Below are 58,941 nucleotides of genomic sequence, written 5' to 3'. Positions count from 1 at the left end.
AAAGAATTGATGCTTTTGAAGTGTGGTGTTGGAGAAGACTCTTGAGAGTCCCTTGGACTGCAAGGAGATCCAACCAGTCCATTCTGAAGGAGATCAACCCTGGGATTTCTTTGGAAGGAATGATGCTAAAGCTGAAACTCCAGTACTTTGGCCACCTGATGTGAAGAGTTGACTCATTGGAAAAGACTCTGATGCTGGGAGGGATTGGGGACAGGAGGAGAAAGGAACGACCGAGGATGAGATGGCTGGATGGCATCACGGACTCGATGGACGTGAGTCTGAGTGAACTCCAGGAGATGGTGATGAACAGGGAGGCCTGGCGTGCTGCGATTCATGGGGTCGCAAAGAGTCAGACACGACTGAGCGACTGAACTGAACTGAACTGGTGTTGCACCCTTTTTTTCCCATAGAGTCCGGTTGTTTTTAAACATGGCTGTTCATTAGAAATACATCTGGAGCTTTGGAGAAAAAAAGCTATACCTGGACATTTGTATTTTTCAAAAAATTCCAAGATAATTCTGGTATGCATCTGGATTTTAAAAAGTGATTACAGGTTTTTCCATTAAATCGCAATTTTGGTGATATAGAATTCTATTATTTTCTGTTGACCAATCATGATAGAATGGTATTAAGTGAATAACAGTTACATAATCACAATAGTAAAAGATGTTTATCAGTTTTCACAATCAATAGCCATCCAAGATTCATAGATAATTATAACCGCAAGCCATAAAAGGAACATGATTAACCTAACAATATAAAATAATTACCTACAATTTGGGGGATTAAGGAGAGTGATGTGGTAAGCCAAAGTGCATACATGCACGTCTTTATTGCTCCAGCCAGTCTGTCTTTTGGTTGGTACATTTAATCCATTTACATTTAAGGTAATTATTGATATGTATTACCATTTTCTTAATTGTTTGGGGTTTATTTTGTGTAGGTCTTTTCTTTCTCCTGTGTTTCCTTCCTAGAGAAGTTCCTTTAACATCTGTTGTAAAAGTGGTCTGGTGATGCTGAATTCTCTTAACCTTTGCTTGCCTGGAAAGTTTTTGCTTTCTCCATCATATCTCATTGAGTCTTGCTGGTTAGAGTATTCTTGGTTTGTAGGTTCTTCCTTTCCATCACTTTAAATATATAGTGCCATTCCCTTCTGGCTTGTATAGTTTCTGTTGAGAAATCAAGTTTTTAACCTTATGGGAGTTCCCATTTATGTTGCCATTTTTCCCTTGTTGCTTTTCATATTTTATCTTTGTTTTAATTTTTGTCAGTTTGATTACTGTGTGTCTCAGTGTGTTCCTCCTTAGATTTATCTTGCCTGGGACTCTGCACTTCCTGGACTTAGTTGACTATATCCTTTCCCATGTTAGGGAAGTTTTCAGCTATTATCTCTTCAAATATTTTCTCTGGTCCTTTCTCTATCTCTCTTCTTCTGGGAACCCATATCATGCAAATGTTAATGCATTTAGTGTTGTCCCAGAGGTCTCTTAGGCTTTTTTTTTTTTTTTTTCATTCCTTTCCCCCCTATATTCTGTTCTGCAGAAATGATTTCCACCATTCTGTCTTCCAGGTCATTTATCCGTTCTTCTGCCTCAGTTACTCTGCTATTGATTCTTTCTACTGTATTGTTCATCTCTGTTGGTTTATTCTTTAGTTCTTCTAGGTCTTTGGCAAACATTTTTTTTGCATCTTCTCCATTCTATTCTGAGATTCTGGATCATCTTCATGATTTTGAATCATGAATAATCTGGAAGGTTGCCTATCTCCACTTCATTTAGTTGTTTTTTGGGGTTTTATCTTGTCCCTTCATCTGTGATATAACTCTTCTTTTTCATCCTAATTAACTTAGAGTAATGTGGCTTTTGTTCTAGCTGCTGTGGAATTGTGGTTCTTCTTATTTCTTCTATATGCCCTCTGGTAGATGAGGCTAAAAGGCTTATGTAAGATTCTTGATGGGAGAGACTGGGTGGGAAAAACTGGGTCCTACTCTGGTGGGCAGGGGATCACCAAGTAAAACTTAAATCCAACTATCTGCTGATGGGTGGGTGGGGCTGTGCTCCCTCCCTGTTGGTTGTTTGGCCTGAGGTGACCCAGCTCTGGGGTTTATGGTCAGGTTAATGGCGACCTCCAAGAGGACTAACACCAAGGAGGACCTTCCCAGGCTGCTGCTATCAGTGCCCCTGCCCCCATGGAGAGCCATTTCTGACCCATGCCTCCAGAGAAGACCCTCCAACACCAGCAGGTAGGTCTGGTTCAGTCTCCTGTGGGGTCACTGCTCCTTTCCCTTGGGTCTTGGTGCATGCCAAGATTTTATTTGTGCCCTACAAGAGTGGAATCTGTTTTGAACTGTGGAAGTTCTATAATCAAATCCCGCTGGCCTTCAAAGTCAGATTCCCTGGGTATTCCCAGTTCCTTTGTTAGATCCCCAGGCTGTGAAGCCTGAGGTGGGGCTCAGAACTTTCCCTACAGTGGGAGAACTTCTTTGGCATTATTGTTCTCCAGTTTGTATGTTGCCCACCCAGCCAGTATGGGATTTGATTTTATAGTGTTTGCACCCCTCCTACCATCTTGTGGCTTCTTGGTCTTTGGACCAATGTCCTCTTGTTGATGATTGTTCAACAGCTAGTTGTGATTTTGGTGCTCTTGCATAAGATGAACACTTGTCTTTCTACCCCATCATCTTGAACCATAACTAGCATGCACATTATTTTTTTGTGGCTTCTCTCAAGGATGTATCGTGTAAAGTTTAGTGATTTCTCTCCAATATACTCTGTTGTTGCACAATATTTGAATTCAAGGGAAAGTCTTTACCATGTTTATCGTATTTTGAAGGTGTCAACTCTATATCTTCCCCCAATGTTTGCTATATGGGTAAAATCCTTACCACACACTACACTTGTGTGCTTTAACTCCAGAATACAGATCCCTTTATTTAGTGAAAAGTGAGCAATAATTTGAAACGTTGCCACATTCATTACATTTGTTTTGTATGGACTACTCGGTGAACCCAGAGTTTAAGGCAATAGCTAAAAGCCTTGCAAAACGCAGTACATCTGCAAGCCTGTACGGATTATGGATTATCTGATGATTAGGGAGGTGTAAACCCTGAACAAAAGTTTTCCCACACTCGTGGAACTGGTAAGGTTTCTCTCCGGAATGAATTCTTTGGTGAATCCTGAGGTAGGACTATTGTCTAAAGGCTGTACCATACTCAGTACATTGGTATGGTTTCTCTACAGTATGAATCCTCTCATGAAGCCGAAGGTGTGAACACCTGCTAAAAGCCTTGCCACATTCATTGTTTGTAAAGTTTCTTTCCAGTATGGGTCACCTGGTGTTTACTGAGGCTTCAAAGGCTAAAGGATTTGCCACACTACACTTACGTTTCTAAGATCTATCTCCAGCATGAATTCTTTGGTGAATAGTGATGTCAGACCATTGCTGAAAGGCCTTGTCACATTCAGTACACTTGTATGGTTTCTTTACAGTATGAATCCTCTCATGATACCTAAGATGCGAAAGCTTGATATAAGCCTTGCTACATTCATTACACTTGTATGGCCTCTCTCCAGTATGAATCCTCTCATGATGCCTAAGATATGAAGGCTTAATAAAAGCTTTGCCACATTCATTACATTTGTAAGACTTCTCTCCAGTATGAATTACCTGATGGTAAGTTAGGCTTGAACGATCACTAAAGGCTTTGCCACACTCATTACATTTGTAAGGTTTTTCCCCTGTATGAGTTCTCCAATGACCTGCAAGATGTGAATTCCGACTGAAGACCTTGTCACAGACCTCACATTTATATGGTTTCTCTCCAGTATGGATGATTTGATGTCTAGTGAGGTGTGAACTCCGAGTAAAGGATTTGCCGCACTCGCTACATTTGAAAGGTTTCTCTCCAGCATGGATTCTTTGGTGAATTTTGATATCAGACCATTGCCTGAAGCCCTTGCCACATTCAGTACACTTGTATGGCTTCTCTCCAGTATGAATTCTCTCATGAAGCCTAAGGTGTGAACTTTTGATGAACGTCTTGCCACATTCATTACATGGGTAAGACTTCCCTCTAGTATGGACTACCTGATGGTTGATTAGGCTTGAACGCAAAATAAAGGCTTTGTCGCATGCATCACATTTGTAGGGCTGCCCTCGAGTATGAATTCTTTGATGTTTTAGAAGCTTGGAATTACGGGAAAAAGCCTTGTTACATTTACTACAATGGTAACGCTTCTCTCCAGTATGGATTACTTGATGGCTCCTGAGGCTTGAACACACCCTAAAGGCTTTGCCACACACATTACATTTGTATGGTTTCTCTCCAGTATGAATTCTTTGATGAGTTTCAAGGTTTGATTTTCTATTAAAAACCTTGCCACACTCATTACATTTGTAAGGTTTCTCTCCAGTATGAATTCTCCGATGAGTTGCAAGGTTCGAACTCTGACTGAAGTCCTTGCCACATGTATCACATTTGTATGGCCTGTCTCTTGTATGGACTACCCGATGTTTAGTGAGATGTGAGACATGAGTAAAGGTTTTGTCACAGTCATTACACCTGTAAGGTTTTTCCCTATGTGCTTTACGGTCTTTTGTCAGTATTGAAGAATGGATAAAATCATTCCCATACATGTTAGAAATGTTGGTTTGAACACTCAGAGGAATTCTTTGGAGAGCTGAAATTGAGGAACTATTGTTGATAACCTTCTCAACTTGATTACATTCAAAAATTTTCCTTTCCATTTGAAATATCTGCAATTCATCCTGAAAGCTTAATGCAAGTTTATTTTCAATTGCATTGTTTCCTGCATTGCTTCTACCACATTGATTTTTTCTATCGGTGAGCTTTTCATTATGGGTTACAAGCACTCCTTTGTAATTTCTTTCATCATCTCTCCACTGACACTCAAACTCAAGCATATTGCCTCGGATTTCCCTTAAGTAGAAATCTTTGACTCCAGGGCTTTCATGTCTTCCTGAAATCACTGTTTGGAATGTATCTGTTGAGTTAGTGTTCTCCTTTGGTTGTAAGTTCTTGATAATATGTATGGGAGAGATATCTACAAAATACAAAAAATCATAGGTATGTTATTAATTATAACTCATAAGTAAATATTTTATGTTGAAAACATATTATACCAAAAATAACATTTACACTGAATGTAGTTATGAAACTTCCCAACCATGATCTTCAAATTTTGAGAAACATTAAAGAAATAGGATTCTTTAATAAAGACAGTATGTTCACATAAAATTCAAACTGATTTTAGGGTAGCCTCATTTCAAACAGTGTATGACAAAACCACTCAGTTTGTGTAAACTTAAGTTAGCTCTTAAAAAATGGCTAATCTCATGACCATGAACCCAAAGCATATAAATACTGACTGTAACTGAAGAGAAACATATCAGACATATTTTCCACATACTTATTATACATAATCTACATACAGTATCTACATCATTACTGTATATAAATTAATACTTAAAATAAGTAATATAATGGTAAATAATCCAAAACAAGCTTATCTAACAAATAACCTAAATAAACGGCAGTTTAGAATTGCAAAACAAATACAGCACTGAGAAAATAAAGAATTTACTAAGGATATTTAAAAAATGAAATATTTTCCTGAATTATATGTTATAAAAGCATCAATATCCATGAAAAACAGGCATTTTATAACATTAACAAGTAAATGTCAATTATATTGCATAATATGTTCTGAAAGACCATCAACTGTAAATCACAATAAAAATTAATAAACACACTATTCTAGTAACCCTTTCTATTCTAGTAAAGTAACCCTTTACTATTGCAGTAAAATAACCAGTAATAAGTAACCATGTTGTACATTATATTCTATGGAATTCTAAACACTCTTCCTTAAGAATAAAGAAGAGAATTTTACCCTGGAAAGGGCACACAATATGAAAACTGTAAAAGGTATTGACATAACTGACTTCTAAAATATTAGGTGGGGAAAATATATAACATTATGGGAAAGACTGGAAAAGGAAAAGGCAACCCACTCCAGTATTCTTGCCTGGAGAATCCCATGGATGGAGGAGCCAGGTAGGCTGCAGTCCATGGGGTCGCAAAGAGTCGGACACGACTGAGCAACTTCACATTCACATGGGAAAAATGGAAGGCAAAAGGAGAAGGGGGTGGCAGAAGATGAGATGGTTAGATATCATCACTGACTCAGTGGACATGAATTTGAGCAAACTCCGGAAGATATGAAAGACAGAGGAAGCTGGCATGGGGTCGCAAAGAGTTGGACATGACTTTGTGAATGAACAACAAAGGAACAGAAACTGAAGAAAGAAGTCGAAAGTCACATGATTTCATGATTGCCATTATATAATAACCAAGCAGAGCAATTTCTTGTCTATGCAGTGCCCTTTAATTCTCCAGCTTATTGTCCCCAGATACGTAGTATGAAGTGTGTGCTTAAAATATATATTAACTAAGGTCACAGACTGCATTGTTGAGGACAAACTGCAAAATAAAAGCATATAAAATATAATGCACACAAAGGGATATGGCATAACAAAACATGACAAAGTAGATATATATCATTAAACAACAGTAACAGAGTTTTTCTATAAAATGTGCAATATTATTATATCTAAGCTATCTATCAGTACTTATTTGTTTTAAAAGTCTGAGGTAAACTACCATTATTTTTCAAATGAGGGCACAAGACTTAGAAGGCTATGTACACAACCCCAAATTACAAAGAAAGTGAAAGAAGCAGGAGCTTGATGCTTGGAGTCCCTGGTGGTCTAGTGTTTAGGATTTGGCACTGTCACTGCTATGGCCTGGGTTTGATCCCTGGTCAGGGGACTGAGTTCCCACAAGTTCTGAGGTGTGGCAAAAATAAAAAAATTTTTAAATGAAAAATAAGTAAAAAAGACTCTTTTCAATATGCATGTACCCCTATGTTCACAGCAGCGCTATTTATAATAGCCAAACATGCAAACAATCTAAATGACCATCAACAGATGAATGGATAAAGATGTTGTGTGTCTACACATAAATACACACACACACTGGAATATTACTCATCCATAAAAAAAGAATGAAATAGTACCATTTGCAGCACCATGGATGGACCTAGAGATTATCATACTAAGCAAAATAAGTCAGAAGGAGAAAGACAAACATCATATGATACCACTTGTATGTCCAATCTGAAATGCAGCACAAATGAACTTATCTATGAACAGAAACAGACTCACAGACATATAGAAGAGACTTCTGGTGGCCAAGTGTGCATGCACAGGGACAGGTTGGGAGTTTGCAAATAGCAGATGCAAGCTATTATACATAGGACAGATAAACAACAAGGTCCTACTGTACAGCACAGGGAATTATATTCAATAACCTGTGATAAAAACAATAAAAAAAAGAATGTATACGTATGTATTACTGAGTTACCTTGCTTTACATCAGAAGACAATACAACATTGTATATCAATTATACTTCAATTAAAAAAAAAATCTCGGGGTGGGGGGGTAATTTTCTGTCACCAAATAACCCTACTCCATAGGGAGAGTCCCTAGAAGTTGTCTATCCTTTAAAAGTGTTATTATCACAGCAAAAAATATATAGGATAAAATCTCAGATCCTAGGAATGTGTATTTCAAAGGCAATCATCAGAGGCAACTTAAGACAATAGGCAACTAGGAAAAGTCTACATTCCCAGACCAGGTAGAGCAGTGGAAGAGTGATGAAAATACAAGACAGGAGGGGGGATTCTGCAGGATCTTGAGATGTGTGCTCTCCTCACAGACATTGAGTTAAGAATCTCAAAGGCTGACATATGCTCCCCATGTAGGATCTAGGATCAAAGAGAAGATCTGTCTACTGTCTTTACAGTTCTCCTAAGTAACAATCCCAGAAGGAAGGGCTGAAGGATCTGAACAGGCAGATGGGGCTTGAGACAGCTCCATGCAGGTTCTGGGGTAAGAGATGGAATCAGAGAGCACCAGTGGTTTCCTACCTCCTTGACTACATCTTCCTAGAACAACGAGTAGGGATGGAACTAGGACAGCGTGGTGCTAAAGAGCAGTTCAGCTCTTACTTGCAGGGACCAAGAACTGAGCAGCCAATGAAAGCACACACAGAAGTGGAGACGCAGGGGCAAGAGACCCTTCTGAAAGGGCCCATCCCACGTTCTTCAAAGTCAAGTGACAAAGCTGAAAGGAGTCAAATGACAGGCTGTTGTAGATCATACAAAGACCTTGCCTTTGTCTCTGTAGGAGCTGTGGCACCACTGGAGGACAAGATACATTTTACATACTAAAGAACAGAGTGAAACAATGGGGAGAACAACAATTTCCTCTGAGAGTTTACCAAAAAATAAGTTCTTTTCCCACAGAACTCTACCACTCGGGGAAAGATTCCCTGAAACTATTAATGGTGCAGTTTCTTCTCTGTTCATCTGAGATCTGACCTGTGTCTACACCTGGTACTTTCCACCCCTCTAGTGGTTTTTTTCCTTTCTTTCTTTTTTAATTTTTATTTTTTGCTATTTTCACTTCCCTCTCCAGGGTCCAGTGCTCTCTTTTCTTTACTCCAAAATGGACATAAGAATATTCAGGTCAGAAATAGAAATTATTGCTAATTGCAAGAAAGAAACATCACATGCTATGTGTTTCCAGAACCCCAGCTCTTTGTTCAGCTGAAGAGTGAGGACAATATGAAGTGGTTGTGGAAAACACTTCAATGCACAGCTTGCCTCCTTCTGAATGCACAGGGGAATCACTTCTTAGCCTTTTGGCTAAGATCAAGTGAATGCACAGGGAAGAGTGTAATATGCAGACATCTTGCTTGTAGTAAAAAGGTAAGTGGGACTTCCCTGGCGGCTCAGTGGTTAAGAATCTGCCTGCCAGTGCAGGGGTCACAGGTTCAATTCTTCATTCGGGAAGATCCCACATGCCGCAGAACAACCAAGCCCGTGCACCACAACTGTGGGGCCCCTGCACCCTAGAGCCCGCCTACCACAGCAAGAGAAGTCACCACAATGAGAAGCCCGAGCACCGCAACTGGTGAGTAGCCCCTGATCACAGCAACTAAGAAAGACCCAGCACAGCCAAAAAATAATAAATAAAATTTTCAAAACAGGGAAGTGTAGGTTTTAAGTTTGCTACAGGCTTTATGCACTTTTAAGCTCTGGACCCACCCTCGAGGTATCATAACATGGGCAGATCAAATGAGGAAAGGGCAATTTCAAAGTCCTCATGCCACATTATGAGGCTTTGGCCTCTGATTCAATAGGGCTTCGAGCTCAGCCAAGCAAGGTAGGGGCTCCCAAAAGGCAAGCGAAGGAAAATGTAAAGATACCCAAGGACAGATCCCAACTTGAGAGGGAAGTGATCCTTACCCACAGAGAGCAGGTTCCTGTAGGTCTCCAGCATCACGTCCCAGTACAAAGTCCTCTGTGCAGGGGCCAGGCATTCCCACTCCTCAGGAGTGAATTCGATGGCCACATCCTCAATGGTCAGCTGCTGCTGAAATGAAAACACATATCATTAATGGGGTCATAAGGAGAGTTCTTATCTTCATACAAAATGAGAAGAAGATTGATTCAGTTGAACTGTATATTCTGACAGATTCATGTAAAGGTATTTAGAGCAAATTATGCATCTCTAATTGCTTTCCCATAGGAGATTACAACGGCCTCCAAATCAATGTGGATTTCTCATTTTTCTGTATGACACGTGAAATACACAAACAGAAATTCAACACTGGGTCATCTATACAAAGGTGTTAAAGAAAGCTCAGAATCTAAAAACTGTGATGATGATTAACAGCAATGACTAAAAGTATTTGAACACTTCCTGTATGTTATGAATTACTCTAGTAGTAGTAGTGGGAGTAGTAGCAGTCGTTTCTGACTCTTTTGTGATCCCATGGACTGTAGCCCGCCAGGCTCCTCTGTCCATGGGATTCTCCAGATAAGAATACTGGAGTGGGTTGCCATTTCCTTCTCCAGAGGATCTTCCCAACCCAAGGATCAAACACGGGTCTGCAGTATTGCAGGCAGATTCTTTACCATCTGAGCTACCATGGAAGCATTACTTTAGATGCTTTTCATGAATTAACTTGTTGTCAGTGTAGTAACTCATCAGAGAAAGATCCGTTTCCATTTTACAGAGTAGAAAACTGAGTCACAGATGGAATCTAAGGGTACGTATCAGTGACTGAGAGAAGGTCCTGGGTGAGTGTGAATGAACAGGAATCAAGCAGGCTACTTCTTGAGTCAGAGATTAGCAACTGCAAAGAAGGAAGGAGAATAGCAGAGACTAACACAACATTGCAAAGTAGCTCTATGCCAAAAAAAAAAAAAAAAAAATTAATTAAAAAAGAAAAGAAAGGAGAAACAGAATAATCAACCAAGAATATAAGTTCACCTGAGAAAGAGCCATTCCAGACTCTTCCTTCTTTCACCTTCCTCCTCTTCTGGGCTTCCTCAGGCAACATGAGTCTTCAGAGGTCTATCCTTAAAATTGAAAACATGCTGTTTAATGTTTAGAGTCAACACACCCCCTTCCTGAGCCCCAACCACACACACAGGGAAGCCCTCACCATGAGGAACAGACAGTCCCCTGTGGCCACTGTCTCAGGAGGGACGCAGGACAGTCAACTCCCGCACAGAGTCCAACACAGGACTTTCCCACACTTTCCCTCGGATCACACTCCCCTCCTGGTGAGGCCTCATGCACACAGCAGCAGGGGGCACCTCCGCTCACACCATGATCCCCTTCAGGTCACACAGCAGGCCCTGGTCCAGCCCCACTCAGGGCAAAGCAGCCTTACCCTCAGCCCAGATCTCATCCCTCAGGATGGAAGGACTTAAGAGTCCTGATGCTCAATGCCAGATGCACCAGTTCAGTTCAGTTCAGTTCGGTCGCTCAGTCGTGTCCGACTCTTTGCGACTCCATGAATCGCAGCACGCCAGGCCTCCCTGTTCATCACCAACTCCCAGAGTTCACTCAGACTCACGTCCATCGAGTCAGTGATGCCATCCAGCCATCTCATCCTCTGACGCCCCCTTCTCCTCCTGCCCCCAATCCCTCCCAGCATCAGAGTCTTTTCCAATGAGTCAACTCTTCGCATCAGGTGGCCAAAGTACTGGAGTTTCAGCTTTAGCATCATTCCTTCCAAAGAAATCCCAGGGTTGATCTCCTTCAGAATGGACTGGTTGGATCTTGCAGTCCAAGGGCCTCTCAAGAGTATTCTCCAACACCACAGTTCAAAAGCATCAATTCTTCGGTGCTCAGCCTTCTTCATAGTCCAACTCTCACATCCATACATGACTACTGGAAAAACCATAGCCTTAACTAGACGGACCTTAGTTGGCAAAGTAATGTCTCTGCTTTTGAATATGCTATCTAGGTTGGTCATAACTTTTCTTCCAAGGAGTAAGCGTCTTTTAATTTCATGGCCGCAATCACCATCTGCAGTGATTCTGGAGCCCCCCAAAATAAAGTCTGACACTGTTTCCACTGTTTTCCCATCTATTTCCCGTGAAGTGATGGGACCGGATGCCATGATCTTCATTTTCTGAATGTTGAGCTTTAAGCCAACTTTTTCACTCTCCCCTTTCACTTACATCAAGGGGCTTTTTAGTTCCTCTTCACTTTCTGCCAGAAGGATGGTGTCATCTGCATATCTGAGCTTATTGATATTTCTCCCGACAATCTTGATTCCAGCTTGTTTCTTCTAGTCCAGCATTTCTCATGATGTACTCTGCATATAAGTTAAATAAGCAGGATGACAATATACAGCCGTGACGTACCAAGGCCCCTTAAATACCATTGAGGCTGAGCCCCACTAGGACTTTTCGAAGGGGAATCTCTGGTCAGGGCACAAATGTATTTGTAAAATGCCTCATGGATGTAATGTGTAGCCTGGATGTGCACCACTCAGTGGAGGCAAGCACAGCATACTTTGTACCTTTTTCTTTTAAAGTTTTACTGAGGTATAATTGACAAATAAATATCTTGCATATTTAAGACATACAATGTGACATTCGAAATATGTATATACACATATATTGTGAAATAACTACCAAAATCAACTTCTGCATTTTCCTCCAAATAGCTGGAAAAATCCTCCTACACGTTAATGCATGAATTACTCAGCTCACAAAAACTAAGTATGCCCACAGCCCAGGGTCATTCTCCCCTTCAGAGACAACCATATTCTGCCTATGGAATGTGTATTTCTCTCAATAAACCTGCTTTATCATTCTTGGGGTTCTCGAGGCGAAAATACTGGAGTCTGCCATTCCCTTCTGTAGTGGACCACGTTTCATGAGCACTCTTCACCAAGACCCGGGCATCTTAGGCAGCCCGGCACAGCATGGCTCACTCTACTATGTCTCCCTCTTAAATTCTTTCCTGCAGGAAGCCAGGAACCCTTACTTGGAGACCTATCACAAGATTTCCCCTGGGACATGATCATTCTCTCGTACCCCCATTCTTCTGCAACAGTATATCGTGGCATTTAATAGTAGAGGAAAATGTAGCTAATTGAGAACACTGTATTTTAAAGAGGAAAGAACTGAGTGTATAAAAAGGTGTGGGGTGTATGTGAGTGCCCATCTTTGTGTTTCAGAGAGACAATGCCACCATGTTGATCAAAGTAACTTTCGAGAAGTAAAAATACATGATGCCACACAGCCCTGACCCAGACAGTGGAGCTGGCAACCGGGGCACAATTTTAGGGCCAGCAACAGCCAGAGGCAAGTTTCAGACTATTCGCAGTCAATTATTAAGGACAGAGCACAGGCCCTGAGGTCGACAGTTGAGGCAGTTAGAGGAGATCTCTTCCCTTTGCTCCAGGAGCTCAATGGAGAAGAAACAGGGTCTTTGAGAAAAAAAGATGGGAGAGGCGGAGGTAGACTTTTGAGGAGCTCCATAGGAAAGGTATGGAGCAAACACACAGGGAATGTGAGGGAACAGAGGAATCTGAAGCAAGACCAGTCAGTTCAGGGGCGTGTTTTTCTCCAGCTGTGATGAATCACACAGGGACAAGGTAGAGCTGGTATGATGGGGGTGTCGGGAGAGCAGTGGGTGTTGGGGAGAATCCACGTCCACACACCAGGGCTTCGCTTTGGGGCATTTGACTTGCATGACTGTAAGTGATAAGGTGGGTTTGTCTCCATTTTGGGGGAGTGGGGGTGAGGCGCTGCACCAGGCAGCATGCAAGATGTTAGTTTCCTGATGAGGGATCAAACCTGTGCCCCTGAAGTGGAAGCACTGAGTCCTAACCACAGGGAAGTCCCAGGAAGTACAAAGTCTTATAGACTCTTAAACACTAAAACACTCTGCAGAGCCAGGGAAGTCCCTGTTTCCATCACTTATGGAATATTACTCAGTCATTTAAAAAAAATGCTATTTGCAGCAACATAGATGGACCTAGAGATTCTCACACTGAGTGAAGTAAGTCAGACAGAGAAAGACAAATATTGTATGATATCAATCATATACGGAATCTAAAAAAAAAAAAGGCTACAAATTAACTTATCTACACAACTGAAATAGTTACAGATGTAAAAAATAAGCTTATAATTATCAAAGGGTAAGAGGGGGAGGGATAAACCAGGAGATTGGGACTGACACATACAGACTACTATATATAAAATAGATAACTAATTAAGCCTTAACTGTGTAGCACAGGGAATTAAACTCAGTCCTCTGCTATGACCTACATGGGAAAAGAATCTAAAAGAGTGGATGTATGTGTTTGACAATTTACTTTGCTAAACACCTGAAACTAATGCAACAATGAAAATCAACCATACCCCAATAAATATTAAAAAACCAGCCTCCGTTGTGGCTCAGGTGATAAAGAATCCATGTGCAATGCAGGAGACCAGGGTTTGATCCCTCAGTTGGGAAGATCCCCTGGAGGAGAGCATGGCACCCCACTCCAGTATTCTTGCCTGAAGAATTCCACAGACAGAGGAGCCTGGAGGGCTACCGTCCACATGGTTGCAAAGAGTTGGACATGACTAAGCAACTAAGCACACACACACAGAAATTAAAAATATGGTACTCTTTATGTAGTGAATAAGTGAATGAGATGGACACAAAGTTACACTAGTTTCCACTCTGCCATCGTCTTCACATTGGGGGACTGACGTGGGCAGGGGACCTTTGCCCTGGAGGAGTGAAGACAGGCCAAACAGGAACAGCTGAGGACGGTGGAGCCAAGGGTCCTCCATTTAGAGGTGCAAAGGTCATGTGCAAGTCCAACTAGGATGGCAGTGAGCTCATCCCAGCAGTAGCTGCTTGAGGCTGAGCAGACCCAGTCTGGCAATAGAGAGTCGAAAACTGGGACTTCCCTGGCAGTCCAGTGGTTAGGACTCATCAGCTTTCACTGCTGTGGGACCGGGTTCAGTCCCTGGTAGGGGAACTAAGGAGCCCACAAGCTGTGCAGTCAAACATAATATAAAACAATCCACAGAAAAAGGAGGAGGCTCTTGGCTGCCTTGACACTTAATCGGGAAAAAGGTTCCTGGAATCTAAGGTTTCTCACTCTGCATTGATATTGTCTGTGTGCTTAGTCGTGTCTGACTCTTACGACCCCATAGACTGTAGCCTACCAGGCTCCTCTGTCCATGGGATTCTCCAGGTCAGAATATCGGAGTGGGTTGCCATTTCCTTCTCCAGGAGATCTTCCTGACCCAGGAATTGAAACCAGGTCTCCAGTATTGCAGGCAGACTCTTTTACCGACTGAGCTACATTGATGTTAGCTGAAGAAAAATCACAGCCTGAAATGCTGACTTGACTGGCTTCATTGGGATTGTGCAAACCAACAGTGAGAAGAATGAGAGGGTAACAGGCAGGAAGGCCAGGAGTCTCCAAGTGGAGGAAATAGCCTGCAAATGTCAGACATTTTTATCTCCCTTAAGTGGCAGGAAGAAACAATTTAGCGATATATTTTTTTCCTTCTCTATACAAATTTAAAAGGAGGTTTCTCTTAAAATTCTGTGTTGCCATAATGACACCTGGTTTCACTTGAAGTTAACCATTGCCTTTTTCTTATGGAAATGTTTATCTTAAGCTATGCTAATGTACTATGCATTTACCCCAAACTCTTTTAAGTCGGTTCCGCCTTTTGGGCTCAGAACCCACCTGATAAACCAGTATGTAATACTCTGATATCTTTCCTCTAATCTACGTAAACGACACTATTTGTATGGTGCTCTGCCCTTCTTCAAGATTCAAGTTAATCCTTTTATGGCCCAAGATGAACCATTTGGAGCCAAGATTATGCCAAAATACATGTTATGGGTGAGGGGCCTGGTGCCATTCCAAGTTTTGAGACATTCCTTTCTTTCATTAACAGACTGCTGGTGACTATATAACATCCAGCTAAAGACTAACAGGGGGGTACTCTTTCTGCCCCCTTCTGATGCCTATGTCAGAAGCTTTCTCTATCTTAAAACTTTGTTATACAAAAGCTCTGAGCGATCAAGCCTCGTCTCTGGCCCCGGATTGAATTCTTCTCCTCCGGGGGCCAAGAATCCCGGCGTCATAATTCAACAACCTTTCAAGAACAGCAGGGAAGTGGGTGTCTGATAGAACAGTGGAGGAGAAGCTGAGGCCGCCAGGGCACAAAGAGAGAAAACACTTTACTTTCTCAGGTCATCTACTGGGGACATCACCATGAGTGCCATTCTAGAGAAGACAATGAAGACATGTGCACAGAGGGTGAGTGGGTGTTGAGTAGAAAGACAAGATCCTTTCTCTAAATGGGGCCCTGATACCTCACCCCCTTCTATTGGGCTAGCTGCCGAGCACTGGTGAGTAGGAACAGAGCTTTTCCTTCACCTCTTTCCTGAGCTTTCCTGCTATCGCCAGGGCTCTAAGTTCCCAAACACTGTCCACCTTCCTGTTTCCTCCCCAGAACACAGCAGCCCTCCTTCTCAAAGAAATACGCTTGTCCCACATTTAGTTTAAAACACCTTGCCCCTCCGCACCACAGCTTCCTTATGACTGTACTGTGTGTGTGTGAGTTCCGGGACGGGCAGGCGGAGGCAGCAGAGTGACCACCACTGGTCTGGCAGTAAGACAAAAGCAGCCGGGTCTTCCCAAGGCTGACGTCTCTCCGCTGTGACTGCCCCTGATCAGCTGAACAATCTTTCCCCGAGTCATGAGTTCTCACAGCCCTTCTCCCGTTGGTCCTATCCCCAGCAGGCCCTCGATGATAACTCTCTGCCATGTGAGTCTTAACACCTATCATTTCCCTTCTGGACTCAAACAAACCTATAGTCTTCCCTGGGGTCTGACACACTCCCCAGAAACAGCAGAGCCATCCCCTTACCTGCTACACAACCCCATCAAACACTCCAAGGCCCCATGACTCATGCATTCACGATGGAATGATTACTCATGAAGACCACTAGACGTGACACCACGTTTTCATTCACAGTGACCCCAGTCTGAGCACTGTCACCTCCAAAATCTACTAACAAAACAGAGCTTTGGCCCGTGATGCCAATGAGACCTCAGCGTCTTCCCAGGAAACATTCCAAATTCTCCTTTGTGTCTTTCAAAATGCACCTGAAACTTTGCTGCAACTTTGCCCAAATATCCCAAAATACCAAAGATAACCCACAAAATGGCCTCGGAGATGTTCTCTGTAACTACACAATGGGTTGCACAATGATTTCTGCCCCCCACAAAGACCCCACACTTCGCTGGTGGCTCAGTGGTAAAGAAGTCACCTGCCAATGCAAGGGACGTAGGTTCGATCCCTGGGTCGGGAAGATCCCCTGACGAAGGATATAGCAACCCACACCAGTATTTTTGTCTGGGAAATCCCATGGACAGAGGAGCCTGGTGGGCTACAGTCTATGGGGTCACAAGAGTCAGATATGAGTTAGGGACTAAACCAGCACCAAAAGACCCCACAAAATCCACAGTGTGGAGTGAGTGCTGTGGGGCACCTCTTGAATCCACCCCCTGTCCCAAGGCAGCCATCCTCCTGCTCCAAGAGCTTCCTGTGGGCTCCTCTCAGGCTTTGGTTAACAATACAGGATAACATTCCTTTTCCTAATTCTACTTCCTCATTCCTTTTCAGGTGTGATCATGGCTTTTATGAAACCCATGCCTGAAAATCTCAACCTCAAAAAACAAAACCAACAACTCAGTCTCAGCTTCTGCGTCCCAGGGAACCTGAGAAAAGACACTATGGCACCAAGCCCGATCCATACAGCCCCATAGCTCCCTGTGAATCCATGTCTAGATGCTCCAGCCAGAACTAAGATGCCCCTTTCCAAAAGTTCCACACAACCCTTGAACCCCAAGCCATGCATGGGACAGGCGCTCATACAGCTCACTGGGCTCCTCTAGAGGCCCACACTTGCTGCCATATCCCTCCTGCAAACCCCTAAAGTCTTTCCTCCACTTTTGTGCAGGTCTTGACATTTCCTCCAGGCTTCCCAGGTGGCACTAGTGGTAACAAATCTGCCTGCCAATGCCAGAGATGCAAGAGATGTGGGTTCGATCCCTGGGTGGGGAAGATCCCTTGGAGAACAAAAAGGCAACCCACTCCAGTATTCTTGCCTGGAAAATTCCATGGACAGAGGAGCCTGGTGGGCTACAGCCCGTGGGGCTGCAAAAGAATCGGACATGACTGAATGACTGAGTACACACACATACCTCAGGTGCGTACGAACAAATCAGGCTAAAACAAACCCATATGCAGAGGCATTGCAATAGGAGTGGACAGTGCTGCAAACAGTGGGACACTGGGCATTCAGTATGGAGATCAAGAAGCGGGCCCTCCCTGGAAAAGGAGGCCCTCACCAGCAATTGGGGACATGATGGATTCTAGTTTTAAAGGTGTTTGAGGATTGGCTGGATTGTGTTTGGTGAGGCTGTCACTGAGAGAGAGAGAGAAAGACAGCCCCGCTCTCACTGTCTCCTGTCCTCCCCACTCAGAGAAAACTGCAAGGTACCCCAGCTCCAAGGCAGGGCCCTCCTTCATGCCCATCCCCATACTCCTAAGCTTCTCTGCATCCTTAGCAAAGTATAGTCAGTATCCCTGACTCTGAGCAAATGAACTGCTGTAAGGCAAGGCTCCTGTTTAAGATGGCAGCTCACCCCAGAAGCACACAATTTGGAAGACCTGGGCGCTATAGTGGTGCAGAGACACAGTGGAATGAACACGGGACACCTTAGCACACTGCATGGGGGACACTGGTTCTGTAGGGCTAAGCCTCAGAGCATATAATTTTGCTCTTATTTTGAGTAAATAAGTAGTCATAGCAGGTTTAGTTCAAGTTGAAATTTCCAGAAAAAATATGGGAACTAACCTCATCACCTGCCCAAGCTCCTCGTTCTTCCCTGAGGAGTATTCCATCCAATTACAGTCCTCAGCATCTAAATCTTCCCAAAGGAAAGTGTCACAGGTGTCCTGGAAAGAAGACAGAGACCAGGCACCCTCCAATGGAGGGGAAACAGGAAAGACCCAAAATAATCGATGAAAAACATTTCTGATAGAGGAGACCAATGTGGGAGCAATAAAACCTGGGTCATGGGACAGAGAATGGCAGGTGAAGGGAACTTCAGAAGATGAGCAGGAGAAGGTGGGGAGACAACTCTGGCCAAGACCTGAGGAGGAGAAAGGGCCAGAGCAGCGATGCTTTAGAGACAAAGGGTTAAGCAGGAGGTGAGATCTGAGACAGAAAAGGTGTTGATGTTTGGGAGCAGAGAAAAGGCGAATGTGACCAGGTCAGAGGGAACTGTGAGAAAAGGGTCAGCTCCCAGGATGCGACTGGAGACATCTGCTCAGGAGCTCATGGCTCATGTTGTAGTAGATTATGTGAAACCAAAGAAAACGGAGTATCAGACTAACTAGGTAAAATCAGCTTCCAACACTTAAAATAAAAGACCATGGACATCTTTACCCAGTATCCATTGGGAGACAGTCTAAAATTCTTTACTAGTTACCGAAGAATATTTCCAATATATAAAAGAAGAAAGTCACAGGCTTTCTCTAAACCAGAAACAAATTTAAAAGGAAAACAATTTGTAATTAAAAAAAAACCCAAAACCCTACAAAGGGACATCCATGGTGGTCCAGTGGCTAAGACTTGGAGTTCCCAATTCAGGGAGCCTGGATTCAAACCCTGGTGGGGGAATTAGATCTCATGTGCTGCAACTAAGAGTTTACATACCGCAACGAAGACCAGGCACAACCAAATACACACACACACACACACACACACATCCTACACACATGTATATATCCTACACAAATTTGTATATATATATATACACATATATATACAGGACCTTATATATAAGACCTTATATATATGTGTGTGTGTGTGTGTGTGTGTGTGTGTGTATATACGTATATATACAGGTGTGTATATATATGTATACACTACACTCTGTGGGGTCGCTGGGTCCTGGTGTGCACAAGGTTTGGTTTGAGCTCTCCAAGCGTCTCTGGCAGGTATGGTGTTTGATTTTAAATGTGATTTCGCCCCTCCTACTGTCTTGCTGGGGCTTCTCCTTTGCCCTTGGATGTGCAGTATTTCTTTTTGGTGGGATCTAACATTCTCCTGTCGATGGCTGTTCAGCAGTGAGCTGTAATTTTGGAGTTCTCAAAAGAGAAGATGAGTACACGTCCTTTTACTCTGCCATCTTTAAGCAGTTTTGCATAGGAACCTTGAATGTTAGGTCCATGAATCAAGGTAAATTGGAAGTGGTCAAACAGGATACGGCAAGACATTTTAGGAATCAGTGAACTCAAATGGACTGGAACAGGCAAATTTAATTCAGATGACCATTATATCTACTACTGTGGGCAAGATTCCCTTAGAAGAAATGAAGTAGCCCTCATGGTCAACAAAAGAATCCAAAATGCAGTACTTGGGTACAGTATAAAAAAATGACAGAATGACCTTGGTTCGTTTGCAAGGCAAACCATTCAATATCACAGTAACTTAAGTCTATGCCCCAATCAGTAATGCTGAAGAAACTAAAGTTGAACGGTTCTATGAAGATCTACAAGACCTTTTAGAACTAACACCCAAAAACTATATTCTTTTCATCATAGGGGACTGAAATGCAAAAGTAGGAAGTCAAGAGATACCTGGAGTAACAGGCAAATTTGGCCTTGGAGTACAGAAGGATGCAGAGCAAAGGCTAACAGAGTTTTGCCAAGACAACACACGGGTCATGGCAAACACTCTCTTCCAGCAACACAAGAGAAGACTCTACATATGGACATCACCAGATGGTCAACACCGAAATCAGATTGATTATATTCTCTGCAGCCAAAGATGGAGAAGCTCTACACAGTCAGCAAAAACAAGACCAGGAGCTGACTGTGGCTCAGATCATGAACTCCTTATTGCCAAATTCAGACTCAAATTGAAGAAAGTGGGGAAAACCACTAGACCATTCAGGTATGATCTAAATTAAATCCCTTATGATTATACAGTGGAAGTGACAAATAGATTCAAGGGACTGATAGAGTGCCTGAAGAACTATGGATGGAGGTTCCTGACATTGTACAGGAGGCAGTGTTCAAGACCACTCCCAAGAAAAAGAAATGCACAAAGGCAAAATGGTTGTCTGAGGAGGCCTTACAAATAGCTGTGAAAAGAAGAGAAGCTAAATGAAAAGGAGAAAAAGAAAGATATACTCATCTGAATGCAGAGTTCCAAAGAATAGCAAGGATACATAGAAAGCTTTCCTCAGTGATCAATGCAAAGAAACAGAGGAAACAATAGAATGGGAAAGACTAGAGATCTCTTCAAGAAAATTAGAGATATCAAGGGAACATTTCATGCAAAGATGGGCACAATAAAGGACAGAAATGGTATGAACCTAACAGAAGCAGAAGATATTAAGAAGAGGTGGCAAGAATACAGAAAAACTATACAAAAAGATCTTCATGACCCAGATAATCATGATGGTGTGATCACCACCTAGAGCCAGACATCCTAGAATATGAAGTCAAGTGGACTTCAAAAGCATCACTATGAACAAAGCTAGTGGAGGTGATGGAATTCCAGTTGAACTATTTCAAATCCTAAAAGATGATGTTGTGAAAGTGCTGCACTCAATATGCCAGCAAATTTGGGAAACTCAGCAGTGGCCACAGGACTGGAAAAGGTCAGTTTTCATTCCAATCCCAAAGAAAGGCAATGCCAAAGAAAGTTCAAAACCATACAATTGCACTCATCTCACATGCTGGCAAAGTAATGCTCAAAATTCTCCAAGCCAGGCTTCAACAGTATGTGAACTGTGAACTTTCAGATTTTCAAGCTGGTTTTAGAAAAGGCAGAGGAACCAGAGGTCAAACTACCAACATCCTTTGGGTCATTGACAAAGCAAGAGAATACCAGAAAAATATCTACTTCTGCTTTATTGATTATGCCAAAGCCTCTGACAGTGTAGATAACAACAAACTGTGGAAAATTCTTAAAGAGATGGGAACACCAGATCACCTCACCTGCCTCCTGAGAAACCTGTATGCAGGTCAAGAAACAAGTTAGAACTGGACATGGAACAACAGACTGGTTCCAAATTGCAAAAGGAGTACGTCAAGGCTGTATATTGTCACCCTACTTATTTAACTTATATGCAGAGTACAGCATGAGAAATGCTAGCCTATATGAAGCACAAACCGGAATCAAGATTGCCAGGAGAAATATCAATAACCTCAGATACACAGATGACACCACCCTTATGGCAGAAAGCGAAGAAGAACTCAAGAGCCTCTTGATGAAAGTGAAAGAGGAGAGTGAAAAAGTTGGCTTAAAGTTCAACATTAAAAAACGAACATCATGGCATCCAGTCCCATCACTTCATGGCAAATAGATGGGGAAACAATGGAAACAGTAACAGACTTTTTATTTTGGGGGGGCTCCAAAATCACTGTAGATGGTGACTGCAACCATGAAATTAAAAGATGCTTGCTCCCTGGAAGAAAAGCTATGACCAACCTAGACAGCATATTAAAATGCAGAGATATTACTTTGCCAACAAAGGTCCATCTAGTCAAAGCTATGGTTTTTCCAGTAGTCATGTATGGATGTGACAGTTGGATTATAAAGAAAGCTGAGCACAGAAGAATTAATGCTTTTGAACTGTGATGTTGGAGAAAACTCTTTAGAGTGTCTTGGACTGCAAGGAAATCCAACCAGTCAATTTTAAAGGAAATCAGTCCTGAATATTCACTGGAAGGACTGATGCTGAAGCTGAAACTCCAATACTTTGGCCACCTGATGCGAAGAACTGACTCATTAAAAAGATTCTGATGCTGGGAAAGATTGAAGGCAGGAGGAGAAGGGGACAACAGAGGATGAGATGGTTGGATGGAATCACCGATTTGATGGACATTAGTCTGAGCAAGCTCCAGGAGCTGGTGACAGACAGGGAAGCCTGGCGTGCTGCAGTCCATGGAGTCGCAAAGAGTCGGATTGACTGAGTGACTGAACTGAACTGATAGCCTATGTATATAGCCTACACCATTATATACACACATACATATATAGCCTACACAATTATATATATTACATATATATATATCCTACACAATTCTGGTGTCAAAGTCAGAAAATATTATGAATATAAATTTAGAAAATCACATGAGTTGATTACAGGATGCCCAGCAATTTCAGCAAAGCAATTCAGAAATTATTTATAGGAAAGTAGAAATTGAATGATAAGATTTAGTTCAAGCTACAAAAAGAACAATGAAAAAAATTACCAGAAAAAGGAGTTGTAATTTTCCTTTAAATAGGCACCATGAAGTGACAATTTTCTCTTGCTCCAAACACACACACACACCCTATTCCATGTCTCTGGTTGAACGATTGCAAATGAAAGTTATCTTCTGATAAAAATAAATATAAAACAACACAAGCATTAGAGAGTAGAATTTTGCAATTCTCATCATCTATTCCAACTTTTAAATTTATTAGACTACAAAGTCATGATACCACAACAATAGTTTATACCCATTTATATCCAAATTCATATCCAACTGACTCACATGGGTCCAGGTCACTCCTCTTTCTTCACTAATACGCGTTCCCCTCTGTCATTCTGTTTATCTCCTTATTTCTTTTTTTCCTCTCTCTCTCTCTGTCTTTTTGTTCCCCCTCTGCTCTGGGCTGTTACTGCCCTTCTATTTCTCCTCTCACACCAGCCCTGCCCACTCTGCCACTCAGTACTTCTCTGTTGCTTTTTTTCTCCAACCTGACTGTCCTAAATCTCCAAGTATTAATATTTCTGCCTCTTTCTTCTCCCATCTGAGCTTCCTCTCCTCTCCCTCCCTCTTATCCCTGTGACATTCCCCTCGACCCCCTCCACAACCACCCCCCCCACCCCGCCCCGCCTCGCATCCTTGGGGGTAGATTTTCGTTCAGGTCTCCTTCTGTTCCAGCACCACCAAGGCTCCAAGTCTCACCCTCTCGCCTGCCCCATCAGAATGATGCGCTTCACCACTCTTTCCCCGCTGCTACCGCTGAGCAAGGGCCCCTCTCCTATTCTGCTCACCTTCATTTCTCCGGAGATCCTGCTTTTCTCTAAACTTCTCTCCTTTCCCCACCCGCTACCTTCAAGGCTTATTCTCTTTCATGAAGGTGTCTCTTCCAAGTGCCTCACCGATCCTCTTCATTGCCATCGCTTCTCCCTCATGCTTTTCTTAACTTTCTTTTTCTCTCGGAGTAGCTGTCTCTGCTTCTCCTGAACCCTCCTCGCCCACTATTTACAGGGATGGCGACTGAATAAGAAGCACCCTCTTCCGCAAGAGCCTGTTTTCCAGAGGGTGGAATTTGGAACCGAAGACCATGGGTGTCACATGGCTGACCCAGGTCACCTCTGCCAACACGGGTTTAGAGGAGAGGTCACTATGAAGGGAACGCCTGCGGGGCAGAAGGACCGGCCTGAGGAGACTCGAGGACAGCGGGGCTGGGAGGGTGGGGGGTCTCAAGACGGGGAGAGGACGCGGCCTCTCCGAGAGTGGGGTGGCCGGAGCTGACCTCAGGGGCCGAGAGGGCGAGGCTAGAGGCGGTAGTGCGAGTAAATCCACCTCATGGGAGAGAATTTTATGCGGTGCAGGAGGGGAGAGGGGTCAGTGAGGTCAGTGAAAGGTTGTAAGCTGGAAAGGGGTGCGAAAGGCAGCGTCTAAGCGGACCGAAGACAGGAACCGGCTCCAGAGCGACTTTAAACCGAAAGGTAAGTACCTGGGGAGACGCCTGAATTTGCTTCGGGGTGGTGGGGCGGGCGCGGAAATTCATGATCTGTAGCGACCCTGAGACCCCGGATACAGAAGAAAGGAAACTGCGAGGCTCAGATTTGACTAAAAAGACAGAAACTCACGCTGCGCAGCGAGACCTTTGCTCTCAGCTTTCAGCTTCCGGGTGTGTGAGAAGCTGAAAACGCTGAGCGGCCTAGAGGGCGGGGCCTAGACGGGGCGAGGCCGTAAGGGGGCGGGTCGTGGAGAGAATCGGGCCTGCGTGGGGACCCCAAGCGCGGAGGGCGGGGCTTGCATGAGGACCTTGGGTTGGGAGGCGGGGCCTCGGGGCGCGGTGGGCGGGGCCAGCGGCGGGTAATCATTGATAGGCCAAAGAATGGAATTTTGGACAATCTGGCTTTTCCCCATGTAAACAAGGGACCAAGCGGGAGTCTTAAATCAGTGATAATGGGGAAGGGTGGGTCTTGACAGTAAGCCATTTCCTGGAACTTGAAATCTTTAACCTTTGCTATTTTCCACAATTAGAGGGTCTGAAGTAAGCTTCAACTCTGTCACCATAAACTGTAACAACAGGCAAAAGTAAAACATGATAAATACACATGCTATAGTTGAAAATGGAACGTTAGGAATATTAAACTAATAATAATAAAGACAATAACAAAGGCCCAAGAACCTTGGCATATATACCTTTGAATGATGGGGAAGGGTCCTGCGTGTCCATATGTGGCTGTGTTGTGTATGGTCTTGTCACATCCTAGAGACATCGGTACGTGTTGAAGGAATGTTGCTCTAAATCATTAAGTCAAGTCAGAGGTCTGGGTTGCTCTTAAACTGAACAAGAACCCAGAGGTTATATTGATGCCAAAATCTTGGCTCTCAGTGCCCTAAGGCCAAACTGAAATGTGGAGACAACAGTTATGGAGGAGAAGAAACAGTAGCTTTATAACTTTTCTAGACAAAGTGGGGATACAGTAGTCTAGCACCTCAAGAACTGCTTGATGAGCAGGGAGCAGGGAGAGTTTATATAGTCAGGGGAGGATATGTGATAAGGATCAGCAGTAATAGTCTTGCTGTCTTCTTTAGAGTTTCAAAACAGTAGGGTTGTTGACAAGATCAGGGTGTTAATAGTGAAAGTCGCTCAGTTGTGTCCAGCTGTTGCACCCCATGAACTATGCAGTCCATGGAATTCTCCAGGCCAAAACACTGGAGTGGGTATCCGTTCCTTTCTCCAGGGGATCTTCCTGACCCAGGGATGGAACCCAGGTCTCCCACGTTGCAGACGGATTCTTTACCAGCTGAGCCACAAGGGAAGCCCAAGGGTGTGAATATATATATGTAAAACTGAATCACTGTGCTATACCCCTGAACCTAAAAGAACACTGTAAATCAACTATATTTCAATAATTAAAAGCATGAAAAAAGAAAAAAAATACAAATGAAAACCAACCTCTGGACCGAGAAATTCTCTCCACAAAGGTAGCAGAGAAAAAAATGCAGAGCTGCATTTAGTTTTTTAAATTGAAGTATAGTTGATTTACAATGTTAATCTTTGCTATTCAGTTATACATACATGTACTTTCTTTTGTACTTTCCATTATGTTTTAACACAAGGTATTGAATATAGCTCCCTGTGCTATATAGGAGGAGCTTGTTCATCTATTTTATTTATAGTCCAGACCATACTGTTTAAAAGCAAGTAATTAATGCAGGCAACACTGAAGAGAGTTGGGAATTATAGTCCACCTCTTTGAGTATATAGTACAAAAATGATTTATAATTATGCTGTTATTCTCTACATGCTCCTCACACAGCTTCAGAAAACCTCAAGTTAACTTAGTGCCTACCATGCTGTTAAGGAAATTAAAATGAAGGAAGTCTTGTTCAGGGTTCAGTAGCAGGAGAGCAGGCTTCTGACCTGCTCAGACACAGCCCAGATTCCATGCCTGCCCCCAAGCACAGCAAGTCAGGCAGTGCTTTAGATAAGGTAGTATGTCTTGGAATTCTTGAGCCTCTGGGGCCCTGGCCAGCTTCCTACCCAGCCTCCACAGAGCTGCATTTTTGCACACAGACTGATGATCCCATTTTGTGGCCTGGGATTATAAGCAGGAGTCCTCAAACTGCAATTTGAAGTCTCACCTGTGGGGTGGACACACTGCCTGGGACCCCTTTCCCAACTGGGACTCTAGATTGCTGTCATTCATAACGTCCCAGCACTGTTCAAGTCTGAATATAGGATCGGCCCAACTTGGTGATATATATGCTGTCACTTCTCTTGTTTCTAACTTCTTTTCTTCTAATGACTGTATATTGAAATTAATTAAGTTGAATAATCTATTAACAATTGAAACTTTATTTGTGTGTAATGAGTGGTTTTGTTGTTGCTGTTAACAAATCCTTTGAACCTAAAACAAATTGAGACAAATGTATATGTATTGAAACATATACATTACCGTATGTAAAATTAGATAGCCAGTGGAACTTTGCTGTATGACACAGGGAGCTCAAATCTGGTGCTCTGTGACAAGCTAGAGGGGTGGGATGTGGTGGGAGGTTCAAGAGAAGCGGACATATGTATACTTATGGCTGATTCATGATATATGGCAGAAACCAACACAATATTGTAAAGCAATTATCCTCCAAATAAAAATAAATTTTAAAGAAAAAAAGAAAATGAAAGTAAAACTTTTGGCAAAACAGCTGTATGGGTTATCTGTCTTGTCTCAATCATTTATTTTAAACACAATATGCTATCTCATTTGTTTTGGATAGAAGAGTTGATGTACCATATTATATGTTTCAAGTGTACAATATAGTGATTCACAATTTTTAAAGGTTATATTCTACTTAGAGTTATCATAACATATTGAATGTATTCCCCATGTTGTACAACAGACCTTGTAGCTGATTTTTCACCTAGTAGTTTGTACCTCTCACTCCCCTGCTATCTTGCCCCTCCCCTTCCCTCTCCCCACTGGTAACCCCTAGCTTGTTCAGCTTGTTCTCTATATCTGTAAGTCTGCTTCCTTTTTGTTATATTCACTGTTATACTTTTTACATTCTACAAATAAGCAATATCATATAGTATTTGTCTTTCTGTCTTATTTCACCCAGCACAATGCCCTCTAAGTCCATTCATATCCATGTTGCCGCAAATGTCAAATGTCATTCTTTTTTACGCCTGAGTAGTATTCCTGCATCTTCTTTACCCAGTCATCTGTTGCTGGCCGGCTATCTAATGTTTTTATATTTCAATTCTTGACATCATCTCTCCTTTCACTTTTACCCCATTCACTAGTCCTTCTCAGTTTCTTTTATGTCATCCCATTTCTCTTCCTGTAACTTAGAAGGGGTCTGGAAGCTTGAGAGGGGTCTGAGCGAGAGGAAAGAACAAGAGTCTTCAATAGAACTTCTCACGAAGTTTTTGCTTTGCTGAAAGTCCCTCATGGCTCTGCCCTCAGGGTTTCCTGATCTTTATCTGTAGGATCTTCAATGCTCCAGAGACACAGACATGAAAAAGACTCTTCTTATATACCCTAATGGCCTTTTGGGAGATACTCACTAGACATGTTGTTTTTGGTACTCAAGAACTGGGATGAATGGCTTAAAAACATTATCAGCTCCCCTAGCATGTACTGCCATTGCTGCTACAGGTGAAATAATAATTGTAGTTCTGTGGGGAGGTGAGGTCATAGCATCACAAGGTTTTATTTCAGTGCCTGGCTGTCTCCCTCTCACATATACTGGCTGTGGGGACTCTGGCACCGAGCCCACCCATCTTGGCAGCCAGAGGACTCTGGTGAGTATCTTCTTTTTTATTCTGAATATTTTCTGTTTTATTCTGAGCCCTCTCCCACCCATAAGGGCAGGAGTGTATCAAGAATCTGGAGAGGTGCTCATTTCAGAAACAGGATTTTCCCAGGTAGAAAGCAGTCCAGTGTATAGAGTCCTTGGGATGAAGAAATAATTCCTGGAGTATGTGCTGAACTCATGGAGAGAGATGGAGAGTTCCTGACTCTATATATCAATTCCTGATACCTTTTAACCCACCCCAAGGAGGATGAGTGCTGTTTTACTCTAGTATATTTAAAAATATATATTTTATATATTTATTTAGGCTGAGCTAGGTGTTAAGTTGTGGCATGCGGGATCTAGCTCCCTGACTAGGGATCGAATCTGGGCCCCCTGCATTAAGAGTGCAGAGTCTTATCCATTGTACCACCAGGAAAGTCCCCATGTAACTTTTTAGAACAAGGGTCCCCAACCTCTGGGATCTAATGCCTGATGATCTGATATGGAGCTGATGTAATAATAATAGAAAGAAAGTGCACAATAAATGTAATGCATTTGAATCATCCCGAAACCATCTCCACCCCCTACCTTCTCCCCCAGGTCTGTGGAAACCACTGTCTTCCATGAAACTGGTCCCTGGTGCCAAAAAGGTTGAGGACCACTGCCTTGGAACATAAGGTTCCTTTCTCAGTCCTGTGAGGGACCATGGTGACTCGCCATTCACCTCGTGCGTACAGGCATCTTTGGTGAAAACTTATGTACAATAATGTTATATCATTTCCCTTATAACAATTGGTACAGAACAGACTAGTCAGACAACTGGGGAGATAATGGGACACACTTAAGGGAAGTTTAGTTTAAATATACATCAGCTTCCTTAGAAATGTTACTAGCTACACTGCCTGTGTCCTGCCTATTTCACAAGATGACAGTTCCCTGCATACTAGATGTATGTCTTACTTAGCCTCTGAGCAAACTGATTAGATAACTTGAAACCATTGTCCAAATACCTAGTCTTTTAAGATCAATGTAGGTGTGTAACTCCAGATATGGAAAGAAATAACCAAGGGCCATCATTTCCTGGCTTGTAACAGACTAGCGAGACAGAAGGTCCAGAAACCTTTGGCTACTGTTACAGGGTCCAGACTAGTGATGGCACATTGAGTAGCCCGCCAACAAAATCCTTGGCGGACCTAGGAATGAGCATTCTCAGCTCCTAGCACTGGGGGACAAATTGGTCACAAATGCCTCCCAAACCTTGAAATTAAGACGGAAGGAGAAGGGACTGTAAAAATAAAGAATGTTGCCCACCAGCCAGTTCTACAAGAACCACGTCAGTCACCGAGGTCACTGACCTACAGCTGCCCTGAGAGAATGAAGCGCACTCTATTCTGGGAAAACTGGCAGAACTGGCCTTCAGAGACAGAGATATTTCCAGGAGAAATGTTTTCATGAACCTGGGTCCTTGTATCTTCCTATACTTAGAAAAGCACTGAAACCATTCCCTGGGATGTCTGCTCCTGGTGACCAGCAGCAACCTTCCACTAAGAGGCATGCTTGACCAGGGATTTCAGAGGGGATTTCACAGCCCCTTCCCGCAAATCACATGTAAACTGACCTCATCCAGAACAGTTTTCAAAACTCTCAGTTTGGCTGGTAAAGTTGTCATTGGTTAATTCTTCTTTAACACTGCAACATAAAGATCTTCTTTCTTCCCTCTTAAGCTGAGCACATTAATTTTATCTCCATGTGGGTTTAAGACAACACCCAAACAGAAACCCCCTGTGCTCTGATTATGGAGAAACTGTTATCCCTCTTTAAATTAGGCCAGGACTGACAATCTAGGGCTGCCTGGGAGATGCCGGGCTTAGGTCGCCCTGCAGCCAACAGCCACTGGTAGGCGTGGTTTTTTTTTCTGCTTTGTTCTTCCTGAGGCTGGACACCCACACGCCTCATCCCTCCTCCTGCCCTTCTCTGCTCCTCGTCTCTTCCCAGGGCACATGCTCCCTGGCTCCCACCGCACCTCTCCCCTCCTATCCTCGCCCCTCCCCTCTCCCTCGCGGACCCTTTTGTTTTCCGGGCGGAGATTCGCAGGGGATTTCAAAGCACCTTACTGCCGTGGTAGGGCGCAGTAGTCTCTTGATTGATGGGCGAATGGGCCCGACCGCTCCCCATTTTCCAGGAGCACTAAGGATGAGGGAGCTTACTTCAGTCATATTTCCAGAGGAAGGGAGAGTCCCAGTTCAGTTCCTTGGTATCCTAGGTCGGTTTGAGACACATACCTCAGTCCTCATGCCTTCAGGCTCCTCTCCTGGTTCCAAGGAGGCGGCCCCAGAGTTTTCCTCTCTGGGTTTTCTCAAGACCCACCTACGCGTCTTGCCTGAGTCAGAAAGATAAACTCAGTCTCGTGTGGAATTGTTTCCCTCTGCTCTTAGAGCAAGTGGAAGGCATAAGCAAAGACTTATTATTATCCACCTTAGCAGTCTTTCTTGTGGATTTTTGTGTAGAAAATTGGAAAACCAATGAGAGATCACACTTAACCCACCCCTCCACCCCCCAAAAAAGAAATTAGTCAAAGACTATTTCAGAAAAAACATTGTTCGTGGGTTTCAGAGCAAAATGATCTTGGTAGTTTGAAGCTTCAGATGTGTTCTCCTGGTACTTCTTTGTTAAATGTTTTTAGGGATTTCCCTGGTTGTCCAGTGGTTAGGACTCTGTGCTTTCAAAGAAGGGGGCACAGGTTCTAGCTCTGGTCAGGGAACTAAGATCGAACATGCCACAGGGTCTGGGGAAAAAAAAAAACAAAACTTTTAATGTCAATCCTAAATTCATACCAAATCTTCAATTTAAATTTATTCACTGCACTTGTTTCCCTGCCTCCTGCATGTCATTTGAAATACTTGTATATGAGTCTATTTCAATAATTATTACATTGTTCCTCACAGAGTTTCATTTAATCCTTTCATTATTAATCAATTATGCCCTATGTAATCAATAATAATTTGGTCTTTTACAGTGTTTTGTCTCATATCTATTTCAAAGCCTAGAGTTTAGCCCATCATATTACAGTACAAAGATTTTGGTGGTTACTCTCATTTTATGCTTGTTCTTGGAATAAGGACAAATGCATCTCTGTTACATCATGTTTAGCCATTCTTGCCCCTATAAACCCAACACTTCATCTGGGATAATCATTCTTACAGGGTTTTATGGTAGTCGGTGCTTTATCGTCTGATTTTCATTTTAAATACTTATGCATAGGGAACACTGGCCTATAAAAAAATAAACTTATAGACATAATTATAAAATTGCTACCATAACAATTATTAATGAAGATAAAAACATTTAAGAATAGCAAAGGACATCAGTAGAAAAAAAACAAAAAAACAACAAAGTACAGGTTTTGAGGACTCAAAGAGTAAAACTGACAGCCTTTCTTCACGTAGGATTGTGGTGAAGAGGCTTGTCTGCAGCAAGAAAACACAGGTTCCATTTCTCACTCGGTCACCTAGGGGGCTGTGAGTTAGCATGGTTCTTACAATCTGTACTTAGGGACTCCTCCTCTGAAAAATAATAACATCTGAGTTGAGTCGATGTTGTTACATACAAAACAATACCACTTACACAACCAGTTGTTAATGGAAACTATGAATGAGTATTGCTGAATGAAGAACTGTTGTTTAGTCGTTAAGTCCTGTAGGCCGCGAGACTCCTCTTCCATGGGACTTCCCAGGCAAGAATATTGGGGTGGGTTGCCATCTCCTATTCCAGGGGATCTTCCTGACTCAGGGATCAAAGCCAGGTCTCCTGCTTGGCAGGCGAATTCTTTACTACTGAGCCACCTGGGAAGCCCGAGTGAAGAAAAGCAGATTTCAATTGCCATGTCACCAAGTAACACAAAGCTCACATACTCCTGCAATGCCATCTTACTCTGAACACAAACCCTGGGGTCTGGGAGCTGGCGGAGTGGCCTTCAGGGATCTTGCAGTAGGGGTCATCTCCTTATCACAGACTGTAGTCGGAATCTTAGGGAATTTCTTGTTTCTTTATCAGAACGTCACCATTCACCTCAGGGGACACAGGTTAAAACCCCTTGATTTCATTCTCAGGCACCTGATCTTCGCCAACATCTTGGTCCTCCTTTCTAAAGGACTTCCCCAGATGGTGGCAGCCTTTGGGTTGAGACATTTCCTCAGTGACCCTGGATGCAAACTCATTTTCTACGTTCACAGGGTGGCTGCGGGGGTATCTTTCAGCACCACATGTCTCTTAAGTGTCTTACAGGCCATCATGATCAGCCCCAGGAACTCCACATGGACAAGTCTTAAAGGAAAAGCTCCCAAGTACACCAGCTTCATTCTTTACCTATGCTGGGTTTTGCACTTGCTTGTAAATACATTTGTGTTCACGTATGTGTCTGGGAAATGGAGCAGCATGAACACTACAAAGCAAAAAGATGTGGGATACTGCTCTATTACTCGTCCTGATACAATAACATCCACACTATTGGCAGCTTTCTTAAGCCCTCCTAGCACTCTGTCTTTTGGATTCATGACCCTGGCCAGCGGATACATGGTTTTCACCCTGTACAGACATCACCAGCAAGTCCGCCACATTCCTAGGACCAACCGTTCAGCCGGATCCCCACCTGAGACCAGAGCTGCCCAAAGAATCCTTGCCCTGGTGAGCACCTTTCTATCTTTCTACATGCTCTGCACCATTTTTGTGACTTATACGTTGGTTTTCAATCATCCCAGCTGGTGGCTGATTAACATCTCCTCACTAACACGTTCGTGTTTCCCCACTGTCAGTCCCTTTCTTCTCATGAGTCCAGACACCTATGTATCCAGGCTCTGCTCTGCCTGCTGCAGAAGGAATAACCCAGTCCCTAACTGGGTCAGAAAGCTCTAAATTTTCCACTTGTATCCACAGTGTAAAATCCTTTATTCATTCAGTTTTCGCTGTGTCCGGCCCCACAATGAGCTGTCACATCATAGAGTGGTGAGGAGCAGACTGTCTTCTGAAGTTAAAATCTATTGGTTGGTACAACCACTATGGAGAATGGTATGGAGGTTCCTTAAAAAAACTAAAACTAGAACTGCCATATGATCTAGCAAGTCCACTCCTGGGCATGTATCTGGAGAAAACCGTAATCTGAAAAGATACATGTGTCCCCATGTTCACAGCGGCACTATTTATAACAGCCAGGACACAAGGCAACCTAAATGTCCAACAGAGGAATGGATAAAGAAGATGTGGTACAATGGAATACTACTCAGTCCTGAAAAAGAACAAAATAATGCCATTACAGCAATATGGAGGGACCTAGAGATTATCATACACAGTGAAGATAACTCAGAGAAAGACAAATATCATATATCAATTATATGTGGATTCTTTAAAAAATGAAACAAATGAACTTATTTACAGAACAGAAACAGACTCACAGACGTCAAGAAAAAAAACTTATGGTTACCAAAGGGGAAATGTGGCAGAGACGATAAATTAAGTTTGGGATTAACATATACACACTACTATATATGAAATAGATCAACAAGGACCTACTGTATAGCACAGGGAACTCAATGTTCTGTAATAAGCTCTATGGGAAAAGACTCTGAAAAAGAATGGACATATGTATAACTGAGTGACTTTGCTGTACACCTGAAACTAACACATTGTAAATCAACTATACTCCAACATAAAAAATTAAGCAAAAAAGAGTCTAAGTAACACACACACAAAATAAAATATATTGAAGACATTGAACTAGTTATTTACTAAGTAAGATGTCATTAATTTCGTTTTCATGAGCTGTTTCAATGTAAGACTTCAGAGACAAGGAATCTGTTGTAAAAAGTGTGGCCTGTGACTATTTGAAGATAATATAAAGTTTCTCTGAGTATGTGTATTTCAATCTAACAAAAATTTCTGTACAATTCAGGAGGCAGTGAAATGTGAGAAGAGTTTATGGAAAGAAAGAGCCTTCGGTTTTGATTTACATACCTAGGATGGATCTGGATGGGGGAATAACGTGTCAGACACTGCACTGAAGGGCAGGTTTTTCCCAGGGTCAGGAAGATCCCCTAGAGAAAGAATAGTAACCCACTCCAGTATTTTTGCCTGGGAAATCCAATGGACAGAGGAGCCTGGAGGGCCACAATTCACTGGGTTGCAAAGAGTTGGACATGACTGAGCACACATACATGGTATTTTACTGTTGACCACACTGGGTTTCCTCTGTGTGCCAATGGACACTTGGTTGTGTCCACCTCTTGGCTACAGTAAATAATGTTGCTGTGAACATGCTTGTACCAATTTCTTTCTGAGCAGTAGCAGAATTTTTGGATCATATGTTAATTCTGTGTTTAATTTTTTGAGGAACTGCCATGAGATTCCCATATTAGTTGTACCATTTCACATTCCAACCAGCAGTGATTAAGGTTTAGTTTTACTACATCCTTGCTAACACTTGTTATTAATATTTTATGGTTTTTGTTTTTTAGATAATAGTCATCTGAATGGATATGAGGTGGTATCTCATTGTAGAATATTTTTAAGATGGAAATTAACAAGCAAAAATACCAACTGGGAAGACTTCCCTGGTGGTCCATTGGGTAAGACTCTGTGCTCCCAATGCAGGGGCCCAGGCTCAACCCCTGCTCAGGAAACTAGATCCCACATGCCACAACTAAAAATTCCACAACAAAGACTGAAGACACTATGTGCCACAATTAAGACGTGGTGCGGCCAAATAAATATTATAAAGAATAAAAATATCAATTGGATATTGGGATATTTAGAAGCTGAAATATTTTGTTAAATGCTATCTCAGTTTTGAGGGAAGACAGGAGTCAGTTTGAACTCCCATGTCCTCTATCAGGCTTCCCTGGTAGCTCAGTGGTAAAGAATGCACCCACCAATGCAGGAGTTGAGGTTCAATCCCTGGGTTGGGAAGATCCCCCAGAGAAGGAAATGGCAACCCACTCCAGTATTCTTGCCTGGGAAATCCCATGGACAGAGGAGCCTGGTGGGCTACAATCCATGGGGTTGCAAAAGAGCCAGACACTGCTTAGTTACTAAACAACAGTGATCACTGAGCTCCTACTTTGTGCCAGGCAGTGTTCCAAATGCTTAATAGCTACCATTTCACGTGAACCTCGAAACAACCCGGCATTGTTCCTCCTGTCCTCCACTGAGGAAATATATCTATGGTGGAATCTTTACCATTTCTAGAAAAGCAGAGGAGCAGGGTCGGGGCTCAGATAGTGAAGAGATCTGTCTGCAAAGCATGAGACCAGGGTTCAATCCCTGGGTTGGGAAGATCCCCTGAAGAAGGGAATCCCAACCCTCTCCAATATTGTTGCTTGTAGAAACCCATGGACAGAGGAAGCTGGTGAGCTACAGTCCACACGGCCACAAACAGTCAGACATGAGCAACTAACATACACAGACGGGGTGGGGTGTATGGCCTTTTCATTTATATGGATTTTTCTTTAGGCAAAGATCCAAGGGAACAAAGCAGAAGAATAAAAAAGTGGGAGAAATGGACAATTTCTCAATCATACACAAAGATTAGAATATACCCTTATTTGTGATTGCTAGATTTGAGGATCCAAAAAATTTAAAGGAGCTTCAACAATGAACAATATATTCAAGCTTGTGTAACATATGTATGTATATATAATATGTATGTGTGTATATATGAATTTATATATATATGAATTCCCTGGAGGTTCAGTGGTTGAGACTCCTTACTTCCTCTGCAGAGAGCACAGGTTCAATCCATGGTTGGGGAACTAAGATCCCAGATGCCACACAGTGAGGCCAAAAGCAATTAAAAAAAAAAAATGGTACCTGGCTTATTTTGAAGTGGCAAAGCATGTAAGCAGTCCCCAGAACTTGGAAACAGCAAGGAAACAAATTTCTCCCAGTTCTGTTAAGATACTCATTTTAGACTTCTGACCTGAACTGGAAGATAATCTGTTTTAATCCACTTAGTTTGTGGTAATTTCTTACAGCCTGATGGAATACAATGTGTATTTTAAGACAAGAAAAAATTTAAACATTAAATATTGTTTGGGCCTCCTCCCTCCCTAATGTGCAGTGTGCACCCGTGTTATACATGAACCACAGTTCCTCAGGGATGGCCGTGCCTGCCCAACGAACAGAAAAGAACTAGCAATTTAACTTCTTAAAAGAATGGTGTCTTTTCCGAATTCTATACGAGGTCCTGGTGACCTGCTGTTCACTTCGAATGTACTTACCTGGACCATGTATCCTTGGTGAACTTCATGTAAAATATCAATAGGTCTGGGCTTCTCTGGTAGTCCAGAGGTTAAGAATCCACCTGCCAATGCAAAGGACACGGGTTCAATTCCTGGTCCGGGAAGGTCCCACACACCGCAGGGTAAGCCACAACTACTGGAGCCCACGTGCCCTAGAGCCTGTGCTCCACAAGAGAAGCCACCACAATGAGAAGCCTGAAACTAGAGAAAACCCTTTGTGCAGCAATGAAAATCCAGAGCAGTCAGAAATAAAATGTTAAAACAATTTTTTAAAATATGTCATTTTGACGTACAATCCTTTGTCTCAAAAATGTTTGTGACTGTACCTTGAACTCTTTAACAGTTGGAACAGTTGTCAGAGATTTTTGAGAATCTACTTCCTGGATTATAATCCACAGTTTGGCTCGAATAAATTCCCTTTTCTTCTTGATAACTGAATTTTTGTCAGCAAGCTGCACTAGGAAACTACTGAAATGATTACAGATACACAAGTCCAAAGAATCTACAAAAATCTCTAGAATAAGTAAGATCAGTAAATTCTGAGGATACAAGATCAACATTAAAAAATCTACTGTATTTCTATATAGTAGCAATTAACACATGGAGACAAATTAAAAATAACATGTCCAATTACTCAAAAAGTATAGAAATGTGCTAAACAAAGTGTTGACAGGATTTTGATGCTGATATTTATAAAATACTGGTGAAAGAAACCAAAGAACAGACAAATAAAGACATACAACAGCCATTTATTGGAAGGCGTAACACAGAAACGCTGTCAAATGATTGCAAACTGATAAGACATTTTCTATCAAGATATTTTGTAGAAACAAACAGGATTTTTCTAAAACTTACATGGAAAGAACTAGAATAGCAAAAACATCTGAAGAAGAATAAATTGTTTGGAGTCACTCTCATTCAAGACTTCTAACATGGTAAAAAGTAATCAAGACTGTCATGTCTGTGGAGTAAGACATACGGGTCAAAGAAACAAAACAGAAAAACCAGAAGCAGCCCCCACACAAGTACTTCCAACTGAGTCTGACAAGGTACCAAGGAAACTGGATGGATAAAGAATTTGAAAAATGATACCCTAGCAACTGATTTCCCATACCAGGGAAAAAAATATGAAAGAACCTCCACCAAAACTTCACATTTGTACAAATACTGGTTTAAAATTGGTCATAGCTTTAAACATGAAATGTAAAACTGTCATACTTTACACTGTAAGAGATTCAGAAAGAAAACCATGGGATAATATCCTCAGGACCTATCTAAATTTGAACATATTTTTTCTGCAGTCTGAAATACTTCAGATTAAATTTGACACTTAGTCATTCCTCACGTGAATGCTCTGAGGCAGACTGTTATGAAAAGTCATGAAGAAATTTAAAATATTCATTATGTTTATAAGGTTTCTGTCCATTAATGAATTCTTTGGTGAATTCTGATGGGATACTGTTGCTGAAAGGCCTTTCCACACTCAGTAAGTCTGTCTGGTTTCTCCCTAGTTTAAGTACTCTCAGGACATCAAAGGCATAAATGCTTAATAAGAAACCTTCCCATATTCATTCCATTTGTAAGGCTGCTCTCCAGTAGGAATGTCATGATGTTCTTTAATTTTGATTTTTATACACACATTACATTTTTGTGGCTTCATCAAAGGTGTATGATTCTGGATGTCTAGTGAGCTATGAATCTGTGTAAGTCCTCTGTCCTATATGTTATATTGATATAATTTCTCTTTAGTATGGACTCTCTGGTGTCAATTTATGCTAGAACTTACAATAAGCACTTTGTGACGCTCATCACATTGGTCAGGCTACTCCCTAGCATGAATTCTCCGATGACTCACGAGGCTTGAGTTTTGAGTGAAGACCTTGCCACACTCGTCACATTTGTAAGGTTTCTCTCCAGTGTGGATTTTCTTATGTCTATTGAAGTTTGAACAGTGAATAAAGGATTTGCCACACTGATCACATTTGTAGGGTTTCTCTCCGGTATGAATTCTGCGATGACTGGGAAGGCTTGAACTCTGACTGAAGACCTTGCCACATTCATTACATTTGTAAGGTTTCTCTCTAGTGTGGGTTACCTGATGATAAGTCAGACTCGAATACACACCAAATGCCTTGCCACACTCATTACACTGGTAGGGTTTCTCCCCAGTGTGAATTCTCCGGTGACTTACGAGGCTGGAGTTCTGAGTGAAAACCTTGCCACACTCATCACACTTGTAAGGCTTCTCTCCGGTGTGCATGACCTGATGTCTGGTGAGATGCGAGCTCTGGTTAAAGGCTTTGCCACACTGATCACATTTGTAGGGTTTCTCTCCGGTATGGATTCTGCGATGATTGGTAAGGCTTGAACTCTGACTGAAGACTTTGTCGCATTCGTTACATTTGTAAGGTTTCTCTCTAGTGTGGACGACCTGGTGATAAATAAGACTTGAAAGCACACTGAAGGCTTTGTCACACTCGTTGCACTGATAAGGTCTCTCTCCGGTATGGATTCTGCGGTGGCGTACAAGGTGTGAACTGTAACTGAAGCCCTTACCACACTCTTCACACTTGTGATGCTTCCCTCTCGTGTGGATTCTTTGATGTCGAGTGAGATGCGAGTTCTGATGAAAGGCTTTGCCACACAGGTTACACATGTGAGGCCTCACCCCTCCATGGGTCATCTGATGGCTGGGGTTCTGGGAGCCGTCATGAACTGCTTTGTCATCCTGGTCGCGTCTGTAAGGGTCGTCTCGAATGCGTGCTTTTTGGTCTTGTATGAGTAGTGGAGAATGCCAGAAACTGATCCCATATCCATTAGAAACGTTGATTTGGACAGGAGGAACAATTCTTGGAAGTACTGAAAAGGAGGCTCCTGTGTCGTCAGCCTTCTCAACCTGATGATACACAAAAAACTGCCCTTCGGCTGGGAAGACAGGCAGTCCAGTCAGATATGACGGAAAGCTTAGTGCCAGCCTGCTTTCAATTGGCTCATTTCCTTCATCTCTTCGACAAGTGAGATTTGTTGGATGGGTGGCAGGCACGCCCTTCTGATTACTTTTGTCACTTTCGCGCGGGTACACGTTTTTCTGGATTTTCCGGCAGCCATGGTCCTTGGTGTCATGGCTTTTGTGTCTTTCTGACAACATTGTCTGCAGGATCCCTCCTGTGTGACCACTTTGTTTTGGTGCTGATCCCTTCAACACACGTTTAGGAGAGGTATCTGCAAGACAAACAGAGTTGCATGTCTCCTGTTAATTATAGCTGGGAAAGAAATATTTCACATGGAAGAACATGGTATTATACTGAAAGGACTACATGCTTTGGACAGATAAGAAATGGTGCAACCATGATCTTTCCTTTTTGGGAACACACCAGGAATACTGACAGGAGGTGCACACAAATATTGTTTGATTCTACTTATATGAGTCAAATAGTCAAAGTTACAGAGTCAGAAACTCTTTCCAGTTACAGAGTCCCTGGTAAGATGCCAGGGACGGGGTGTGCTGGGGGCAGGGGGTGTGTTGGGGGCAGGATGTGTGGTGAGGGGGAATGGGGATTTAATGTCTAATGAGGACAGAGTTTCACTTTAGGAAAGTGAAAAATTTGGGAGATGGATGATGGTGAGAGTTACACAATGACGTGAATGTACTTCGTGCCACTGAACTGCATAGTTGTGTGCATGCATGCTAAGTCACTTCAGTCGTGTCTGACTCTTTGTGACCCTGTGGACTATAACCCACTAGGCTCCTTTGTCTATGGGATTTTCCAGGCAAGAATACTGTGTGTGTTGCCATGCCCTCCTCCAGGGGATCTTCCCAACCCAGGGATCAAAGCTGTCTTACTTCTTCTGCATTGGCAGCCTGGTTCTTGACCACTAGTGCCACCTGGGAAGCTTGAACTGCACAGTTAAACATGGTTAAGATAGTATGGTTTATGTTCTGTGACTTCTACCACAATTTAAAGAAGTGAAAGAAAAAAAAAGGGTGATTACATGTAATTCAAATTAATTTTAGGGAAGCCTACTTTAAATAATCAATGGCTGAAAACCTCAGCGTGCAAACCTACGTTAGTCCTGACAGGGGTATTTGGCATAATGACCTAAACCCACATATTACTTCACAGAAAACATGGCTGCTTCATATTTGAAGAAAGAACAATATTACACAGTAACAATCTAACTGCTCTCCGGGCAAGAATACTGGAGTGGGTAACCATTCCCTTCTCCAGGGGATCTTCCCCACTCAAGGATTGAACTCAGGTCTCCTGCATTGCAAGAAGATTCTTTACTATCTGAGCCACCAGGGAAGCCCGTATTATATATGTTTACTATATATTTAATGTACAGTAATAATGCTAAAGCATAGTACTCTAATGGTAAATAAGCCACAACAAATTTAATTAGTCAGTAATATAAGTAAATGGCACTTTAGAATTGGAAAACCATATCTGCCCTGTGGAAATGAGGAAGAATTTAATAAAATATTATAAAAATAAAGTAATTCTCTGAATGCCACTTATAAAACCATATTCACTTAGAATGGCCATTCTGCCACATGAACAAGTGGTGTGAGTCGGTTATACCGTGAAATACATCCTGAAAAATCATTATCTATAGGTTATAGTAAAGATTAGTAAACAGTGATAAACCATAACAGAAAAGAACATGAAAAAGAATGTATATAGCTGTATAACTGAATCACTCTGCTGAACAGCAGAAATTAACACAACATTGTAAATCAAGTACACGTAAATTAATAGAGAGAATTTAAAAAAGAGAAGAAGACTGGAGGGTAGGGAGCAAAGGGCATGTGGGCAGCGTTTGTACGTGCCAATCTGTGGGAAGATAAACGTACTTGGACACATAAAACATTGACCCGGGAAGAAGAGAGAAACTGACTTAGCAAGTAGTATGATACTGTCCTTTCTTAACTGTATGACATGGGGCCAAAAGGAAGAGATTTAAAAGATAGGGAGTGTGATGAAGAGGGAAGAAACCAGGCCAAGAAACACAGATTAGAATAACTGCTGCCATGGACTGGGGGTGACAGAAATGAGAAGGGGTTGATAAAAAGGCTCACAATTTCCATCATAAGATGAACAAGCTCCGAGGATTTCACATATAACACGATGACGACAGTGAATAATATTAATACTATAAAACTGAAATGTGCTGAGAGAGCAGAACTTAAGTGTTCTCACCAAAACAAAAAATAAAAGTAACATGTGAGGTAATTTGTGTGTTAAGTAACTTCATGGAAACCCATTCACAATGTACATGTATATCAAGCCACTGTTTGTACAATTTAAATATACTATAACTTTATTTGACTATACCTCAATAAAGCTAAAAAACCATTACATGGGACTTCCCTGGTGGTCTAGTGGTTGATTTTCAACTCCCAATGCCAGGGGCCTGGGTTCGATTCCTGATTGGAGAACTAAGTTCCTACATGCCACAAAACACAGCTTCCCCCCGCCAAAATCCAAAAATTCATCCACTGGTTGCCTGATTTTGAATGCATAGGGCATAGTATATAATATACAGACACCTAGCTGTCTTCCAAGAATTTCTGAATCAAAAGCTCAGGGGTAGAAAAGAGGGAACTGGATATTTTTTATTTGTTATAAGGCTTGATGCATATTTGAGCTCTGGAATCACCCTCAACCATGAAATGGGAAGGTCATATGAAGAAAGGACAAGTTCAAAGTCCTGCTGCATTAGGAAGCTTTTCATGTCTGAGTCAACAGGGCTCTGAGCTCAGTCAGGCAATGCAGGCGCCCCCAAGAGGCACAGGAGGGAAAATGCAGAGCTACCCATGGGCAGATTCCAACTTCTGGAGGGAAGTGATCCTCACCCACAGACAGCAGGTTTCTGAGGGTCTCCACCATCACTTCTCTGTACAAGGCCCTCTGAGGAAGGTCGAGGCATTCCCACTCCTCAGGAGTGAATTCAATGGCCACATCTTTGAATGTCAACCGTCCCTGAAACGAAAACACATTTCACCGACGGGCCCACCAGGAGAGTTTTATTTTCATACAAAATAAGAAAAGGAGAGAGATGTAAGGATTGATTTTGACTAAAGTGAGTGTGGTTACAGATTCACTGAAGGTACTTTTGAACAAGTTATGTGTCTCTGATTTTGGTTTATTATACTTTTCCACGAGATGTTATAACAGCCTCTAAATCAGTATATATTTCCCATTTTTGTGGACAATACAAGAAACACACACACACAATCAACACAGGATTATCTGTATAGAAATGTGAGACAGTATGTTCCACACACCAAGTAATATTCAATGTTAAGAGGAAGTAGAGCAGCAATGAAATCTTTAGAGATGACAGTGTCTAAAATGACTTTAAAGAAACTGTGATGACAGCAACAGGGATCTCATAAAGTGTTTGAACACTTCTCAGGTGCTATACATTCCTCGAAATGCTTTGCATGTACTAACTCATATAACAACATAATAGCAAATTTAAAAAGATCTGAAAAGAATCTAAAAAAAATGGATATTTGTGTATGTATAACTGACTCAATTTTCTGCACACCCAAAACTAACACAATATTGTATATCAACTATCCTCCAATAAAATTAAAATATCAAAATAAATAGATAAGCAAGTAAATAAATAAATAAATGAAAAACAAAACAGAAACAGACTCACAGACATAGAAAACAAGCTTAGAGTTACCAAAGGGAAAATGTGGCATGGGCAGGGGGTGGAACTGGGTGTGTATACACACTGCTGCTGCTGCTCTGCTAAGTTGCTTCAATCGTGTCCGACTCTGTGTGACCCCCATAGATGGCAGCCCACCAGGCTCCCCCATCCCTGGGATTCTCCAGGCAAGAATAATGGAGTGGGTTGCCATTTCCCTCTCCAGTGTATGAAAGTGAGAAGTGAAAGTGAAGTCGCTCAGTTGTGTTTGATTCCTAGCGACCCCATGGACTGCAGCCTACCAGGCTCCTCCGTCCATGGGATTTTCCAGGCAAGAGTACTGGAGTGGGGTGCCACTGCCTTCTCTGACACACACTACTATGTATACAATAGATAAACAACAAGGACCTACTGCAGAGCACAAGCAACTCTGCTGAATACTCTGAAATAAGCTAAATGGGAAAAGAATAGACACATGTGTGTGTGTAACTGAATCACTTTGCTGTATACCTGAAGCTAACACAACACTGCTATTCAACTATACTCCAATATAAAATAATTAAAAACAATTTTTTAAAAAAGATCTAGTCCCATACATCTGAAGGCGGTGACAGTTGTATCACAGACATTCTAAGAAATCTGCCTTGGGTCAAACAGCTAAAGACGGTAGAGCGAGCATATAAACCCAGGTGTTTAGGTTCTAGAATTAAATGTAAAAAACTTAAGTCATATAAAATCACCAAAGGTGCATTGACAGAGGGATTCTTGAGCAAACTTGAAACAAGTTTAAGGTTAAAAACCTAGAATCGCATAAAATGTCATCATGCATACATGCAGAAATATATTAATTATTCTTATTTAACTCATGAATATCACTGTGTGGAAAAATCTTAAGACAATGAAAAATATATAAGCTATAATTTCATAGCTCAATACCATATAACTTGTATAGACATAATGATACGTATTTTATAAAAACCATAGTCTTGCACACCTGTGAATTCATGCACACATGTATATGCACTTAAATTTACTGAAATAAAAGGAATTGTCTCTCTATGACCACAGTGGAGCCTTTTCAAGTTTCTTCATCACTGAGTCATGAGGCTCTAAGTGGAGACAACAGGCCCTGAGGGAAGGCCCCCCATGAGTGTGTGTGTACAGGAGTCAGACAGGATACTCCAGAGTCAGACACGATTCGCGAGTCCAGAGAAGGGCATTTCAGGAAGGACACTGCGAATATGACTTTACCTGAGAAAGAGCCATTACCTGTTCCTTCCTCTTCCTCCTCGTCTGGGTTTTTTCCTCAGGCATCATGAGACTTTGGAAGTCAGCCTTGAAAGTGGAAAACATGTTATTTAATGCTTAGAGCCAACATACCCTCTTCCTGAGCCCCAACCACATACACAGGGAAGACCTCACCGTGTGGAACAGTCAGTCCTCTGTGCCCACTGTCTCAGGAGGGACGCAGGACAGTCAACTCCCACAGAGAGGCCAACACGGGACTTTCCCACACTTTCCCTCGGATCACAGTGCCCTCCTGGTGAGGCCTCATGTACACAGCAGCAGGGGGCACCTCCGCTGACCCCACGATGCCCTTCAGGTCACACAGTCCCACTCAGAGCAGAGCGCCCTCCCGTCCCCCAGGGCCTGATCTCAGTCTCAGAAGTGGAGGCTAAGAGCCCTGGTGCTCAATGCAGGATCCAGATAGGAATCATTTGCGGCTCTGTGCACATTCCTGGCTTCCCAGGTGGCACGAGTGGTAAAGAACCTGCCTGCCAATGCAGGAGACTTCAGAGATGCGGCTTTGACCTTGGATCGGGAAGATCTCCTGGAGAAGGAAATGGCAACCCACTCCAGTATTCTTGCCTGGAAAATCCCATGGACAGAGAAGCCTGGTGGGTTACACTCCTTGGGGTCTCAAAGAGTCAGACACAACTGAGGTGACTTGGCATGCACACACGCAAACATTCCTGTGGCTAGGCCCCACACAACTGTTTAAGGAGAGTCTCTGATGGGAAAAGGGGCACAAACCTGTCTATGCAAAATGCTTCATGGACCTAACATGAAGGTGGGTTGCACACCACTCAGAGGCACACCCAGCACAGCCCCACGTTCTGTCTCTCTCTGACCCATGGTGAACTGCTGTCACCAGGAACCAGCCACAGAAGGGGAAGGAGCAGAAGAAAACACACCAAGCAGGCCTTATAGAACAGAGGTGGGGGTGAGGGCGGGGCTGGCATGGGCACGGGGAGCTCAGAGATGGCTGCACTCAGAAGGTGAGCTCAGAGATGGCTGCACTCAGAAGGTGACGTCAGACCAAAGACCTGGGGGAGGAAGCCATCTACATCTGCTAGGCCAGAGAGTTCTAGGCAGAGGGACATTCCCTTAAGGACCCTGAGCCGGTAGCAAACTTGGGGCTGGAAGGGGAAAGAGAGCTGTGCCTCTGGAGCAGGGGAAGGGGTTGGGGAGACAGAAGTGGCGGCCAGAGAGGCACGGGGTGGGGAAGCCAAAGAGGAAGGACCAAACATTCTTCTCCCATCACTTAAGAAAATTTTGAAAACTATGTGTTCCTTCTTTCACTTTAAGTAAACATCTAATCTTTGCTTTACCTTATACAGTAGAACATTTACAAATTATGGAGTATGTATTTCAAAGCATGCTGAGATATTCACCTAAGCCCTGGAAAGTACAGCGTTGCCCTTAAGCAACCTTAAGGAGGGCGGCAGGGGGAACAGGACTGGAGGCGGTCAGGACCAGTTCTGGACAAGTTAAGGCGGAGACGCCTGTGGGTCATCCCAGCAGAGATACTTAGGAGACAGCTGGACGCAGGACTGACAGTTTAGGGCAGAAGTCTGGATGGAAAGGATAAACTGGGAGACAAGTAGGTGGGGTTGAAAGCCATTTGATGAGATGGTGAGGAAAGGCAGCGGGTGTAGACAGAGAAGAGGTTCATGGACTAAGCCTTGGGATGTTCCCATATTCAGAGACCAGGGAGTTCAGGAATTCATCAGACGAAACTACGAAGTGAACAGGGAGGGGAGAAGAAAATAGAACAAATAGGCAGATAGGCTTGTAGAGGTTAGTCAGACATCCTCAAAACCAAGGTCTCAAGAAAGAGGGAGTGATGACTGGTGGCACCTGCAGCTGACGGGAAAAGCAAATGTGCCCAGGAAGTTAAATACTGGCCTTAGAAACGAGGTGCTGCTGGGAAGGTAAAGTGGTGAAGCCACTATGGAAAACAGTAGGGAGGTTCCTCAAAACACCAAAAATAGAGCTACCATATGACCCAGCAACCCCACCCTTGAGCATATATTCAGATAAACCTACAAGACATGGAAGCAGCCTAAATGTCCATTGACAGAGAAATGAGTAAAGAAGATGGAATACTTAGGAATATTACTCAGGCATAAAAAAGAATGAGGCAATACCACTTGCAATAACATGGATGGACCTAGAGATGATCATACTAAGTGAGATGAGCCACAAAGAGAAAGCACAGGCAACTATATTCAACATCCTATGTTAAATCATGATGGAAAAGAATATGAAAAGAATGTATATATGTGAAAGTGAAAGTGTTAGCTGCTCAGCTGCATCCTACTCTTTGCAACCCCATGGACTGTAGCCCGCCCGGCTCCTCTGTCCATGGAATTCTTGAGGCAAGAATACAGAGTGGATAGCCATTCCCTTCTCCAGGGGATCTTCCTAACCCAGGGATCAAACTTCCGGGAAGCCTCTGCCTCAGATGGTTAAGAATCTGCCTGCGATGCAGAAGATGCCACAGGTTCGATCCCTGGGTGGGGAAGATAACCTGGAGGATGGCATGCAATCCACTCCAGTATCCTGAGTGGGTTGGATCACTTTGCTGTACAGCAGAAATTAACACAACATTGTAACTATACTTCAATAAAATAATTTTTTAAGCAGAGAGGTCTGTGACTCTGAAAAAGAAAGTGTCAGTGCGGGTAGGGAGCATGTGACCAGTAGACAGTAATCCCCACTCCCCTGGCAGCGAGGAAGTTAGGCTGTGTCTTTCCAACGAGAGTCCCACCTAGTGATGATCACACTAAGGGAAGTAAGCCAGACACAGAAAGACAAACATTGCATGATACGACTTATATGTGGTATCTTAAAGAAAGAAAGACACAGATGAGCTTATTTACAAAACAGAAATAGACCCACACAGAAAACAAACTTACGGCTACCAAAGGGGAAAGGAGGGGGTAGAAATAAATTAGGAGTTTGGGATTAAAATATTCATTACTATAAATAAAATATAACCAACAAGGACCCACCGTATAACACAGGAAAACTCCACTCAATATTTTGTAATAACTTATAAGGGAAAAGAATCTAAAAAGAACATATCTATATATATCTATATATATCTATATCTATATCTATATATATATCTGAGTCACTGTGCTGTACACTTGAAATTGGGGCGTCCCTGGTGGCTCAGAGGTCAAGAACCTGCCTGCCAATGAAGGAGACCTGCAGAAGACATGTGTTTGGCCCCTGGGTGGGGAAGATCGCTTGCAGGAGGAAACGACAACCCATTCCAGTATTCTTGCCTGAAAAATCCCATGGACAGAAGAGCCTGGCAGGCAGTTCATGAGCTTGCAAAGAGTCGGACACAACTGAGAGACCAGATGACAACAACACTTGAAGTTAACACAACAACGTAAATCAATTATAGTTAAAAAAAAAAAAAAAAGTCCCCAGGAGGAGCCTTTCTGCTGCAGGTGTTTTGCTGTGGCATCACTGCCCTCTGATTCTTCAGAGATCTTTCCCTCCATCATGGCTCTCTTCTGGTGTTTAGCCTCCAGGCCCACTCCCAGCAAGTTCTCCCTGGTGAAAACCAACTGCTGGTTGAGCTGTTTGAAGGGCCCCACTGATCCACTTCTAGAATCAGATGCTCTTACAAGCTCCCATGGGGTCCCCACACACTCCCCAGATACTCCGTGATGAACCTCCCGCCTGTGACAAAATGCCACAAACCCCAGCAATTCATGAATTCACAATGAGCCCAGCGCAGGCCTTGGTTCCAACATCGTAGGATGTCTTTTCACTCAGCCTAATTCCACTTCATTCCTCAAGTGTGACCATGAATTTCCCAATTAAACCCACACTTGCTAATCTCAGTCTCTGCATCTGTGTCCCAAGGAACTTGAGCTAAGATGATAGCACCCCAAGACGCAGCCCCATAACCACCCATTAACCCATCTGCAGGTGTTCTAGGCAGACCTTAGACTGCCTTTCCAATGGTTCTACACTTGCTCCAGAACCCTTGATGTAATTCCTTGGCAGTTCAGTGTGAGGACTCAGCGCTTTCACTGCAGGGTGCATGGGTTCGATCCCTGGTGGGGAACTAAGATCCTGCAAAATGGACAGTGCGGCCACAATCAAACAGCACCATGTAGGGACAGTCATTGTGTGCTCTCCTTCTGATCTCCCTGACCTTCTACCCCACACTAGGAAAAGGGAAAAGGGTGACCGATAACCAGCTGAGTCAAATCATTGCTTCCTGGCTTAACAGGGACTGCAAATGTAAGTTATCCTATGATATAAATAATTACAAAAATGTACAAGCCTTTTAGAAAGGAGTTTTGCAAATGTCATCTTCACGTGCCTAATTTAACCAGATCTTGAATGCATTCTATGGGAAGTGAAGTGATTCAGTCATGTCCGACTCTTTGCGTCGGACTATAGTCCATGGAATTCTCCAGGCCAGAATACTGGAGTGGGTAGCCTTTCCCTTCTCCAGGGGAGCTTCCCAAGCCAGAGATTGAACCCAAGTTTCCCACATTGCAGGTGGATTTTTTACAGCTGAGCCACGAGAAAGCCACACCCAAATATCTCACCCCCTCTTCATCCATCTCCAGTCAACTCAGCACTCATCTGGCTCCTCTTTCCACGGCTCTCAGTTCCCCTCTCATCATTTCTACTGGCTTTTCTGTGTTTTCCTCCCAGGTTTCTGCTGATTTTGGTCTCCTCCCCTGTCTGCTTGTTCCTCCTCTCAGCCTTGTTCTGCTCCACTCTGGGGACTTGTTTCCAGTCCTGTTGTTCTTTCTCCCTAATCTCCCTGATTGCCTCACATCTTCATGGATTTCTGCCTGTTTCTTCCCCCATCTTTGTTCTCTGCTGTGTTCACTTTTTTCCTGTTATACCTGCCTCATCCCCACCTTCTACCCTGCCAGGCTCACCCTGCTTTCTCCCTGCTTTTTTCTCCTTCTGCCCCTCTCGTCTCCCATTGTCCCTTCTTTCTGTACCAGCTCAAAGTTGCTCTGTCTGCCCACTCTCTTACCCTTTCCCCCCACTCTAGGTAAAGTGCTCTTCTTGCGGATCAGGGGCCTCTTCTCCCTGTTTTGCTTCCCTTCATCTCCCTGGAGAATCCCCCCACCGCAACCTTACTCTAAATAATCTGGATCTTCCTTTCTCCCCCTGCTACTTTCTTAGTTTATTCTTTCACTCGGTGAAACAGAACAAAGAAAGTTTCTAAAATGTGGAGGCTGGAGGTTTTCAGGGAAAGGCCTCAGGCACTACCACTGGGATTCAATTACAGGGACTTTCCCTGGTGGTCCAGTGGTTAAGAATCCCCCTTGCAAGGCAAAGGATGACAAGGGTTGGATACCTGGTGTGGGAACTAACACTCCACACACCCCAGAGCAAGGAAGCTCACAAGTCACAGCAAAGATTCCCAGTGCTTCAACTAACACCCAATGCAGCCAAATAAACAAATACTTCAAAACAGAAAAAGATACTGAGCACTTGGGGCGGGGGCAGTAAAAAAAAGAATTACAAATGCCAAGAAGACAATTACAAACCCCAAAAGGAATTATCCTCCCCGCCCAGGAGCCCAGCCAATGGGAAACACCTTGGCTATGTTTCCAAATTCTCCACTTCCCTCCAAAGTACTTTTGTTCAAAACAACTACTCTCAACTTTCCCTTTTCTCTATAAAGCAATTCCTCATCATGGCTTGTCAGTCTTGTCTATGGTTTCCTGCTACTGTTTGCCTGTCCTGTATTGCAATTCCTTAATAAACCCATTCTGCTGGTAAAATAACTGGCTGTTTTATTTTTCAGGACAATATCCGTTTCTTAGGACTTCCCTGGTGGCTCAGATGGTAAAGAATCTGCCTACAATGTGGGAGATCTGGCTTCAATCCCTGGGTCAGGAAAATTCTCTGGAGAAGGAAATGGCAACCCACTCCAGTACTCTTGCCTAGAAAATCCCATGGCCAGAAGAGCCTGGTAGGCTACAGTCCATGGGGTCGCAAAGAATCGGACACGACTAAGTGACTAAACTTCATCTATCCTTCACTGTGGCATCTGTGAATGGTTTCCCTTCAATTTCCTTTCCTCATTTTCCTAATTCTCTCAGTGGGTCAGTCCCTCAGTGGGTCAGTCCCAGGTATGAGATGTTTGGATGAAGAATGTCGCCAGCCTTATCTAAACAAAGGATGTTGCAAGAGCCACTGCAGCCACCCCAACTGTGCACTCTGAGGGAATTCAGGATGGAGAAAAGCCATAGATACTATGATAAGGTGCATACCAAAGGAATGACTTCAATGTACCCAAACGCTAACATTTTCCTATGCATAAAAAAGTACTAAACTCATTAGCTTGAGATGTCCGGTTTCCTTAAATTAACTCCTCTTTTGATGTTCCAACTACCTGGTTTTTGTTTTGGTTGCTGCAAAATTCCTATATACCCTGGTTCCTCCCTTACTTCTTGAGAGATCTGGGAGGCTGTCTTACAGGCTTAAGTCCTCAGTTTTTTCTGCCAAATAAAACACCATTCTCAACTTCTACGTGGTGCATTCCCGTCCCCCGCCCCTCAAGTGGATACATGGGATTAGATTGTTTTTAGCCCTGACTCTTTTGTGACCCCCATGGACCCGCCAGGCTCTTCTGTCCATGGGATTTCGCAGGCAAGAATACTGGAGTGGGTTGCCATTTCCTTCTCCAGGGGATCTTGTCGACCCAGGGATCCACCCACGTCTCCTGTTTGGAAAGCGGCTTTTTTTTTTTTTTTGTCACTGAGCCGTTAGGGAAGCCCTGGAATTAGATACCTGTTAATTTCACATTAATAAGACACATTATTCAGCGGGGTAGAATTTCGGACAGAAAAATCATGGGTGTCTCAAGACAGGCTCTTTTTAACCTCCTTCCCCAACTCAAGATAAGGAGAGGCGGTGACTAACACGGGGAGGCCTGGGGATGGGTACGACTCTGCTGAGGAGTGTGCGAAGTGAAGGGACGTGTGTCTCGGGAACGCAGCAGACTCTCCAGAGTCCCAGCGTCACAAAGATGACGCGCCCTTTCCTGCACCCGGGCAGCTGGCGCTGTCCTCCGGTGGCAGAGAGGGCGAGGTTGAGGGGCGAGCAGCGCACGGGTAGCAGCTCGCGGATTTCAAAAAGACGGAGAAGCGGCACCCCACCCCTACCCCCTCTCAAGGAGAAGTCCGTATTTACTTCGGGTGGAGGATGACTGCTGGAACGTTAAGATTCGTACTGACCCTCAGACCCAGGTATGCAGGACAGCGTACCGCAAAGCGCAGGTTTAAACAAGAAAGATGAAACTCACGCTCCGGTAGGGCGACCTTCGCTCCGCGATAACCGCTTCCGGGTCTGCAGGAAACTGCGAGGGGAACGAAGGGAAGAGGCGGGGCAACCCGGAGGCGGGGCAATTCGGGGGCGGGGCCTGGACTGGGCGGGAACGTGGAGGCGTGGAAAGAGGCATAATTGGACAGGGCCAGTCAGGGGCGGGGCCAGGGCTTCCGCTCTCAATTCCTCTGCGTTGTCAGAGCTTGGAAGGGCTTGGCTGTTTCTTCTGTGCGTGTCTCTTGGTTTCGTTTTTTTGTTTGTTTGTTTTTTTTTTTTAAAACGATACATGACTGACTTTACGCAACTGAAATTTTTCTGAAGGAGATCAGCCCTGGGATTTCTTTGGAAGGAATGATGCTAAAGCTGAAACTCCAGTACTTTGGCCACCTGATGCGAAGAGTTGACTCATTGACTGTGATGCTGGGAGGGATTGGGGGCAGGAGAAGGGGACGACAGAGGATGAGATGGCTGGATGGCATCAGTGACTCGATGGACGTGAGTCTGAGTGAACTCCGGGAGTTGGTGATGGATAGGGAGGCCTCGCGTGCTGCGATTCATGGGGTCCCGAAGAGTCGGACACGACTGAGCGACTAAAGTGAACTGAACTGAACTGAAATTATTAGTCATCTTGATTACAAAAGCAAATTAACATGGTATGCTTTAATAACCTTTAAAAATAGATTTAACAAATTTTAAACGTACAGATTGCTCCTTAATATTCAGTAATACTTAACAGTAACTGCCGTATGTATCCATATGAAATTTTTGTCTGATAGGACCAGCAAGTATGAGTACCTTTATAATTTAGGAATAGACAATTAGATTATGAATCAAGGGTTAAGTCCTTATCACTCAGTTAGCCACTCCACTTCCCAGGTAGCACAGTGGTAAAGAATCCGCCTGCAATGCAGGAAAGGCGGGTTCAATGCCTGGGTCGGGCAGATTCACTAGAGGAGGAAATGGCAGCCCACTCCAGTATTCTTGCCTGGGAAATCCCATGGACAGAGGAGCCTGGCATACATCCCTGGTGTTGTAAGAGTTGGACACTACTAAGTGTGCGTGCAAGTCGGCCAGTTAGACCTGTAGTTCTCACTCTGCCGAGGACAAACCTGCTGCAGCCACTCACTTTGAGTAGGACTTCTTAATAACTTGAGCAAGTTTATCCCCACTTGTTCAGACACACCTTACAAACATCTAGTTGTGGTAAACTTTTGGGTTTCAGATGTACTTAGTGATAGTCCTGCTTATGTTAAGTTCCAGTGAAAATGGAGCAGCACACTGTCAGACCCTCTCAGGTATAGATCTTTTCTGTGTCCCCCTTCTTTCCAGACCTGCCCCCCATCTTATTTGTAGGAAATAGGTTTCAGCCTCCAAGACCTTCCCTAATCACCAAAGGAGGCTTCATTCAGGATCCATGACCCTCCCTGAGTTCCAAAGGGCAGATTCAATTGCTAATCAGGGAAGGAAGGGGGTGCTGAGACAAGGGAGAAGCAATAGAGCAGCTTTGGGGCAGGGGTCCTTGTTCCTCCTCAAGGACTATATTCAGTGCAGAACTATATCTTTGAGCTCTTCTTCAGGAACTAAGGAGAAGGCAATGGCAACCCATTCCAGTACTCTTGCCTGGAAAATCCCATGGACGGAGGAGCCTGGTAGGCTGTAGTCCATGGGGTTGCTAAGAGTTGGACACGACTGAGCAACTTCACTTTCACTTTTCACTTTCATGCATTGGAGAAGGAAATGGCAACCTACTCCAGTGTTCTTGCCTGGAGAATCCAGGGATGGGGAAGCCTGGTGGGCTGCCGTCTATGGGGTTGCACAGAGTTGGACACGAGTGAAGTGACGCAGCAGCAGCAGCAGCAGGAACTAAGTCCCCCAACTCAGGTGGAAGATGGTAGCTTCAGGCTGAGCACAAGATTCCTGGAGCATCGCCTCCAACCAATGAGAGTCCCACACCCTGCAGCCTTTGCCCCAAATTCTGCCTATAAAACTCCTCTCTGAAAACCCTGACGGAGTTAGAGATTGTTGGGCATAAGCCACCCATCCTTGTATTGGCGCTTTTACAATACAAATACAAATTCCATATTTTCCTTTTCCATAACCTGGTGTCAGTAGATTGGCTTTATTGCACTTAGGTGAGCAGACCCAAGTTTGCTTCGGTAATAAAAGAAGAAAAGGAAATTTTAATTTGAGCACATGGAGGTGTCATAGGAACCTAATTTTTGTTGTTTAGTTGCTAAGTCGCATCCAACTCTTTTGCGACCCCATGGACTGCAGCATGCCAGGTTTCTCTGTCCAGGAGATTTTCCAGGCAAGAATACTGGAGTGGGTTGCCATCTCCTTCTCCAGGGCATCTTCCAGACCCAGTGATCGAAGCTGAGGCTCCAGTAGCGTCTCTTGCATCGCAGGCAGATTTCTGTACCGCTGAGCCACCAGGGAAACCCCATAAGGGTGTCGTAAGAAGTGGCCAGAACAGGCAGCTTTTATAATTTTTGAGAAAGAAAAAACAAATTTGCAAGGAATTGATAGGACATAGAAACTTAGGCTTTGCATGCTCGATTAGTGAAGAATCTAAACAGAATCAGATATTTGAATAGTAAATTAAAGAGTAATAAGGTGGTGGGCTCTTGTGTGTGTGTGTGTTTTCTTTTTGGCTGCTCCACGAATTTTGCAGAATCCTAATTCCCAGATCAGGGATTGAGTCTGTGCCCTAGGTAGCGAAAATGCAGAGTCCTAACCACTAGCAAGACTCTTGCTCCTTGGAAGAAAAGTTATGACCAACCTGACTCACTGGAAAAGACCCTGATGCTGGGAAAGAGTGAAGGTGGGAGGAGAAGGGGAAGATAGAGAATGAGTTGGTTGGATGGCATCACCGACTCAATGGACATGAGTTTGAGTAACCTCCAGGGGTTGGTGATGGACAGGGAGGCCTGGTGTGCTGCAGTCCTTGGGGTCACAAAGAATTGGCCAGGACTGAGTGAACCAAACTGAACTGAACCACTAGACCACCAGGGAATTTCCAAGGTTTGTTTAGTTTACACAGGCATCTTGCCTGGATTTCTTATCTCTGGTGATAAGGGCATCCTTCTACCTCCAGAGGCAGGGAATGAACCTTCCATATGAAGATTTATTTCTTGCTTTCAGGAGATAGAAAGGAGGATCAGAGTGTCTCCCTTGCACTGGTCGTTTCTTAAGTAGATTGAATTCAAAATTTGCACTGAGGCACGTTTTGGGGTGGCCCACCCTAGGCTTCTTGTCATATGGAAAAACAGATGCCAGGGAGAATGAATATATGTATATATGGCTGAGTTCCTTCGCTGTTCACCTGAAACTGCCACAACATTGTTAACAAGCTATACCCCAATACAAAATAAAAAGTTTAAAGTTTGAAAAAAAAAAAAACCCAAACAGATGCCAATTATTAAAGATTCAAAAATAAGAAGGGAGTTCCCTGGTGGCCTAATGGTTGGGGAACTGAGATTCTGCAAGCTCCATAGCATCATTTTTTGTTTGTTTGTTTTTCTTTTTGACCACACTGAACAGGTGTGAAGAATACCTTGAAGAATACCCCACCAGGGATCAAACTTCATGCCGCACCCCCCTGCAGTAGAAGTGCAGAGTCCAAACCACTGGGCAGTTAGGGAATTTCTACAAGGAATTCTTTTTTCTTTTTTTGGTTGTACTCATGGTCTGCAGGATCTTAGTTCCCCAACCAGGGATGGAACCTGTGCCCCCTGCAGTAGAAGTTTGGAGTCTTAACTACTAGACTTCCTGGGAAGTCCCACATAGGCATAATTGATCATTAACTTCATTATCAGTCCTCCTATCTCTGGAGACTGGGTAGGAAGTGAGGAATGGAAAGTTCCCACCTTCTAATCATAGACTGGTCTTTCTGGTGACTAGCTCCCATCCAGGAGCCCACCAAGATTTGTCTCATTAAAACAAAAGACACTCTTATCACCCTGGGAAATTCTAAAGGATTTGGTGCCCTATGTCAGGAATCAAAGACCAAAATTAGAAAAAAAGATGTGCCTAGTGCTCTCATCACTTAGGAAATCATAAGAGTTTTAGGTGCTCTGTGCCAGGAACCAGGGGCAGAGAGTAATAAATATATTTTCCATGATTTCACACTATCACACATAAAACATAATTTCTGTTATAACGTAATATTGTAAATCAACTGTATTGCAATAAATTTTTTTTTAAAAAAGACATCACTATCTGTCAGAAGACATGGCTCTAAATAACGAAAGTCAGAGAAGTCTCTGTGACTTCTGAACAAGAACCTAGGAACAGGGTAGGAGAGGGAAGTATTGAAAGTTTGGGGAGCAGATGCAAACCATTATACACGCTGCTACTGCTAAGTCGCTTCAGTCGTGTCCGACTCTGTGCGACCCCATAGACGGCAGCCCACCAGTCTCCCCCGTCCCTGGGATTCTCCAGGCAAGAACACGAGTGGGTTTACGTTTCCTTCTCCAACCATTATACATAGGGTGTATAAACAGCAAGGTCCTACTGTATAGCTCAGGGAACTATATTTAATACCCTGCAGCAAACCATAATGGGAAAGAATATGAAAAAGAATACATATACATGCATAACTGAGTCAGTTTACTGTACAGCAGAAATTAACACAACATTGTAAATCAATTGTACTTCAAATAAAATAAAAGTACCATGGGGATATAAAGAAAAAATATTTGTACCTTTGTCATTTTTCTGCTGATCATGGGGAAAAAGATTTGAAGACAGTATCATGAATTTTATGGTCACGATTAGATACCACAAGCAATGTATTAAAAAAAGCCATGGTCAGAAGGAGACGGCAGGACCTTACTGGGCACAGGTCTTCAAGATGTAGCTCCTCCAAGGAATTTAGGAAGTGACGGCCTCCGCTAGCAAGCCCACAAGTCACATTTCACGCCTATGCACGTTACACCTAAACTTGCGCGTGTGCCCAAGAACTTGAGATAGCCCCGCCCCTCGTGGGACGAGACTCCGCCCTCAAGGTGGAGACGCCTCATTTCTCAAGGTGTCTGCTCTGCTTTCCTGCCCAGATGGTACACGTCTGCCCAGAAGTCTTCTATCTCAGTGCCCCTTTAGAGCCCCTTTATCCAGGATCCAAACTTGCAGCAACAACTTGGTGCTTTTATCAGTCTGGGGCTCTGATCAATCACCCAGAATCCAATCTGACCCAAGCCCACAAGAAGAAGCTGCGGGGTTCAGCCCCCTGGGGCATATTAAATCTGCAGCACAAACCCATCCTACCACCATCCCGTTTGGTACTTTATCTCCCCACCCTTCCCCTTGCCTGCCTAAAGCCTCAGGCCTACACACACAAGGGAAAGCCTGTAGCCCTCAGATCCTGAATCTAGCACTAGGACTGCAGGGGGCTGGCCGGCCAGATTCACCTCATGCTGTATAAATAGAGAAGGGGCCCACAGGCCCTAACTAGAGCTGCTCCTCCAAATTTGCTAGGTTTCTACCTAACACTTCTGGCCCAACAACAGATGTGCACACAAAGTTCAATTGTCTCCAAAGCTGCACCCTAGAGCCGATCTCTGCCTAGCTGGGGTCTCTGGGGTTCCATAGAACTCTCAGTTCAGTTCAGTTCAGTCGCTCTGTCATGTCCGATTCTTTGCGACCCCAAGAATTGCAGCACTCCAGGCCTCCCTGTCCGTCACCAACTCCCGGAGTTCACTCAGACTCATGTCCATAGAGTTAGTGATGCCATCCAGCCATCTCATCCTCTGTCATCCCCTTCTCCTCCTGCCCCCAATCCCTCCCAGCATCACAGTCTTTTCCAATGAGTCAACTCTGCACATGAGGTGGCCAAAGTACTGGAGTTTCAGCTTTAGCATCATTCCTTCAAAGAAATCCCAGGGCTGATCTTCAGAATGGACTGGTTGGATCTCCTTGCAGTCCAAGGGACTCTCAAGAGTCTTCTCCAACACCACAGTTCAAAAGTATCAATTCTTCGGTGCTCAGCTTTCTTCACAGAAATAGAGGTACCCTCTAAAATAACTTAGATACGAATTTACCTCTTTAATCTCTCCAATCCTCTACGTGTCCTCAGATCCTCCCTTCTCACAACTACTTAGAAGGGAACTCAGTTTAGGGTGACTTCTGCTGCTAACCCAGAACTGGACTCAGAATTCCCAGTTTCTGGAAACCTGGACACACACAGAAGGGAGCAAAGAACTTAAAGTTTGGTAAGTTTATTTGCTTTTTTGTTTATAACTTGTATTTAGAGAATTACTCGAAGCATCATGTCTCCGACTCTTAGGGGCCCATTGGTTATTTCACAAGTTAAAAACAAAATATGTGAACACAAATGGACAAAGCATCTGAAGATCACTCAGAATGACTAATCCCACCATTCTTTTTTTTTTTAAATGTATTTATTTATTTATCGTGTGGTAGTGCTGGGTATTTGTTGCTTTTGCTCAGGCTTTCTCTAGTTATGGTGAGTAGGGGCTACTTTCTGTTGTGGTGTGAAGACTTCTCATTGCGGTGGCTTCTATTGTTGTGGAGCACAGGCTCAGTAGCTGTGGTACACAGGCTTAATTGCTCCAAGGCATGTGGGATCTTCCAGACCACAGTTGGAACACACATTTCCTGCACTGGCCACCAGGGAAGCCCCTCCTGCATTGGTAGGCAGATTCTTATCCACTTCGCCATCAGAAAAGTCCTAATCCCACCATTCTTTTCTGCCTTCCTCTCTTCCATGTATACTGAGTGAGCTGCCATCACATGTAAGATCATTTTAATGATCAGTGACAGGGAAACTGAAGAGGCATAGGAATCTCTATCCCCAAGAAAGGCGCAGCCCAGCACCCAAATCCTCCTAGGGAAGATAGACATATAACACTCAACTCCCACAATGTTATAAGGATTGAATCACATAATTCATGTGAGGTTCCCAGCACAGTCATGAGACAGAGGGCATGCTACCATTCTTGTGAACCTATATTAGATGTTCAAAAAATAATGCCTTAATGTATGAATGCATGCTGTTTCTCTAAGGACAAATACAAACTAAAAATAATAACAACAAAAAAAACAAACCTGGCTTAATTTTCTTTGTTGAGAATAAGAGAAGAGACTATTTCCCCCCCTTTTCTTAGAGCATTTCCTTTAGAAACTTGTAAGTTCTTTTCCTGCTTCCTTGAAATGTATGTACAACCTTTAAAAAAAGCTAAACAAGGCTCTTGTCAATTTTGCAACCCAGGAATATTTCAAGGATCTGGAAGCCATCTCTCTGAAAGGTAAACATCAAAGGAGATAGCAAACTTACCTCCCAGTTTCTGCATAAGGGTAAGAACTTAACTTGGGC

The 58,941-nt window shown here is 43.3% G+C and overlaps 2 protein-coding genes across 28 annotated transcripts; both read right to left on the bottom strand.

Moving 5' to 3' along the window:
* Positions 1-651: 651 nt before the first annotated feature.
* LOC138419164 (zinc finger protein 160-like) lies at positions 652-24,459 on the bottom strand. Of its 27 annotated transcripts, none has more exons than XM_069551503.1 (7): positions 24,245-24,428; positions 22,765-22,890; positions 18,347-18,447; positions 11,626-11,762; positions 10,424-10,512; positions 9,394-9,520; positions 652-5,063 (listed from the first exon to the last, which is right to left on the bottom strand). In XM_069551503.1, exons 5-7 carry the CDS (start codon positions 10,436-10,438, stop codon positions 3,388-3,390), a joined length of 1,818 nt encoding a protein of 605 aa, XP_069407604.1. In that variant the 5' UTR covers positions 10,439-10,512; positions 11,626-11,762; positions 18,347-18,447; positions 22,765-22,890; positions 24,245-24,428; the 3' UTR covers positions 652-3,387. The 27 variants fall into 27 exon arrangements, with proteins under 27 accessions (XP_069407604.1, XP_069407624.1, XP_069407618.1 ...); XM_069551523.1 differs by having other exon boundaries at positions 9,394-9,517; positions 24,381-24,428; XM_069551517.1 differs by having other exon boundaries at positions 9,394-9,517; positions 10,830-11,762; positions 24,381-24,427.
* Positions 24,460-37,061: 12,602 nt separating this feature from the next.
* LOC138419609 (zinc finger protein 665-like) lies at positions 37,062-51,744 on the bottom strand. The gene is made up of 4 exons (XM_069552461.1): positions 51,589-51,744; positions 44,265-44,330; positions 42,190-42,316; positions 37,062-39,554 (listed from the first exon to the last, which is right to left on the bottom strand). The coding sequence occupies exons 1-4, from the start codon at positions 51,742-51,744 to the stop codon at positions 38,155-38,157; spliced, it is 1,749 nt and encodes a 582-aa protein (XP_069408562.1). The 3' UTR covers positions 37,062-38,154.
* Positions 51,745-58,941: the final 7,197 nt, after the last annotated feature.

The sequence above is a fragment of the Ovis canadensis genome, chromosome 14 (genome assembly GCF_042477335.2).
Source record: "Ovis canadensis isolate MfBH-ARS-UI-01 breed Bighorn chromosome 14, ARS-UI_OviCan_v2, whole genome shotgun sequence".
Taxonomy (NCBI): domain Eukaryota; kingdom Metazoa; phylum Chordata; class Mammalia; order Artiodactyla; family Bovidae; genus Ovis; species Ovis canadensis.
Note: the sequence above shows the minus strand (reverse complement) of the source record. Positions and strands in the feature narration are given on the sequence as shown.

Coding starts and splice junctions, on each gene's coding strand:
- LOC138419164 (XM_069551512.1), bottom strand. Junction 5,064..9,393: donor CAGGAACCTGCTCTCTGTGG/GTAAGGATCACT, acceptor TGTATTTTGTAG/ATATCTCTCCCATACATATT.
- LOC138419609 (XM_069552461.1), bottom strand. CDS start 51,744: ATGCCTCTTTCCACGCCTCCACGTTCCCGCCCAGTCCAGGCCCCGCCC. Junction 44,331..51,588: donor GAAGGTCGCCCTACCGGAGC/GTGAGTTTCATC, acceptor TCCACTTTCAAG/GCTGACTTCCAAAGTCTCAT. Junction 39,555..42,189: donor CAGAAACCTGCTGTCTGTGG/GTGAGGATCACT, acceptor TTTGTCTTGCAG/ATACCTCTCCTAAACGTGTG.